The sequence below is a fragment of the Pogona vitticeps genome, chromosome 5, assembly GCF_051106095.1.
Source record: "Pogona vitticeps strain Pit_001003342236 chromosome 5, PviZW2.1, whole genome shotgun sequence".
Taxonomy (NCBI): Eukaryota; Metazoa; Chordata; class Lepidosauria; order Squamata; family Agamidae; genus Pogona; species Pogona vitticeps.
This window is the reverse complement of record NC_135787.1, coordinates 22,466,237-22,538,325: the sequence shown is the minus strand read 5'-3', so window position 1 is coordinate 22,538,325 and position 72,089 is coordinate 22,466,237.

Below are 72,089 nucleotides of genomic sequence, written 5' to 3'. Positions count from 1 at the left end.
GTGTGTGTTTCTTTACTATTTGCCTCTTTGTTTTTCTCCTGGATCTTTCTCTTCCTCCCTCCAACTGCTCATGAAAACATATTCTGTTGATCACTCCATCATCTCAATAGCAAGACTTCCAGTCTCCATGTGCAGCATTCTGTCTTTTCCCACTCTTTGAAAATGCAGAGGCCCTAGAGAGGGAAACATAACAAGGAGCTTCCTAAAGACCCTTTGTACAAAATGTACATCCGGGCTTGACTGTAAACTGACTGGCCCTTCTTCAGAGACCCAGCAGAGCTTGAGGATACATTCTTATGTAATGCCTAGACAGGAATCTAATACATATAAACTGAGTCAGGAAGATGTTTGGGGAACACTCAGCATGAATTCAGAAAGCCACATTGTGTCTAATAAGTAGTCATTTTAGCTGATTGGGCTTGCACAGATGAATGAACTAATGGTCATTTCTACCAGTAGACGTGATTAAGGTGACAGTGTGCTAAAACTTGACAACAGCCTAGATTCATGGATAGATGTAGTGGATGTTACATAGAAGCTAATGTTTCAAGGGAAATGGGGAGGTGATGGAATTTGCCCCTCATTCTAAAGGTTACTTGGTCTGCAAGGCAAAAAAAAAAAAAGATTATTCTCTATTGCAACTGGTGTTTCAAGATAAGCTGCCATTTCCATTTTTCTTCCAGACAGTCTGGCAAATGAAGAACATCTGCCTTGTTCTTAGTAATTAATATGTGGATTCCTCTAGTCATTCCAGCATCAGCCTTGAGAAACAGTAAACATTCTATAAAGCTGTTGTTCCTCTTCAATGGGTAAATGTTTTTTGTCCGCAAGGTCCACATAGTCAAAGCTATGGTTTTTCCAGTAGAGATGTATGGAAGTGAGAGCTGGACCATAAAGAAGGCTGACCACTGAAGAACTGATGGTTTTGAATTGTGGTACTGGAGGAGACTCTTGAGAGTCTCCTGGACTGCAAAGAGAACAAACCTATCCATTTGGTAGGAAATCAACCCTGAGTGCTCACTGGAAGGACAGATCCTGAAGCTGAGGCTCCAATACTTTGGCCATCTCATGAGAAGAGAAGACTCCCTGGAAAAGACCCTGATGTTGGGAAAGTGTGAAGGCAAGAGGAGAAGGGGACGACAGAGGACAAGATGGTTGGACAGGGTCACCAAAGCTACCAACATGACTTTGACCCAACTCCGGGAGGCAGTGGAAGACAGGAGGGCCTGGCGTGCTCTGGTCCATGGGGTCACGAAGAGTCGGACATGATTTAACAAGTAAACAACAACATTTCAGTGCTTATACCATCCAGAGGAGCTTGATCTCTTAGGTAATCAGTGGTTCTGGCTACAACCATGACATTTCCCAGAGCTTATGAAAGTTATTGTTTTGAACTATAACTAAGAATATCATAGCCAGAAGAGCCATGTGCCTGTTATATTTGAGAGGTGTTGTTCAAAGCAATATTTTCATGTGTGCAGTTTCCATAGAGATAGAATGTTTGCATTTTCATGGGGTACCTAAAAGAAGAGTACAAAACAGAGCTTGTTTTCACTACTATACATCTTCACATCAGTGAGTTGCAGGAAATGAGGAGACTGCTGCTCCACCTCAGGCAGCAAAATATGTTGGGTTGGCCATGGTTGGAGGCCACAGTGGCCAGAAAAAAAAGTAGAAGACAGTATGGTGGACATAAATTTTGTGGCTGCTTTTTTTTTCTTGAAGGCTTCAAGAATCTGTGAAGACAATGATTCTATTATTCTATAAGAAAAAAGAAATACACCCTTCTGAGAGAAATAATGTGTTTATTATCCCTCTCAACTTTCTGCAAAACAATTTTGTTTTCATCTTTAGTAAGAGTGCCCCTCTCTGCACTTTCAGTTCCATAGTAATTGTCTTCTAGTGTATTGACGATGAAAGAATGTTATCAATATCTAAAAGCAAATGTGAGTGTCACATTAAATTATGACACCTTTTACCTCAGAAGAATTTTGTACCTGATGAGAAACTTCATTTGCTATACTAATCCAGGAATAGGTGATGCATTTATTGGACCATTAAGAAAATAAAAAACAAAAATAGAGCAAGTTTTCGATGATAATTCACCTTCCTCAGGCTCTGCACCAAGTTCTCATGGGTAACTCCAAAATAACATTTAAAATAATTAAAGTCCCAAAAGTTTTGTGGCCACTGTTAGGCGCCAGGCACAGCTTCATAGATGGAGATAGCTGTTGTTTGAAGTCTGCAAGAGCCAGTGGTTTGGAATTTATGCTCTGTTATACTTATCAGAGTTTGGTCATTTTTATATGAAGGGGAAAGCCATATAAAATAGATGTAAAAATATGAAATACCTCTTTCATGCAAAGTTGACAAATTATTCATTTTTGACAGCACTCTCTAAAAGACTTAGTAATGCATGGGCACTTCTGAAATGCGATGATAAATGAACTTTCACAGTTCTAGCTTTCCTGCCAATTTGAATGTCTGTGGGGAATATGAGAATAGATAGAGATGCAGGCCATATAGGTGAACATAAGAAGAGCCCTGCTGGATCAGGCCAAGGACCCATCTAGTCCAGCTTCGTGTATCTCACCATGGCCCCACCAGATGCCTCTGGGAGGACACAAGACAACTAAATACTTGTCTCCTGATACCACTCCACTGCATCTAGCATTTTGAGGTACTGTATATCACAGAAATGAATACACCCCCTCACATTTCATAAATATTTTAGTATATCTTTTCATGTAACAACACTGAAGAAATGACACTTGGCTGCAATGTAAAGCTGTGAGTATACAGCTTGTATAACAGTGTAAATGTGCTGTGCCCTCAAAATAACGCAATACACAGCCATTAATGTCTAAATTGCTGGCAACAAAAGTGAGTACACCCCTAAGTGACAATGTCCAAATTGGGCACAAAGTGTCAATATTTTGTGTGGCCACCATTATTTGCCAGCACTGCCTTAATCCTCTGGGGCATAATGTTCACTAGAGCTTCACAGGATGCCACTGGAGTCCTCTTCCACTCCTCCATGATGACATCACAGATCTAGTGGATGTTAGAGACCTTGTACACCTCCACCTTCCGTTTCAGGATGCCCCACAGATGCTCAATAGGGTTTAGGTCTGGAGACATGCTTGGCCAATCTATCACCTTTACCCTCAGCTTCTTTAGGAAGGCAGTGATCATTTTGGAGGTGTGTGGGGTAGTTATCATGTTGGAATCCTGCCCTGTGGCCCAGTCTCCGAAGGAAGGGAATCATGCTCTGCTTCAGTATGTCATAATACATGTAGGCATTCATGGTTCCCTCAATGAACTGTAGCTCCCCAGTGCCAGCAGCACTCATGCAGCCCCAGACCATGACATTCCAACCACCATGCTTGACTGTAGGCATGACACACTTGTCTTTGTACTCCTCACCGGGTTGCTGCCATGCACGTTTGATACCATCTGAACCAAATAAGTTTATCTTGGTCTCATCGGACCACTGGACATGGTTCCAGAAGTCCATGTCTTTAGTTTGCTTGTCTGAAGCAAACCGTATGCGGGCTTTCTTGTGCATCATCTTTAGAAGAGACTTCCTTCTGGGATGACAGCCCTGGAGACCAATTTGATGCAGTGTGCAGCATATGGTCTGAGCACTGACAGACTGACCCTGACCCCACCCCTTCAACCTCTACAGCAATGCTGGCAGCACTCGTACATCTATTTCCCAAAGCCAACCTCTGGATATGACGCTGAGCACGGGCACTCAACTTCTTTGGTCGATCACTGCGAGGCCTGTTCTGGTGGAACCTGTCCTGTTAAACCACTGTATGGTCTTGGCCACCGTGCTGCAGCTCAGTTTCAAGGTTTTGGCAATCTTCTTATAGCCTAGCCCATCTTTATGTAGAGCAGTTACATTTTTCTCTCTCGCCAATGGATTGTTCGAGTTGTGAATAGAAAAATGCTACTTCCAAAACTGAAGGTCAAATGTGCAATATTGGCTCATATTTGGAAGTGCCTGAATGTGTATATTAAAAAAAGAGAGTGAGATAATATGAAGCAAAGAATGATTCACAAAATAACCTCACTTGGCTTGGAACTATCTTAAGGTTGCCAGATTTGACCCAAGTTCCAAATTGTTCAGATAGTCTTGGCTTCCCATTGACTACAATACAAAAGTCACAAATGATTTTTGGTTGTTTGATCGGATGGGATTATATCTCTTTATTTGGTAAATCCTGTTGAGGGGATAAAGACTGCCAAATATCATTTAGAAATAGGAGAGCAGGAAAAAAACACAAAAGCATTTCTTAGCTATACTAACAGGAACATGGTCAGGACATTTTCCTAACTAGAGTAAACAAAAATCCATCATCCTTCCTTTAGTAAAAATGTTCAGGAGATATCTCCGAACTCGGTCCCCAGAGTGGCAGCAGTTTGCAGAACAAAATAAATGTAATAATAATTTTTTAAAAACCAACAAGAAACAAGCAGGAGAAAGGCAACAGGTCAGTATCTAAGGATATGTTTTGCTTGCTGAAGGACTGAGGTTTGATCCACAGCATATCTGGTTGAACTGGGAAAGATTTATTTCTCAAATTCTGAACAGTCAATGCCAATTAAGCCAGATTGCAGGGAAGCTAAAGGGAACCTTGGCTGGATTGAGTGCAAAGCAGTTGTCCATGTTCCACTACCAAAGAAAGAAATAGAAATATTTGCCCATACATCATACTGGCTGCCAGTCTGTATCCTCTCACTTGCGAATATACCCTGTTGAACTCAATGGAAAGTACTCTTCCAATTGATTTGTAGTATTAGAGATATTTACTGCATTCAACTAAATACCAACATTCATAGCAGACGTCTTCTGCTAGTTTTTTTCCTTGTATTCTCTAGAGTGGAGGTGGACACACAATTCTGATCAACCATAATCATGCTTTTGAATTATTTGCCTAGCAATAGACATGGGAGGGGGCAATTAGAAGGATTAATATGTTTATTACTTTGACAATAAGAATTATGATGTAGGCAGGCTGTGAGCTTCATCTGATTGGAATTTAATAATTGGGAAAGAAAAGAAAGCTTTTATTCTATTATGGTTTACATGTGCACCTGTGTATGGTATTCTTTTATGCCTATTATTTAATGATAATGTAGCAGCACAAGTGCTGTAGTTTCAACAGGAGACGTGTATTAAATTTTTCCAAGGTGGGTATGTAACCATTCCTCTCATTATAACCCAGTGAGATCCAATTAATATGTACAAAAGCAGCTTTTTGATTTTGATTTCTCTGCTCCCAATGTGATTGTAACTGATTTAGAATGAGCAGGTAATGCTGAAGGTCTAAACATTTGCCAGATAGATGGTTTTACTTGGTTTCTCACAGAGTCCAGGACACAGTATAATGTTGTGTCATGCTCTCTTCCTTATTCAAGTAGTAGAAAGATTCAGGAGCTCTTTTGGAGACCTAGAAATGCTTGATCTGTGTCAAAAATATAACAGCTCTATTATTAGGTTGGCTGAGAATTTCATTTCAGTCTGATTTGAGTAAGAACATTGCAAATGTCTTCATATTGAGGATGGAAGTAATGTGTGCTTTCTTTCATCTCTAGCATTGACTGCATCAAAAACTATCCTATCGATGTAGATCTATGGTTCACCCGGGTGAATTCAACATTCTGGACAGATTCCTCCACAAATCAGTGGCTCCTAGTACCTCTCCTGCCATTTTAGGACAAGTCCCACTGTGTATCCCACAGGTCTATTGATCCTTCTCTTTAGGAAGCCTAACTCTATCATAGGTAAAGGTAAAGGTAAAGGTAAAGGTTCCCCTTGACAATTTTTGTCCAGTCGTGTTCGACTCTAGGGGGCGGTGCTCATCCCCGTTTCCAAGCCATAGAGCCAGCGTTTTGTCCAAAGACAATCTTCCGTGGTCACATGGCCAGTGCTACTTAGACACGGAACGCTATTACCTTCCCACCAAGGTGGTCCCTATTTATCTACTTGCATTTGCATGCTTTCGAACCGCTAGGTTGGTGGGAGCTGGGACAAGCAACGGGAGCTCAATCCATTGCGTGGTTTCGATCTTACGACTGCTTGGTCTTCTGACCCTGCAGCACAGGCTTCTGCAGTTTAGCCCGCAGCGCCACCACGTCCCTTTATCATAGGCACAGTTTAATCTATATGTCCTCCAGGTTTAAATACATACAGTGACACTGTCTCTTCCATTTGCAGTAGTTAGTATCAATTTGCAATTCAAATCTCTTTACATCTTATTATGGTCTTTTTTTTTTTTTTTTTTTTTTTTTTGCCTCTTCAACATTTTCCCCTTCCTAACAAGTATATTGCTTGATTAGCTGATGGAGAAGGTTACCAAAAGACAGGGAATCAAGAAGGAAGGAAGGAAGGAAGGAAGGAAGGAAGGAAGGAAGGAAGGAAGGAAGGAAGGAAGGAAGGAAGGAAGGAAGGAAGGAAGGAAGGAAGGAAGGAAGGAAGGAAGGAAGGAAGGAAGGAAGGAAGGAAACTAACTGGTAAGAGATTTACCAACATACTGAAGGCCAAAGGGGAGTTGATGGCATTCAGTCTTACCTCCATTGCAGGACAAAGTCTTTTATTTTTCCCATTATAATTTTTCTCTACTGTTTGGACAGATATAAATGCATACAAATACTTTTAATTACTCGAGTACAAATTGAATTGGATTGATTGTCTATTGTCTTGAAGCAGACAGGTTGCAATTTGAAAGGCAAATAATTCAGACTCAATTAGAGTGGATGGCATTTGCACAGCTATGACCCTTGCTTAAGCAGTAATATCTTTGTGGACTCTGGTGCATTCCCTCTGTGACAACCCCAGACCTACTGGGATATGCCACAGTTTCACTAAGCTGCCACCAACCATTCCCTGTAAGGAGTCACACAGACCAGGAATGGATTTTCAACAAACAAAGGAATAAGGTTTATTTAAATAACACACAGGGAAAATAAAATGATCAAGTGAATAAGATACAGTAACGTGGCTTAGTCTCAATCATACATACACCAGTTTGGTTCACACAGAACACCTTTAAATAAAGCACAGACCCTGAACCTATCAGTTCTGGCTAACCATACAGACACCTGAACCTATCAGGTTGGTACTGACTGACACACAGTAGTACCCTGTCTGACACACAGACTCCCACACCAGCTTCTTCTCTCAGCTTCTCCTTCAGCTCTCCTAAACTTCTCCACACAGGCTTCACATATATATACAGTACAGCCCCTCCTCCTGATGTCCCGCTTTCCACTCCCCATAGGATGGAACTTTCCCTCCAAACCCATGACAGACAGGTAACATCAGTGCTGTATGTAACACCTCCCCTCTTTATAAGTTGTTTTGTAGGGGGAAAGCTAAAGTGCTTTTCTCCAAAAAACAACCTGGATCCAAAACATACAAAAACATTTATACAATAACATATAATACCATACTTACTCTAGGATAAACATACCAATTAGGCATTTAAACATTTACCATTTACAATACATCAAGTTACCTTTATTCATACAAACCAAGCATGTTTAATAAACAAGCACATTTAACCTTTGGTCACCAAAATATATACATAGTCCATGTTTCTTTCGCCGTCTTCATTCTTCGGGTCTTCTTGACAAGGCGTCAGCAACACAGTTCACTGACCCTCTGACCACCTTCACTTCAAAGTCATAGTCTTGCAGGTTTAAAGCCCACCTCATAAGTTTACTATTGTGGGTTTTCATTGTCTTTAACCATTGCAGTGGTGAATGGTCAGTGCACAGAATAAAATGTCTTCCCCAGATGTAAGGCTTGGCCTTCTGGATCGCGTAGACTATGGTCAGGCACTCCTTTTCCACGGTTGCCAAATGTCTCTCACCTTTCTGGAGTTTCCTACTCAGGTAGGACACTGGATGCTGGTCACCATTCTCATCCTCCTGGCAAAGAACTGCTCCTACCCCGCTGTTAGACGCATCGGTGTAGATGATGAACTCCCGGTCGAAGTCTGGAGCACGCAGCACTGGATAGTTGATGAGGGCCTCCTTCAACCTCTGGAACGCCTCCTCACAGTCGCTGGTCCACGGGATGCGGTCATCAGTCTTCTTCCTCGTCAGATCGGTCAGCGGAGCCGCAATCTCGCTAAACCTCGGGATGAACTTTCTGTAGTAGCCCACCAACCCAAGAAATGATTTGACTTTTTTCTTGGTGTTGGGTCTAGGCCAATCACGAACTGCTTCTATCTTGGCCTCTAGGGGTTTTATCATTCCTCCCCCTACTATGTGACCCAAGTATTTTATTTCTGGGCTACCCAGCTGCAGTTTGTTCTCTTTGCAGGGCCTAGGCCAAAGCACTCCCTCCCCTGGGTTAAAGTGCCTCTCCCTGCCTTCCTGGTCATCCCAAGCTTTCTTTCTGACCTTTTGAGCTTGCAGGGTCTCTGCTGCTAGCTCTAGATTTCTCTTTAGGTCATTCCTTAAAGAGTCTATATATGTCACAACATCTTGTGGGTCATCCTGGGTGATCTGCTCCCAATTTTGTTTGATTAAATCAAGGGGCCCTTTCACCCTTCTCCCAAACAAGAGTTCAAACGGACTGAACCCGGTACTGGCTTGTGGCACTGATCGATAAGCAAACAAAAGGGATTGCAGCTTCTGGTCCCAATTGTTTGGATTCTCTGCCAAGTAAGCCCTAATCATGCGCATCAGAGTCCCATTGAACTTCTCCGTTAACCCGTTACTTTCAGGGTGATAGGCAGTGGTTTCCTTGTGTTTAATTCCACAGATTTGCCATAACCGTTTCATGAGCTTCGATGTAAACGACGCGCCCAAATCTGTGATTATTTCTGAGGCAAATCCCATCCTGGACATATACCCCACCAAGGCATCTGCCACTGTGTTAGTTTCAATGTTAGTTAGGGGAATGGCTTCAGGGTACCTCGTGGCATGGTCCACAATGGTGAGAATGAACCTGTTCCCCCTCTTTGTGGCCTTGGGCAAAGGTCCCACAATATCCACCCCTATGCATTTGAACGGAGTGTCAATCACAGGCAAAGGGCACAACTTTGCTTTGGTCCTGTCCCGGTTATTCCCCTGCCTCTGACACACATCACATTGTTTACAGAACTCCTTGATCTGCTTCCCTATTTCAGTCCAGTAAAAATTCTGTGTAATTATCTGTTGTGTTTTGTTCACCCCTAAGTGCGCAGCAAACATGTCAGAGTGCCCCCTTTTTAAGATCATGGGGCGATACTTTTCAGGTACCACTAGCTGACTTCTGATCCCATCTCCCCCTTTTGAGATATTCCTCAGGGTCTCTCTATATAAAATCCCCTTTTCCTCTCGAAATCTCACTGGGGTTTCAGGTGTTAGCTGGGCGTCTGTCACCTGTTCAAAACACTTTTGGAGAGTGGCGTCTGCCTTTTGCTCTTGGCCAAATCTGCTGTCTGTGGTTAAGGTTTCCACCACAGCTTCGGAGCTCCCCTCTGCTTCCGTCTCGGGCTCATCAGTACCCCCCTGAACTGTCCCCGTGGTGGCTTGTGAGCGTGTAATCACTAGCACCCGTTTCACATGTTCAGCCAGGTCATTTCCCACGAGCACGGCTGCTGGCAGAGTCGATGAAATCGCTAGCCGCCAAACTCCCCTCCAGCCTTGAAAGTTCACAGGTACCTCAGCTACTGGCAGCAAGATCATCTGTCCCTCAATCCCTGCCACCTTCATGCTCTCATTCGGGATTATATACTCCCTAGGAATAATATCTGGATGGCACAGGGTCACCTGGGAACAAGTATCCCTCAGCCCCCTATACTGATGGTCAAGTATTCCTACGTCCACCCCTGCGGTTTCAAACAACTGCGAATCTGTTCTCACTAGCAAGCAGCGCTTGACCTCCACAAGAGGACCATTTTCCTCAGCCTGATCAGCAGATGTCACTGTTCCAGATTGAGTAGCCATGGCAACAGGCTCCCTCAGTGGCAAGGAGCTTTGCTCTTTCTGGACACAGAACACAGCTTTTGGCTTGGTTCCACTCAAATCATGAGGCACATTTCCTTTTAGCTGCTTTAATTTCTCACACTCTGAGATTAGAATGCCCTTTCCTTGACAGAAATAACATTTTCTGCTGTATTTTGAGTCTTTCTCATCTTGTTTTGGTTTTCCCTCCAAAATCTGAGGTCTTGGTTTCGTGTCTGAGGGCTTCCCTTCACCATGGGCCCCTCCCACTTGCTGGTTTTTCCCTGGTCCCTGAGAGTACTTGCTGTAGGTTTCTTTAGGTTTACCTATAGATTTCCCCTCACCTAAGGGCTTTCTTATTTGGGAAATAAAATCTGCGATCTCGGCCGCCTCTGCCACAGATTTCGGTTTCCTTTCCCTCACCTGGAACTTCAGTTCCCCATGCAGGACTGAATAAAACTGTTCCAGCGCTATCAGGTCTTTGAGCTGCTGGTAGGTCTCTGTTCCCTCCTGAGATAGCCATTTCTCTAGCAGCCTCACCAGTTGGGCCCCCACTTGGGTAAAAGTCTGCTCTGGTTTCTTAGTGAGTGACCTGAATCTCTGCCTCAGCTGTTCCGCATTTATCCCATGTCTGGCAAACACCAGTTTTTTAAACTCCGCAAAATCTTTTAACAGCTCCTCTGGCATCTCTGCATAGACTTCTGCCAGGCTGCCACTGATTAAAGATCGCATGATGGTCATCTTCTCAGTTTCCCTTACTGAGAAGTCCACAAACGCTCTTTCCACGAGGGAAAAGAACACCTCAGGGCAATCTCCCTTGTGGTATACAGGGAATTTCTTCAGGTCAGTTTTAGACAATTGGCCCACCTCAGAATCCCTATTGTTATTATTGTTCTGATTCATCAGTTCCAATTTTCTTAACTCAAACGCCATTTTCTCTCTCTCCCTCTCCATTTCCATTCTCTCTCTCTCTAATCTTTCTTCTCTTTCCAATTGCCTCATCCTCAGTTCATGCTGTTGGGCTATGAGCATTTTCCTGAGTTCTGGGTTCTGTTCTCCCGTGCTCTCATCCTGCACTGAGCCAAATTCATCCTCAGAACCTTGGTCCACCTGGGGTTCCCTCGCTTCACCCATTTCTGCCATTCGGCTTCGAGTCAAGGGCATAATCCCCCCCCCAGAACAGGCTGCTTTCAAAAGTCAAGCCTCAAAATAAAGCGACCACTTTTTTTTTCTCTTTTGCCTCAGAACCAGCCTTCTATAGATTGCTGCTGTTCTTTCAGCACTAACTTGCAACTGTTGCCAGCCAGAGTCTACCCCCCTCTGCTAGGCCTCTCAGCAGACAGGCTAGATCACTGTTACTTCCCACAGCTTTGCCTCAGCCTTTTCCCGCCAAAACAGGTTGCCTCAGAGCTCCCTAATCTAGTCCCCAATCTGAGGTGGCACGTTCTTCCACTAGCATACCTCCCCGTGAGGTAAGCCTAGAAGATTACCTACGCGCTCTCAGATTTTCCCTGACTAGACCCCCCTTGCTCTGGGCACACTTGCCAAGGCTTTGCTGGACCACTGGACAACTGGACCAGTCGTATCCCACACGCTGGACACCAATCAATGTGACAACCCCAGACCTACTGGGATATGCCACAGTTTCACTAAGCTGCCACCAACCATTCCCTGTAAGGAGTCACACAGACCAGGAATGGATTTTCAACAAACAAAGGAATAAGGTTTATTTAAATAACACACAGGGAAAATAAAATGATCAAGTGAATAAGATACAGTAACGTGGCTTAGTCTCAATCATACATACACCAGTTTGGTTCACACAGAACACCTTTAAATAAAGCACAGACCCTGAACCTATCAGTTCTGGCTAACCATACAGACACCTGAACCTATCAGGTTGGTACTGACTGACACACAGTAGTACCCTGTCTGACACACAGACTCCCACACCAGCTTCTTCTCTCAGCTTCTCCTTCAGCTCTCCTAAACTTCTCCACACAGGCTTCACATATATATACAGTACAGCCCCTCCTCCTGATGTCCCGCCTTCCACTCCCCATAGGATGGAACTTTCCCTCCAAACCCATGACAGACAGGTAACATCAGTGCTGTATGTAACACCCTCATCCTTACATTCTGTTTGCATCTGACTACTATTTTGGTTCTCACTCATATCTCCTGTATTCTCCTTCATCCTGATTTTGTCTTCAGCTTTATCTTCTGGTTTACTCCCTGATTCTGTCCTGATTTCACCTTTTGATTCAATGTCTCTGACAATTGCTCTCACCTGTAATTCCTGGTCCTCAGCTCCTGGTTGGCTTCACAAGACTGTCTATGATCCTTTCAGATGCCTGCTGCCACAGAACCGAGAAGTTTCATGCAGTTATTATGGCTGTATGATTTAGGAATTTGTCTAATTCTCTTTTCAAGCTATATACGCTAGCTGGCTTCATCAGAAAGTGTCTCTGAATCACATGTTTAGCAGCATTGTTGTCTCCGAAAGCTCTGACATGGAGTTGTCCTTGGTGCTGAATACTTTGTCCTTCGCTGTGGCATCTATTATTCAGATACTTCTTCTTCTTCTTCTTCTTCTTCTTCTTCTTCTTCTTCTTCTTCTTCTTCTTCTTCTTCTTCTTCTTCTTCTTCTTCTTCTTCTTCTTCTTCTTATTCTTATTCTTATTATTATTATTCTTATTATTATTCTTATTATTATTATTCTTATTCTTATTATTCTTATTATTATTATTATTATTATTATTATTATTATTATTATTATTATTATTATTATTATTATTATTATTATTATTATTATTATTATATAACCTTTCCAGCACCTTGCTGCTGCTACCCACTATTTGCTGTATGTTCTTTCCATTTAATTAATTGCTATTCTGTATTTGCTTTCACTGCAGCTCACAATAGCAATGAATGAAGCAATCTACAATTTAAAAACATTAGAAAGCAAAGTTAAAACAAATAGGCCAAAGGTCTATCTAACTAATGAGGCAATCAAAGTAGAGCAACAGATAAGCTGAATGGATAATTTGGATGGAGCACCTTCTGGTCCAAAGGTTTTCCAAGGTGTTTCAAAAAAATTAAATAAATAAATAAATATCTTGAGGAAAGAGAAATGTACTCTTTCTTTGAAAAGCCCAGCACCTACAGTCATGGCACATGAAGTAGAACTTCAGTGCAGACTATGTGGATTGATTGGGGCATACATGAACCATACATGTGATGGGAGAAATACATGGTCCATATCATTTGTGTCTTTAAACCTCTGCCTTTAAATTATTTTTATTAGCAAGCTATGTTCATTGTCTTCTGTCTCAGTCCAGTTGGAATATGATCTGTGTGAACTGATTTGCTAAATCTATCTGTAGATATGCATGTAGGCCAGTCCAATCTACATGTCCACATGCCTTTTTGTCCAATGTATTTCTAGACCCTAAAAGTAGAACCTGATTAAGAATATCCAAACTCCAAGACTGGTATGTAATCATGGCATTCTCTTGATGGAATCACAGGCTATGGTGGAATTAGCACGCCCAAGTGCATCTCTGAAACTTGCTCTGAAGGTCTGGGAAGCCTTCTGGAGCCAATTTTCAGATGGCACAGAGGGCTGAGGAGGGGAGGAGGAGAAAGTTCTGCTGAAATTCAGTGGACTATTGTATTTAGCTCCAAGGCGTGAAGAGTGGGCATGCCAAATTCCTCCCAAGTTCAAGGAGGGTTTTATATATCTGCCTTGCCATGAATTAGATTCTGAGTCCTTACAACAGACCTTGTATTTTATGTTTTGGGATTTTGGAAGATAGTAGGCTATAAAAATAAAAGGATGCACTAATAAGTGAATAAAGTGAAAAATAATATTGTTGCTTTCTCCTTAATTAACATAAAATTATATTTGAGAAAAAAAGAAATTATTTTAGAGTATGCAATACAAACTTGTAAGTTAAAAGTTCGGTTCCTTTGTCTAAAAGGAACACGTGAGAGTGTTCAGTTGTTACAGAGATTGATTATTTTAATGTGTCATTTTTATAATGTTTTGTTTCCCCAGAAGTGTTTGTTTGCAAGCATTAGTGAGGATTCAAAGTGAGATTTTTTTCTTTCTTTCTCTTTACCATTTATAACCTTTTTTTTTTTTTTTTTGGCTGGGGCTTAACATCTCCCTTGTTTTTCTTCCTTTGTGCATTCTCCCCCTGTAATAATTTATCTGTAGTGAATACAAGAAATTATTTTTCCCATGTGTAATTGCCAATAATTTAAAATCAATCCAAGCATATGGACAGTGGAAGCTTTGCTTTTGTATTACAAGGCTTGAAAAAAAAAGAAAAGAAAATTGCCAAACAAGACATAAATTGCTTCCATATCAGCTTTCTATAATGCCTTTCTCAGTACGTGTGGAATTTTCAGGAGTTATTTAACAGTTAAATAGACAGCTGGGTAACTAACCAGCTAGAGAAATGTGCATAGGACTGACAAGTATTTTTCCACAAATTCACACTTCTCCAGCCTCCATTGAGTCACTTGAACTCTTATAACAGCACGTACCAACTGGACTTCATTTGTCAAGGTGTAATGACTCCCAATTATGTATCTCTTGGCACTCTTCTGCTTTCTACAGTATGTTGTAACATCCGCAATTTAACACAGCTCTGTATTTGTTAAGCCTTATTTAGATGTGTGGACATCTTCTTACTGTTCCCTTTTAAGTGAGTTTACTGGTGCTGCAACCACAGTCTGAGGCAAAAATCAGTGAAACTGGCCCTCCTGAGGCAGAATGAAACAATTGCCTCAGGTAGCAGATGTTGACTTCCTGACCTTTTTTCTCTTATAGGACAGAGTAGGGTGTTATAGCCAATCTGCCTTTCACCCCTTGAGGTACATTGTCATCTCATGTTAAATAGAGAATGACATAAATCACCAAAGGTATTTCCATCCCAGTCCAGTCAGTTGATATAAATGGAATTTGTTTTGGGGTGGGGAGTGCCATCTTTTCCTTCACCCATTGAAGCATATTGAGCTAGGCCTATCTTTCAGTATTTCAAAATTGAAGGCAATCTAGCCTTCTTCTTCCATTTTATGTAGCCTCCAAAAAAATTCAACCTGGAAAACATTCCCCTGGAAAGTTCCGGAACTCTTTGTAATCACCCAAAGGAGGATTCTCAGTTCAAATGTTTTTCTCCTCTGAGGAAGGTTATGATCTCTAAAGTTGTACAAAGCTTCTGTGAACTAAAGAAAACATGAAGCTTTTCATGATTTGCAAAAATCATGCAGACTTGTTGCATGCAATAATGTTTCCTTGATTCTGTTCTACCAAATATCCAGATGAAAACAGGATCAAACTAGTAAAATTACCATTCAGCTACAAAGTCTGGTTCTAGGGGGGCCCCTCTCCCCCTCTTTTAGATAGACTTCCACAACCTGGCTATCTCCAAATTCATTTTCTATAAATAATAAAAGGCGCTGGCATGTCTCAAGTATTTGAAATATCTGACCTTTAGTAGATGTCTCTTTGGAGTTTTTCTATAGTTTAATATGACCTTTAAGAAACCATTATTGGTACCAGCCAACCTCTTTTTATAGGTCCCTCGATAGTCATTTGAAAGTAAAGCTTCCAAGTCATCATTATGGTCTGTTTCTTACAAACTGTTATTTATTTTATGCTGAAGCCTGGAAGCTGCTTTTATTTTTATATTGTGGTGGAATCAGCTGGCCAAGGTGCTGAGAGCAAGAGATAATAGCATAGGACAATTTCTAGCCATCAGCCATCCTGCCCAGATGGCTTGAGCAATTGTTACCATCATCCTCAGACTCTGCATCTAGAGTTCAACATTCCAGGTTCTTACAGTCTTATTTTCCTCAAAGATTGCACAGGAAGTTTCCAGTGATTTGGATAATGGGACACATTGTTCCTTTAGAGGTGGTAAAACTGACCACAGACTTCCTAGGAGATATTCAATAAATATGAATAATCACAGCTGTCAGCCTTAATGTATTAATTTAAAAATGGAGGCTTCTGGAGTCTATGAAAATGTCTAACATCATCTCTCATACACCTGTATATCAGTCCTATGTCTTTTTCTTAAGATGGACTTGGCTGTAGATACTCAAACAGCTAGTCCTCTAATGATACATTTCATTGAACTAATTGATCTGAATTCAGTTGAAAGCACTGAGACTATAGCACCACTTTTTTAATATAAACATTACAGGCTTCTTAGAGGAAAACCAAGTGAACTTTGTTTCCCCTCATCTTTTCAGCGATAGGACAACCGCCACAAACAATACAAACAAATGGCATTTTCTTTTCTGAAATAAAGACTGCATCCATCAAATAGATTTTCACACAAAGAAAGCTTTATTTTCCAAACTTCAGTCTTCACAGAAGGAAAGGAAAACTGCTGGTGCCCAAAGACTCCTCCAGATGTGAAAATAATAATAATAACAACAAAAATCCTCACAGCCATGGATGATGTCCCTTTTATGGCTATTTTGATGACTTGCCAATATTTGAAGACAAAACAGAGGCAGAGAAGTGTATTTGTGTTACTTAGTACATCAGTCTATTCCCTAGTATCTTGGGTTGGTGGGAGAAGGCTGTTTTAAATTTTAAAAAATACTGTTTTAAAGCAAAAACAGTAAGGTTGCTTCTGCTGTTGATGTTGTTATAGAATACAAAGCACAGTCTTTGACTGGTATTATATAATCGATACAAGTTTTAACCAAAGATATCATCACCATCATTTTATGTGAACAAATGTGAAGAATTCAGTCAGATTGTGTAGAGATGTGTAGTGGGGTCCGTCCACAAGGTTGTATCTGTCTGTGTTGGGAACATGAAGAGAGATCAAACTGGAAAATAAACTAGATCTTGTAAAGGATGTTAAGAACAACAACAAATTCTGGAAGCATAAAGGTGTGCCTTGCCAGGAAAGGTCACCCAATCATTTGCCAACCAGGAACAGGCTCTCTATAGGACAGCATGAGCCTAGGGCTTGAGATTCACCCATTGCAGGCTAGGAGCAGAAGTAAAGTGGGACCTCTGGATTCAACACTATGGTAGGCCACTCTGCAGGAGGTAGGAAGTTATAGTTAAACATTCAATAAAGGTGTGTCCTAGTCAGAATCATTACCTATGTCTCGTCTTTTGGGTTGGCTGGGCAAAAGCCAGGCTAAAAGAGAGAGATAGACCACAGTTACCCAGTGAGTTTTATGGGTCAGTGGGGAGTAAAATTTACATTTCATAAATCCAAATTCAGTGTTCTAATTGTTACTCCACAATTCTTCTAGTTTGGTATTTTAAAATCAAAACTCCTTCAAGTGATTATATTATGGGCTGAGTCTTGGCTGTTCTTTACAACTGACTGAGCCTCCTGGCACAGCGGTTAAACTGCAGTACTGCAGTCAAGATTCTGCTCATGACCTGAGTTTGATCCCAACAGGCTTAGTTAGCTGGCTCAAGGTTGACTCAGCCTTCCGTCCTTCTGAGGTTGGTAAACTGAGTATCTGGTTTATGGGGAGGGAACAACGTGTAACTTGCATAATTAAAGTGTGAACCACCCAGAGAGTTCTTTAGGCACTATCGGGTGATATATAAGCACCACACTTTTTTCCCCTTTTTATCTGGCTTTCAGTCTTAGTTCATGGCTACTGGCCTCCTGGTAGAACCTGATTACGATTATCAAGAGATATGAGGGGACAACGTAAAGGTCAACATTTTATGAAATACCAGAAGAGGAAAGTGCCTATGTACAAATGCACTGCATTTCTTGAATATGGAGTCCCTTCACTGCAAAATTGTCTGGTTTCACTCTTGAAACAACATATTGGAAATGTCTCCTTTTCTGGACTTCAGTGTCTAGAATCCCTCAGACAGCATGGCCAGGGACTTATAACCCCCAAAAATCTGTGAGTGATACACAGTCCATTCTGTCTAAAAGCTAGCTTTCCCAAATGTGTTTAAAAGCTAGCTTTCCCAAATGTGAAGCAGCATGTTGAATGGAAAGATATTTGGTTTCTCTTCAGAGAAAATGAGAAAATGAAATGACCAGATGAGTTAGTCATATGCACATAATGAAATATCTAATTGTAAAATAATCACATCATTATTTCAATTTGTTTTATCTTTTCCCTAATTAATAGATGTAGAATATTTTTCTTTGAATTCAACTTAGTCTGTGTTACTTTGTATGAAAATAGGCTCAATTTCTTATTTCTAAAGTTTAGCAGTAAGAGAATAGCCTTTTGCTCTAGTAGTTAAGACACTAAATTGTTATGCCAAATATTGTGATTATGGATATGTATCTTGATGACTTTGCTTTAAAGTAGCAGTGGGCAAAGCAGAAGTTGTCAAGGATAATTTCCACACTGAGGCGGAACAAGGCCCATGATAATCAGCAGCCATACTTGACAGGTGTGCAAAATGCTAAATCATGCAGTCTGGGATGATGCAATGTTCACACTGATTGGCTGTGCATTTGCATAACTGTGTGGACATGTGGAGAAGATGTACGGATCTTTTCTAATGAATGTCATGCTGTCATGCTGCCAGTTTGTTCCTTTCCTCTCCCTTTCTGCTGGGTAGGTGGGGCTCATCAGCCTTGGAAGGCAGCCCATCTAGGAGAAGGAAAACTCTGATCCCAAACCTCCACTGCCTTGTGGCCATATCCACTGATGGAAAAAGGCTTCAGGAGTAAACCTCGAAGCAAAATCCAGAGCCAGAGTCCTGGAGGCAGTTTGTGTCATTCTGGCAACTCCTGCGACGTCGCTGGATCCAGTTGTATTGGCTCTTGCCTTTCCATTGGACTATTTCAGTGACGTGGTGAGGGGTGATTTTCTGCTTGGGTAACAGCCTATCCTCCATATTATTTTACCCAGGCTTCGTGTTCTGGAGAGGACTACCATAGTCTCTCGAGATGGAACGATGCCATTCCCTGATGCCGGTTTGTACTGCTGAACTTCTGTATATTCTATAAATACACCTGGTGTTGGATGAAGCTGTCTTTGTCATTCAACTGGACTGTCTGGAATTTAAATGAAACTCTGCTAACTTACACCAACAGAAGTGGGCAAACCTTCAGACGTTTGTGAATAGCAACTTCCATTAACCCCAGACAGTATAGCAAAGATTAGGGATGCTGGGAATTGCAATCCAGCAACATGTGGTCAGTCCTACTATTGCCTTAAACTAACTACCAAAACTCTCTTGCAACTGGTGCAACATTTAGAGCAAATTGAATCAAATGAAGAAATCTCCATATGTGTTATCAGTTGCACAGTGAGTCACACAGCTAAATATACAAGTAATCTGAATAGTGATTTCTTAACTTGAGGCAATTTGCTTCCAGAATTATACTGCTTGTGATATACTGGTATGACGGTGAGGGTTGATTTTGTCCAATGGTTGATAAGAGGTCATCTGGAACTTGGAATTGTGGAGTTGTGTTTCTTTTATGCTACAGCAGTGGTTCCCAACCTTGAGTAACCTAGGTGTTTTGGGACTGCATGTTCCAGAAACCCAGGCCAGCATTGCTGGTGATGAAGACTTCTGGGAATTGCAATCTACGAACATCTGGATTACCCAAGATTGGAAATCATAGAATTATAAAATAATTGAGTGGAAGGGGCCTATGATCCACCCCCTGCTCAATCCAGTTAAAGCAGATCTGATAGATGGTTGTCCAATTTTCTCTTGAATGCCTCCAGCTTTCCACTGCACTATACAGTTGTAGCAATTTCATAGCACGGCTACAACCTCATCCTATGGATTCCTGGAATCTGTAGTTTGTTGAGTTACTTCAAATTGTTTCCTAGAAGACTGCCATGTTATCGTTCAAGAGATAGCACTAGAGACGTCTGGCAAAGAATTCCAAGTAGCTCACCAGACTACCAATGCCACAATTCAGAGACTGCAGCAATTATAGTTAAACTGGAGAACATCAAGAAGCTAGAGCACCCTGATGTTAAAGGTAGTAACTGTCAGCAACTTACAAGGTCAAATGCATTGTAAGTAGGGATGGGGTTATTCGCATATGAATATCCCTACGCAGCTGGACTTAACAAGGGTCCAGCCCCTGGGGCCAGACCATCTACTCATGTATCACTCTTCCTTCCAATCACTCTCGGAGCCCCGCTCAGCTAGCCACTCCTGGCAATGGAAGGGAGGATGAGTCTCCCTATAAGGCTGCTTAGTCATTAGCTGAGCAGGAAAAAAGTGGGGCTCTGAGAGTGAATGGAAGGAAGAGTGAGGCCACTGCCAGATGCGTGTGTAAACAGTCCGGCCCCAGGGGCCAGACCCACATAAAGTCCAGCTGCATGGGGACATTCATCTTTGTATATGAATACCCCCATCTCTAATTGTAAGCTGATCTGGGAGTGATCAAGTGGATATGACTGGTTTCAAGGGAGACAGCAAAGACTTTTCGTTACAATGGGGAGAAAGCAGAGTTAAGGTGGGCAACAAGACAGAGGGAAGGATGGGGCTGAGGATATAAAGCTGCTTCAAGCACTTATGCTATTTACATAATTTAACTAATTAGCACATATCTACGGTTCAGCAAAAATTCTCTCATTTTGTTAAATTGCAAAATTACACCCACTCCCGGAGAGCAGTGTTAGATTGTTGTTATGCACATGGGTAAGGTTCAGACACCTTCCACAAAATGTATTTTAAATTTTTGACATTTATGAGCCCCAGGCAGGCAGCCAAGAAGACAGGCCTGGTTCTGTCTCCCTTCCCACTGCTTAATGTGAAATCTTATGATGGCCTAGGTCGATACAAACTCAACGCTTGAAAGAAGATGGGAAAAGATAGTGCTCTGAGAGTTTTACTTTCAAAATACAGTATCCCCCAAATCCCCCCCCCATGAGGCTTTGCTTGCACTCTTCAGTATGCACAAGTTTTAAATGGAAAATGTCCATTTTTTTTTCTTAAAGTAGCATTCCTCCAGCTACTCTAGCCCATCAGGAAAGAAGTACTTGGAGCAGAGCACGGGGAACATGCGGCTCTCCAGAATTTGTTCAGCTGCAGGTCTGGAAGGAGGAAGGCAGAGTTTCAAAATGTAGCTTTTGATATAACAGTTTCTAGGATTTCCCTGACGGTATGATCACTGCTATTTCTGCCTGGAGGATTCTAGGCATTGTAGTCCAAGAAAGGCAATAATAATAATAATAATAATAATAATAATAATAATAATAATAATAATAATAATAATAATAATAATAATAATAATAATAATAATAATAATAATAATAATAATAATAATAATAATAATAATAATAATAATAATAAAAGACAAAAACATTGTGGCACCTTAAAAACTAACTATTATATTTTAATGTGAGTTTATGTGGACAAGTCCACTTCCTCAGACGAGGTCTGAGGGGACACAAACTTTTTGTCTATTTTATTTGTTTTTGCCTGATAGTACGTTAGGACAGACTAACATGGCTGCCTCTTCTAAACCTAGTCCTCAAAAGAAACTTTCTCAACATCTGAGTGGTGAATAATTCTGACACCTAACATGGGAAGGCCCTTGTTCCTCACTGAGAACAGTTTCTGAGACTTAGATGTCAAATGAACAGGAAAATCAAATGCAACCTCAACTGCTTTTCTTTGGTCATTGGTCTTGTCAGTCTTGGACATCACCCCTCTGAAATTTTGCAGGTTTCTCCTCTATAGATATCTGTATGATATACACCATTTCCATGCTAATCACCAACATAAATATGTTGCTATTTTTGAACCACCAAACAAATTTTTCCCCCAGCTGGCCAAACTCAATACAGGTGGAGAGGATTATGTTGTACCTAGTTGCCAACAAGATGTTAAGATGAGGAATCTCTCAAGTGGGAAACAAGATCAGATATTCACAGCACAGCTTTTATGAAATAAGCACCCAGAAGACTGTCTGGATAGACACACCTTCCAATTTTCCTTGTTCCTACCTTTGCAGTTGCTTTTGAATTGTGGTGCTGGAGGAGGATCTTGAGAGTCCCCTGGACTGCAAGGAGAACAAACCTATCAATTCTAAAGGAAATCAACCCTGAGTGCTCACTGGAAGGACACATCCTGAAGCTGAGGCTCCAATACTTTGGCCATCTCATGAGAAGAGAAGAATCCTTGGAAAAGACCTTAATGTTAGGAAAGTGTGAAGGCAAGAGGAGAAGGGGACGACAGAGGATGAGATGGTTGGACAGTGTCATCAAAGCAACCAATATGAATTTGACACAACTCCAGGAGGCAGTGGAAAATAGGAGGGCCTGGCGTGCTCTGGTCCATGGGGTCACAAAGAGTCGGACATGACTGAATGACTAAATGAATGAACCTTTGCAGTACATAGCCACTGCCTTAAAAAATTAAGCATGGATATTAGATCCTTTTGCCATCTCCTCCCATGTTAGCCCTACCCCTTTGAGATTGTAGCCCTCAACCTAGCAGTAAATCTGAAAAAGAGTCCTTGGCCTTCTGATATTATGCTAGTAACTAGTAACTGTAACCTGTTCATCATCCATTATCCTTTTAACTAGGCGGGGATAGGGGGATACACTGTGTTTTCTTATATTTGATAGTTTCAAGTAAACCTTTCAGCATCTCTAAAGCAAGTAACAATTAAAGACAAGAAGGAGTGAATCAGGACTCATATGATGCAGTCTCTGAAAAATGAAAAAGTCCTTGACAGATGAGAATTGGATTCTTTTCTTTCTCCCACAAGGTTTTTTGAATTGCAAAGAGAACAATCTCACCTCCAAGAGTGAAAGCCAAAGGTACAATTTACATTTATGCTTCTGAAGTGTTTATTGAGTATGTATAAAAGAGATAAAGCTGGCAGAGTATGAATTGAGGAGTGATTTAGAAAATTGCTTGATTTGGCTTTGTCTGATCTGAAGGTTGCCTAAATTTACCCAAGGCCTAAATCTGAAGCTTCAGAATTTTTCAGAATTTTGAATGTTTCTGCCTTTTTATTATTATTATTATTATTATTATTATTATTATTATTATTATTATTATTATTATTATTATTATTATTATTATTATTATTATTATTATTATTATTATTAGTAGTAGTAGTAGTAGTAGTAGTAGTAGTAGTAGTAGTAGTAGTAGTAGTAGTAGTAGTAGTAGTAGTAGTAGTAGTAGTAGTAGCAGCAGTAGTAGTAGTAGTAGTAGTAGTAGTAGTAGTAGTAGTATTAGTATTAGTATTAGTATTAGTATTAGTATTAGTATTAGTATTATTATTAGTAGTAGTATTAGTATTATTATTAGTAGTAGTAGTTGTTGTTGTTGTTATTGTTATTATTATTATTATTATTATTATTATTATTATTATTATTATAGTGGGGCACATATAGATGATAGCAGATTTTTTTGGCAAAATGGAACAGTGTTTATTGGTTTAGCATACTAGATAAATGTGGCATATAAAATGCAAGGGAATCCCCATTCAGGCCACATGAGTTCTCTCTCCCAAATGAAACTGTTCCAGAGATTTATTCTGAATTGGATTTTGTGGATGGTGAAAAAGCCTCTGGGGTCCTAGACATTTTAAGCTAAAACTGAAAAAAAATTTTATGAAAAGAGACTTTGCAATTATTCCCTATTAAATGATGTTTCATGGTATGACGCGCGCTCTCTGACGATAGGAGGTAAATAATAAGCCTGCAACCAAGAGTGACCATCTTTACGTACTCTTTTACGTACTCCCCGTGTTTACTGTGATGAATCATTCATACTGGAAGCATAAGTCTTAAATGATGGCATTTAATTATTATATGGTTCCTTTAAACCACTGGTTCTTAACCTTGGGTTACTCAGGAGTTTTGGACTGCAACTCCCAGAAGCCTTCACCACCAGCTGTCCTGACTGGGGTTTCTGGGAGTTGCAGTTCAAAAGCATCCGAGCAACAAAGGTTAAGAACCACTGCTTTAAACCATTTATCCCTTGAGCTCAGTATAACTGTAAACTGGGACAGGTTCTAGAGCACAAACAGATTATTTTCAGAACAGTTAATGAGAAATGAAGCTTGGTGGTTTCTGGTGGTTTCGGGTTTGCCAATTCAGTGTTGACATGAATGTCACTCAGAATTTTAACCAAAGAACTGCTTACCTAATAGCCAGTTCTTCTGAGAAAGGCTATTTGCTTTTATTAATTATTCAAAAAGCACTCCAAGACTCTTAGTATCTTTTTTTGAACATTAGTAAAGCACAGATGTTTGCCCTAATTGATCAAACCTTTCTGAGGCAAAACTATTTGACTTCTTCCCTAGTGAAGCCCTATTTGACTCCTCTGATAAGCAAGCCCTGTAAGGCTTCTTCAAGACCTAATTGAGTTGGTAGCTCAGTGAGTTATCTATCTAGTCATGGAGTCAGAGGTTGGGAGTTTGATTCCCCTCCTAGCCACTCTGGAGAAGAATCTGCCTGGGCAAGCTGTACAGTTCCAGAAAGAAGGGAATGGAAAGCCACTTCTAAGAACTCTATAAATAAATACTGTACCTTTTACAGTATTGGAAACGGTCACCATAAGTAGAAATTAACTTGACAGCACACTCTTAATAATTAGCAGTATTGTTATTAATGGATTCTTTATTAATCAAGTTCCATCCTGCTTCTTTCCTAAGCCAACCTAATCTACCTATTTATTTAACCAAGCTCTCTCTCTCTTGCTTGCTTTCTATGATGATACTGGATTTCCACTTTAACCATGCTTCTTAATTTTGATTGGATGGGAAGGCTAACTAAAAATTTATCAGATTAGTTCTTTCATGCTATCATTCCAAAACTCTGGTGATCAAAAGGTGGAATTCACTCAACAGTCACTCAAGCCCATTCTCTGACTCCCTGCTGAGGAATGAAATCTAAACAGATGCTATGTTTGCAAAATGTTCTTCTGAAGCTTATGCAAAGCATTGTTTGAGATCAAACACTGATTCTGGCCATTTCAGGGAGGAGCGTACGTTATCAAGGACAGCACCAGAGGTGGTCTGAAGGGACTAGCTCACCTCTGGATTTAAACAAATCTAGTGCACATTCCTTAGATAGATACTACGTATGTACATTCATGTGCAGATGCACACACAGACATTTTCTCCTCCATGTAAACATACCGACATGCATCCTTTTCATGAATAACTCCTTCTATGTGGCTGGCATGCATAATAGTGCTGCTATTCCTACGTAAGGCAATAAATGCCCACTTCAACTTCTTGCTTTGTTGTAATTTTTTCCTGTCTCTACTTGATTGCTAGCACTGGGACTCCACTGTTTCTGCAGGGTTAGAACATTCAGAATCTGAACAGAAATTATTAAACTGCCAAGGATGCTAATATTCATGCTGGGCCAGTGATTGAGCTCACCATTTGCATTGCCCTAAGATCCGCCGGCTTTATTCAGGTAATCATACCACTTGGAGACATACCCCACCAGTCCTGCATTGAATTTTTATGGTTGAACACCCACATTGTGAAAATAGGGTTCGCCTCTCTTTATTCTCCTTTTCCTTTCACCTTGTTCTGCTGCTTTTTTCCACCTTTTTTAAACCACAGCGTTTGGTACTGTGTTTGGCTAGTCACTCTTGGCAATGGGAGGGAGGACGAGTCTCCCTGTAAGGCTGCTGAGCAGCTAGCTGGGAAGCGCTATAGAGTGATTGGAAGGAAGAGAAGGGCCACTGCTGCCGGCGGACACATGAGTGGACAGTCCAGCCCCAGGGGCTGGACCCTCATTAACTCCAGCTGCGTGGGGTTATTCATATTTGTATATGAATACGAACACCCCATCTCTAATTCTGATTATTTTGCTTTCCCCTTTCTACATGAACATGGATGCCCATGTGCATCCTCCAGAATCTTTTTGGGGGTGGGGGGGCATGGAATCTGTTTGGAATAGCATGTGAGGAGGCACAAGGAGTTGCAGGAGAAGGAGGACATCATCCAAAATCATCTCCTCTGTCATTGGCAATGGAACATTCCCAAATTATAATGTGGTATCAAAAAGATAAGAATGGCCTTGATCCACCAGAGATTGCTAATACATGTCTGGATTTCATATCTTCAAACTCTCTGGCTCTCCCATGGAAAGAAAAGACAAAAGAGAGTAGATGATTTTTAAGAAATCTCATATTTCAAGCTTTACTTATATAGGGACAGACCAGTCTATTTCTAGCGTGTTTCAGGTTTTGATTTGTTCATTCCTACATCAGAGGAGACTCATTTCTGCATCAATCTGCAATTAAAAATAAAGAAAACAAACATAAGCATTGAAATGCAAACATAAATATTAACAAAATATGTCATTTCATAAGCCATTTTTGTATACTTTTTTCATAAAATGCATGTTCTGTGTGCATTTTATCCTATGACTTGAATTTTTATGCGCCTTTGGTTACTTTTAAAAACCATCAAACTGCAAAAATGAAAACAGATGTAGGGAACTGCACATTAAAAACCCAGCTGGAATAGAAGTCTTAAGCCCTCATACCCATTAGAGAGGGCTTGATCTGGACTGCAGTCTTCACCCTTGTATCAGAAGAAGAAAAAAGAAAATATGTAGGTCCATGTTACACATTTAATACCAGAAGGATGAGTAGACAGGGTGCTGTCATTGCCTGGGGTGGGGGTTGCCCAAGTGTATTCACAATCCTCTCATTCTTTCCTGATACTTTTTCTATGTCCCCCATTTAATACATTGGTGTTGTGTGAAAAGAACCACCATGGTAAAACTACTGCTTAAGTCTCCAGCATAGCCCGCTGGAACATGACTGTAATGACTTGTTTGACTGCTTATGAAAAACGTGACTAAAACTAATTTAAGGCCTAGAATGCACCCAGAGGAAATGAATGATCGCCTACTTCTGAATACTTTCTACCCAGAAATCCTGGAAAACAAGACTTGACTTGATAGCATGCTATTTTTAAAAAATAATGGTGAGGAGACTTTATTTTGGATAAAACAAAAGAAATTTATTTTGAAACAACCAAAGGAGGCAACAAAAAGTGGGGAAGTGGAGAGAAAGTAAGGTAAGAAGAAGGAAAAGGTAAGTCTCTGGGAATTAATTAATTAATGGATGGATGGATGGATGGATGGATGGATGGATGGATGGATGGATGGATGGATGGATGGATGGATGGATGGATGGATGGATGGATGGATGGATGTCTCACCCATCTGGTATATTCTACCACATAAACTGGCACAAAAATAAACTTCTGCTGTATATTTCTTCACCACATACATTATACACACACCATGTTAGGCAGACTACTCTCTATTACACAGAAAACCCCTCAACTGCCTCACAACCAAACTGTTAAACCACTTCTCACATATCTCCTTCCCCATTCCTTCAACGACCAATCAGCATTTAGCACCCTACAGTAGCATTCTAACACCCATCCGTTGATCATTCCAGTGGTCTTCCCATGCAGGCCACCCTAACATGCATACAAACAACAACATGCAAATATTTTAAAATTGTGTATACTATATATACACAATACCACCACATATATACACAATACCACCACACTCTACATCCCCATTTGCTTTTGGAAATGTTTACAGAGAAGATGATTTGCAGAAAAGGCCTTGATGGCCAGTATTCTTGAAAAGCCTGCAGATGGTGTAATTAAAAAAGAAAGCTGGCAGTGAAAGAAATGCCCAAAGCAGTCTGCCATCTAATCATTCTCACATAATAAAAAGCTTAAAACTGAAACAAAAAAAGGGCTCCAATGCAATGATAATAAGTAGCCCCCTTGGTCTTTATAGGAATTGTTCTAAATGGCAAAGTATACATTCTTAGCAGCTTGATAACTGGTTTGCTCAAGTGTATGGTACATATCATTATATGTACCTTTTATTTGCAGAGTTTCTTCTTCAATCACTTCTTAAGAGCTTTTAAAAGTATATGTTTCAGCTACTGAGGAAGCTGGCTAGCTTTCAGTGATGATGTTTGGGTGGGGAAATAATGATGGCTAAAAATATCACACTCTGCTAGGGGATGCTTCGAAGCCATACAAAAATGTCATTGGAGAAACCAACATATCGGTTTAAATCCAACATGTTAGCTGGTCTCAGTTAGGATCTACCCATTGAACCACTGGGATGTACATTAGTATTGATGCACCAGTGTCCCAGTTCAAGGAGTTTACTCTACCTGGGAGTAACCACTGAATTCAGCCAGTTATATATACCATCCTCTCTACTTGTTCATTTTGTTTGTAACTGGCATCATTCAGCATCTGCACTCACTGAATATATTACTTCACAGGTATAGGGTTTTCAGATTTTCAGTGGTTAAACCGCTGTACTGCAGCCGAAACTGTACTCACGACCTGGGGTTCAATCCCAGGTAGCCGGCTCAAGGTTGACTCAGCCTTCTATCCTTCCAAGGTCGGTAAAATGAGTACCCAGCTCGCTGTGGGGTCAATGGGTAGCCTGCATAATTAACTTGTAAACCACCCAGAGAGTGCTTGAAGCACTATGGGGCGGTATATAAGCAGCACGCTTTGCTTTGCTTTTTACATCCTTTTTTTAAAAAGTATTTTTTTTAAAGACAAGGTAGGGAATACAAAAAGTAAAGGGGAAGAGGGAAGAGAGAGAAAAAGGATAGGGGGATAGGAGAACACAAAGTATACCATCATCCAATCAATTCATATTACAATAACAAATCAACTTTTTGCTTTTTCACAGTTTGATTACCCTCCTGCTTTCATCTTATCATTTAATTTTAGTTTAATTCTATGTTACTCCAACACTATCTGGTAACTGCAGCCATTTATACAATACATCCCATCGCTCAGTTGTTGTTGTTGTTGTTGTTGTTTAACATCCTTGATGTTCCACACTTACAAACACCTAAATGTGGGTCATCTGAAAAAAAGTCCTATCTGGAAAGGTTATGAGGGTGATGCTGCCTTAACATCCTGGGCAAAAAGGAAGCTGCACAACTGCTTGCTGGGAGGTGATCCACATTTAGGTCTCTATAGTTGTGCGTTTGTCAGTTTGTCATGTGAAACATGCAGAATGGAGAACAATGGAATTTGTAGTCCAAAAATCCAAAAACACCATGCCAACTATCCCATTTGGCACTTTGGCCAATGTTCACACCCTAGTTGCCTCTAAGAGGTGCAAGCCTTAATACTGAAATTCACTGGTGGTGTTGACAATCAGAAGTGGGCTTTCCGTTGCCTCTATTTGCACTCCTCATATTCCACACTAAGAAGGCACAAGGAACCCATGAGCCTTGTATTGAAGAAGAATCACATTTCCCAGAAGCACCATTCTCTAAAACAAAACACATGCCTTCAGCATGTGTGGTTTTAGTACCTCTGCAAAAAAGCAGTTTTATACTCCATAACTATGACAAAGCCTCTGGAGTATATAAAACTGGCCAAAGGGGAGCATATTTTCCTTGAGTTTTCTTTCCCTTAGAAAGCCTTTGATGTCCTCAAGCTGCAAATATCTCCTTCTTGAATATCAAAACTCCTAATCTGATTACATAAAGATTTGTAGCCTGAGACTTCAGTTCATGGTAACAGTGTACTAGCATTGGGCAGAGTGGAGCAGCAACTTCAGGTGGTGGAGCACCAGAATGATAACTCACATCACTTCCCCTGGAGGGCTGCATTGCCACTGCTGCCTTGCATTTATCCTCTCCCCCACCCACTTTCCACTGTTATGGCTGCATGTGCTTGACTCCCCACTTGTTTGCCTGCCTGGTGTGTTCTTCTGATAGTGAGTCAACTGGCACACAAACCCTGTGGCTTGTTTGTGTGCAGGGGATGCTCACAGGATAGCTGGGAAGGGCAAAATGCAGTTGCAGCATCAGTGGAGTGAAGATACAGATTAGCACCATAGGGGAGAACCTTCAGGCCTCCAGATGTTTTGGACTTCAAGTCCCCACGGCCAAAGCCATCATGGCCTGTGGTAGAGGATTCTGGCAAGTATAGTCCAAAATATGTAGAAGGCCAAAGGTTTTCTATGCCTACATCTTTCTCTTGTACATTTTTCCCCAGCTAATTTCAAATATTAGGATATCCTAATAAAAAAGGAACTAACAGATGTCCTCTCATTTAGTGTGCAAATTATCTAGATAATACATAGTAGTTAATTACAGTACAGATAATTGTAAGTGTTGTGTTCCTTAGGAGAGACATATCACCATGCTATAAATAATACCCACTCCAAAGCAGCACATATGATCTTTTTCCCCCTCTGTGCAGCTGTCTTTTTAGTGGTAGTTAGCATATTTATTAAGTAAATATCTTTTTATAATAACCCAAATCACTTTGGTGGCCAGAAATGTCAAGGAGCACAAACTCTATCAATGCTAATTACTTACACTATGATTTTAGCACACCATTGAAGGATGGTGAAGCCTACATAATAAGCTTGCATATCACGTCCTTGTATCAAAACAAGCTACTTGGAAATACCTGTCCTTGGAAGAAGCTGCTCATGGTAATAATGAGAATATTATTCACCATTTCTTCTTTTTGTAAGTACAGGATTGATGACCTTTTCCGAAGTGGGTGCCTTCTAAATGTGTTGAATTATAATTCACATCATCCCCATCCATCATGGCCTTGCTAGGTGAGGATGGTGGGAACTGTAGTTCAGCCTGGGTCTTCATGTTTTCCCCTTCACTTCACTTCCTGTTCTGTTTCTTTCATTCTTTTTCTCTTTTAAAGGATTGTGTTCTAATGGTAAGCCAAAACTGGCAGGGAGAAAGGAGGAAGTTTTCACTTCAGCTTTGTTTGCTTCTTAAAGTAGCTCTGTTCTGGTGCGACTTGTCCAATTTGACAGTGAGTCCCAAAACTCAAGTCCCTATCCCTGGGAAAAACCCACATTTATAAAACCATGAATCTTCAGGGTTTATTTGTATCATAAAATAAAACAAAACATTTTAAAGCTTATTATAATATTTGGGCAAAATCTGGCTCATATCCAAAACAGGGCAAACATCAATGTAGCAGAAGCTGTGGAAATTCTGCATTTACACCTTTCAACTAGGAGGGAAAATACAAGGGAAATCATAACTAATGGATCTGTATTTACAGAGTGTAGTTTGCTGGATAGCTCAGTAAGAGGCTGGGAGTTTGATTCCCCAATGTGCAAGCCTATGTTCCATGGAGCAAGTTGCACAGACCCATGGTGCTTCCAACAGAAGAGAACAATAAACCACTTCTGAGTATTTTTTATAGAGAGGACCATGGAAAGGGTCGCCATAGATCAAAATTGACTTTTCATATTTTTATTGCTGTTACATTTACAGAATGCTGGGCTTCAGTTATTAGTATGTGTGCATAGTGTACACATTCTTGACCATTTATCTACCAGTCTCTGGAGGACAATAGAATAAATGGGGAGAGGTGGTTTCTTCCCTTTTTTTTTCTCCTAATGCAAATGGATGATTGCAAGGGTCCAATTAGGGACCATAGGAAAAAGTGTTCACTTCCTGTCCATTCCAGACTCCCAATCTGGATTGTAATCTTAGCACCTATAGCATATTGTTTAGTCATTTAGTCGTGTCCGACTCTTCGTGACCCCATGGACCAGAGCATGCCAGGCCCTCCTGTCTTCCACTGCTTTCCGGAGTTGAGTCAAATTCATGCTGGTAGCTTTGATGACACTGTCCAACCATCTCATCCTCTGTCGTCCCCTTCTTCTCTTTCCTTCACACTTTCCTAAGATCAAGGTCTTTTCCAAGGAGTCTTCTCTTCTCATGAGATGGCCAAAGTTTTGGAGCCTCAGCTTCAGGATCTGTCCTTCCAATGACAGATAGGTGTCAAATAACCAGACCAGGTGGGCATTTCCCCTTGAAATTTGGGGATGAAACACCACCACAACAACCTCTGGTTTGGTCTGCAAACTGCTTCTAATCTGCAATTTTCTCTTTCTTCCTTCCTGGTTGGAGATAAGGTGAAGTCTCCTCCCCGCAACTCCACCAACTGCGGAGTTGAGAAGGAAGAATGTAACTGAGAAAGGGGGGTGGCCTAAGGACCAGGGGTCTCACTGGAGAGAGGGAAACCCTCCACCCTATGGGTCACTGACCTAGAAAGAACACTACTGGTAAGATACACTTATTTTTACTTGTAGCTGCTCAAACTCTGTTTCCTTCCTTTGTAGATGATGAATTGTATAAGGCATGAAAATGTTCCACTTAGATGTTTATCCTTTCAGTGCGGGCCCCAAACATACATGGACTCCTGTCAACCTTTCTGACTGCAAAGATAGTGATGTAAGGACAAAATGAGTTTGAAAGAAAAGGGATTGTGAAGATCAAGGTTTTCAAAACAAAACAAAACAATAGTACCTACCAGAAATCACAGCAATTCACTGCCAATAAAAAGAAAACATAAGGAAACATTCATATTTTCTTTTCCGCATGGGATGGGGTGTGATTCCAGATCATCTGAAGTTTCTGGAAATTGCTATGCTTCTATAGGTTTCTAAATCGGAAGACAAATATCAGGGCAAGGCGCCTTGGAGAAGAATAAAATTTGATTGTTGTATATGAGGTGGTTTTAAAGCCTGGGTACAATATTCGCATATTTCTCAGTGGTACCAGGGCTCATTAGCTCAGCATGAGATCCCTCTTCAAAGGATTTAAATATTTCTCATGCCACAGGTAAACGTAAAGGTTCCCCTTGACATTTAGTCCAGACGTGTCTGACTCTAGGGCGCGGTGCTCATCCCTGTCTCCAAGCCATAGACCCAGTGTTTTGTCCATAGACAGTTTCCGTGGTCACATGGTCAGCACGACTAGACACGGAACGCCGTTACCTTCCCACCGAGGTGGTCCCTATTTATCTACTCGCATCTACATGCTTTCGAACTGCTAGGCTGGCAGGAGCTGGGACAAGCAATGGGAGCTCACTCCATTGCGTGGATTCGATCTTACGACTGCTGGTCTTTTGACTTTGCAGCCCAGAGGCTTCTGTGGTTTAACCCAAAGCACCACCACGTCCCTTTTTCTCATGCCATAGACAGTTCCTTTTAAATGACATCCAACATATGTAAGGCAGACAATATCCTGCGTGTCTGGGAGGCAAGACCTCTACCTTCTGGTATGCAACAGAAATGACTCAGGTTAAAATCATCCGTGTATGAATGTGCATTAACAACAGGCTATTTTTAAAACCAGGTTTTAATTTCCATTTTTTTATATAGTTGTCATAGTTACAAAAGCAGCTGCTGGAGTTGATCTAACCAACAGAACTGTTTTGTGCTGGTTAGAGGAACTCTAAAGTAAAATTAATTCCTATTCCAAAAGTTTCCTGAGCTTTTGTTTTAAACATTTTCAGAAGAATTACTTAGCAGCTGGTCAATCAATCACTTCTGAGCCCACCAATGAAGTACAAACAATACAGGCTTGGAAGTACTTTGAGGAAACACCTCAGTGGGTGATGTGATACTGTCACAGCATTAGTTATGTCAAGGTAGGGTATTTGTGGTTGTCCAGGTATTATTGGACTCTAACTCCCACCAACACTGGTCAGCATGGACAACAGTGGCTGCAAAAGTACTGGGATGAAGAGATTTGTAGTTCAATATTACCAGGAATTATGATCATCAGGAGAGGCCTTTCTCTCTGTCCCACCATCCTCACAAGTGCACTTGGTGGGGACACAGGAAAGGGCCTTCTCTGCCTCTATTCCCAGACTCTTGAACTCCCTCCCACAGTAGACCAAGTTGGCCCAAACTTTGCTGGCCTTCTGCAAGTAAGCAAAGACGTTTCTCTTCGGAAAGGTTTTTCCTTAGTGACAGTCTGTCTAGGGGAAGTTTCAAAATGAGATGGTTTGCATTTGGCTACTTATAAACCCAAAACTAAAATCTGTACAGGCAATATAGCCGTACTAAACTGGCTATATTTCTAACCTTCAGTTAACAGCTAAATAGAAATCATTTTCATTATAAAGAAAAAGAAGGAATTTTCCTCACAGGCTGGATATTGATAGACAGGGTGCTAGAGATTGATTGACTCTGAAAAAGCCTTTGACAGCCTTGGCTGGAATAAAATGTTTCCTTTGTTTCAGGAACAGAATAAGGAAACAGAAGAATCACTTGTAAGATTTAACAAAAAATATGAAGCAGTAGAGTAAATTATACTGAAGAAAAAGCCCTAATTAGCAAGACCTGATCCAAGGTGCTGAATCTCCCCTATATTATTTAAGGAATTTAAAGAGGACATCCATAAATTAAATGAACAGGCAGCATTTGGGGGGCGTTAAAGTTGACGGGAATGGAATAAATTATATATGGTTTGCTGATAATAAAGTGGTAATGACCGTTTGTATGTTTGTTTGTTTATTCCATTTTTACCCCACCCATCTAGATTCGGGAATCTAGCGTTTCAGTAGTCTAATCTCAAGACTATGAGTGCATGGACCAGAGTGGTAAGCAACCCAACATCAAGATAGGAGCGCAGCTGGGCAATCCACTGAAGATATAAGTGGGCGGAACAGACCACAGACGCCACCTATTCCATGGTAAGTGCTGGGTCAAGATGAACCCCCAAGCTATGGACCACACTCTTTGTGGTGAGAGTTGCCCCCCCAAGACAGCGAGTTTCCCAAATCACTGATAGAAGGGGCACCCGCCCTCAGGACCTCTGTCTTGTCTGGGTTCAACCGCAGTCCATTCTCTTGCATCCAGTGCTGTACAACTTCCAGGAAGCGCTCAAGGGATGCAATGGAATCCACTGCTGTTGGAAACAAGGAGATGTAGAGCTGTGTGTCATCAGCATACTGATGACATGAAGTGCCACACCCCCTGATGACCACCCAGCGGCCTAATATAGATATTAAATAGCATTGGAGAGATGATAGATTCCTGCTGCACCCCACAATTGAGGAGCCACATGGTTGATACATTCTCTCCAAGCTGGACTTTCTGGGAATGGTCCGCCAAGAAGGACTGGAAACAAGCAAGAGCTAAGCCACCAATCCTCAACTCAGAAAGCCTCCCCAGAGGATACTGTGATTGACGGTATCAAAGCCAGCTGAGATATCAAGGAGAACCAACAAGGACATTGCCCCTCGTCAGCCTCCCTCAGCAGGTCATCCAGTAGGGCAACCAATTGCATGTCCATGCCATGACGCAGCCTGGAGCCTGACTGGAATGTATCCAGGGCATTGGTCTCATCCAAGAGAGCCTATAGCTGACTGGCAACCACTCTGTCTACTACCTTGCAAAGGAAAGAAACATTGGTGACAGGCAATGTCGTCTGCCGCCAAGCTCAGTTTCTTCCTAATGAACTTAATGAATGTCTCCTTGAGGGAAAGGGGAATCCTGCTATTTATTATAGCAGCCGCCCATTCAGTTGTCATGGGCCTGGCCACTTTGATTTGCCAGGCCAGGCATGGGTCGATGGAGGAGGAGGTGGCACGACAGCAGTCAAGCACCTTGCCAACCTCAAGTGATGTCACCGGCTGAAAGTGGATGGTGTTTGGCGGACAAGACAAACCGCTGAATGTCTCTGCTCGAGCTACTGTTTTCATATGGGGGGATAGGTCCCAGCATATGACCTCCACTTTAGATTTTAAAAAGCTGCAAATTGTTCAGGTGATATACTAGGGGGAGGGCAATCACTGTGACCAATTCCGGATAAGTCGCGTGCTATACAGAATTTCTCTGCCTGCTGGTTGGAAGCTTCGCTTATCCGGACAGCAAAGTAAGCTCTCTTTGCAGTCTTTATCTTAGAAAGATAAAGGCTGGACCTGATCTTGACAGCTTTTAAGTTAAGTTTTGGGAGGAAATAAATCTTCTACACTTTGCTGATAATTGAGTGGTGATGACAGATGTGAAAGACAGCAGAAGCCCACATTAACTCCAATGGATGCAATGCTTCAGAATAAAAAAGAAATGGGAATCAAAAACACAACCAAGAAATTAGTGGAAGGAATAAATAAATATACAAGGGAAGCAAATTGCTAAATGCAAAAATTCAAAGATCTGCAGGGTAAGAAGACTGTGAACATATTGCCTGGAATGGGTAAACAGGGCTGGGCCTGATTAGTACTTCTTCGGAGACCCCCAAGAATACCAGGAGTCTCTGTGTAGGGCTAAGAAAGAGTCCTGTCCGAAAGCCTGGAGAGCTGCTATCAGTTAGAATTGAAGTACAGAGCTGGATAGAAGAAGAGTATGCATTAGATTGTTGTCTTCGTAGGACCATAGGGAACTGAGGATGCAAGATCTGGAACAGAAATTAAAAGTAGAATAGATATTACAAAACTACTGACAACATAGACTGACCCTACTAGACTTCTAGCCAGCACCATGGCTTTTGAGGGGATGGGGTGGGAGGGAAGCATTTGCAAAGGGGGGCAGCAGCTGGACTTGGTACTTCTCAATAAGTTTTGAACCCACTCTCAAAAATAAAGAGAAACCACGGAGATCTATGCTGTCCATATCGCAACCCCCATTTTTGCCTTTTAAAGGTGCATCAAGCAAGGATGTAGCACACTCTTTGGTCAACAGGAGACCTTTGTCTCACCTGTAAACAGTTATCTAAGGTAGTCAGGGAGTGAGGGCCTCAGGTGACCTCCAAGAGGGCACTACAGAAGACAGAGCTACGTACTTACACATGAGTGGGGAAGAAAGGAAAGGAAAGAGGATTATATAAAGTATGTGCCATAGACGCAGGTTTTGAAGTAACTGCTATAATTTAAATAGAGGTACAATAGCTCTCACCATAATACAGAAGAAAGCATCTGGAAAAGGAAATTGAATGTGTTTATTAACCACCATGCAGCAGTTACACGGTTTCATTTTGTTATAGAATCCATACAGAACTAGGCATACAATTAGAAATGTTGGGTCAACAGTTTCTTTACTTTTCAGTCAGTTGCCGTGAAACTTTCAAAGGGGAAATAAAATACAGCCAAGACATAAAATGTCCAACAAAGCTGTTGATTTCTGCTATTTGAGCAATTAAATATAAAAAAAGCTCATCCACGGTAATGTATTAGGAAAAACAATGCCCGATTATATTTTGGGGGAGCCATAATGGAGCATAATAAAAGATGCTCTAATCATGGCCATGTTGGGATATGCCAGACCTCTAGATAGGGTAGTTCACTCCCCCAGGAGTCCTACAGGGTTATATCATGGAAAAAGATGAAAAGCCTGGATTCACCACAGCTGTCGTTTATCCTAATTAAGGGTTAATTCCAAAACAAAATTGAACAATCACAGACAATCATATCAGCATTTATCAGACTACCAAAGTATATTGTTGCAATAATTCTAGGCAACAAAAGCTTGCCTATTGCTACAAGTATTATTCCTCTACATTGCTTCTATAGTCCATATTTATAAAATCATTCCAAAAGTGTTGTAAAAGGCGAAAGTCTTGCAGTTACTCTCTCTCTCTCTCTCTCTCTCTCTCTCTCTCTCTCTCTCAACATTCCCATCTGAAGTGCTCAGATCCCATTGGCCATGTGGCCAGTACATTTACATTCACCTTCTTGGATGAGAAACCTTCTTTCAGACAATTCAAACAGATGGTTGTTGTGGGTTTTTCGGGCTCTTTGGCCGTGTTCTGAAGGTTGTTCTTCCTGACATTTCGCCAGTCTCTGTGGCTGGCATCTTCAGAGGACAGCACTCTTCAGAGGAAGAACAACCTTCAGAACACGGCCAAAGAGCCCGAAAAACCCACCACAACCATTAGATCCCGGCCATGAAAGCCTTCACGAATACAATGCAAACAGAATTTGGAAAACACCCTCCCCATGTTAGTTGGGCGATTCTGGAAGTTGTAGTTTGAAGAAGTGACTTTATCCAACTTTCATTACTAGATAATCAGAGATTTTTTTTAACCAACAAGCAAGAGATAGTAGCTTCATGCCATCACTTAACCAAAGACTTTCAAGAGGCATAGAAAGTTTAATGGAGATGCCCAGCTATACCAGATCACCTCATTGCTTTATCAGCCATTACATAGGTTCCAGAGCTGGCTTCATCATCCATCAGGAAAGATTTCCTATCCAATACTTTTTTTATAGTAATGTTGCAAACAGCATTCCCTCCCAGTATTTGTACTTCGTTGGTATTATGATTCATGAAATGCTGCATTCAGTGTTTTGGTACAATGGATTCTAAAGAAACAGATTCCTCGGAGTCTTATCAGTCACGGCAGGTGAGCTCCTAAGAAAAATAACCGGCCTTACTCTATCCATCTTCCCTTGACATGAGAAACCAAAAGCTTGAAGCATCCACCATAAGTAAGCCAATGAAGTTTGGATAGTATAATGGTAAGTCAAGCAAGTCTGGACATTAAAAGACGTATATTATTACTGCTGGAGGTGAAATAAATGGCCTAAGCTTCCTACTGTTACTCTCCTGCTTTACAATAGTCATGATGTGCAATGCCTTCAAACAAGTGTGTAAAAATGGGTTGAGATCAGGGGTACTACTGTGATTCAGGGGCAAATATGGGGCAGAACAGATAGTTGCTCTTCAGCCCCACAGTGAAGCAGCACCCCAAGAAATATTGTATTCATGTCCTATATGCCATTTGCAGGGTTTAAAAAGATGGTCAGCAGTTTAAACTGAGGAAATGAGAATTTGAAGATCTCCGAGCATTCTCCAATGTTCACTCCGAAAGAGAAGGTGAACTCCCAAATAAAGCCAACGATCTTCTCTGGATACCCCAGCCACTGAAGCACTAGGGGGAACTCATACTGGGGTCACAACGCTGTATATATCCCCATGCAGCTACCCTGCCAGCTATTTTGCAGGGTTGTAAGACAAAGAAAAAGACTTGTGCCATTATTCAGATATGCTTTTTGAGTTCTGGAATACTTCTATTTTGCTTGTTCTCCCACTTAACATGGCCTGTACCTCTTTCTTTGAAGAACTAGAGTGTGATACCAAATCCACAGCTGCCTCAGCTGAAGCTTTAAAATAACAACTCTAATGCTGCTAGCATCTTTCCTGACTTACATCTAAGAAAGATGTGCCTGGTGAAATCCATCTTGCCAAAAACCTTGAACTTTACATCTAAGAGTAACTTTTCGGGCAAAATCCATCTTGCCATGAGATTTTGGACTTTTAAGTTCTTCACACTGGTACATGCCTGAGAAAGTGCTCTTGATCCATAAATGCTCACATATTGTATGAATTTTTTAGTGCTTTATAAAGCTATCACCTACTCTTGCATTTGTATTTTGCATTGACTACATGACTCTCTTTTGTTTCACAACTTAATTCAATTAAACTTTATTAAGTTTATTAAACTACACTATAAGGATGAATGTGTATAATTGTGGGCTGATGCTATTGTATAGAGTTTGAGTGGACAGATAACACTCAGAAGGTGTTGTGAAGCCCCTGCCCCAGAAATGCATAGGTAGTAAGACTGTCATAAGGTTATACTGGGTCAGAAATTAGACACCTCTTATGTGGTGATGAGGTAAGCGAGGTTTTGAAAGCTCAAATAGGGTTGCAGAGCTGCTGTAATGAGATAGCTTTCCTTGGTCTCCTCCTTCACTCCCTCCCTCTGGGAGTATGAACTTCAAGGGGTCCATCAATTCATTGCCTGCCTCCAAAATATAATGCCTAAATCAGAAAATAAACTGAACTCCTTAGCTATCTAATGCAGGGCAAGGGCGAGTATATCATCCAGAGATAAAGTAAGCCTTTTCAACTAAAAATCAAAGCACCTTTCTTTTTGGGTTTGAACATCATGTGCTTTGTATTTCACAATGTTTCTTAACCTATAAAACCCTAAATGGCCTGGGTCCAAGCTATTTCAAAGACCGTATCTCCCATTATGAGCCAGTTTGGGTGTTAAGATAATCAAGAGAGGCCTTTCTCTCAATCCCGCCACCTTCACAGTTGTGTCTAATGGGGTCACAGGAGAGGGCCTTCTCTGTTGCTGCTCCCAGACTTTGGAACTCCCTCCCACAGGAGGCCAAACTGGCCCCATCTTTGTTATCCTTCCGCAAGTAGGCAAAGACCTTTCTCTTCAGGCAAATCTTTCCTCGGTCATCTAACCACTTGTATGTGGTTTTTAGATGTGGGCTAAACCACAGAAGCCTGTGCTGTAGGGTCAGAAGACCAGCAGTTGTAAGATCGAATCTACCTGACAGAGTGAGCTCCCGTCGCTTTGACCCAGCTCCTTGCCAACCTAGCAGTTCGAAAGCATGTAAATGCAAGTAGATAAATAGGTACCATCTTGGTGGGAAGGTAAAACAGTGTTCCTTAGTCACGCTGGCCACATGATAATGGAAACTGTCTTTGGACAAACACTGGCTCTACGGCTTGAAAAACGGGATGAGCACCTCCCCCTAGAGTCGGACATGACTAGACTAAAAATGTCAAGGGGAACCTTTATACATTATTGCTTTGACTGGATTTTTAGTACTACTTCTGTTTTCCATTTATCAAAGTAACATATTTTTGTATTGATCTTTGCCTTAATATTGCCTGTTAATGTTGTAAGATGCCTCCTTATTCATTGTTCATAGTTTTAAATATTGTCTTTTAATGATCTTAACCACAGTTGTATACTCATTGTTTTCAACTTTAAATGTTGTCTTTCGTTGTTTGTAAGCCACCTTGCGTCCTTTTCAAGAAAGGCAAGGTAAAAATATTTTAAATAAATAAAATAAATAAAATATCACAAAGGCAATCCAGAGTGATGATAGATAAAACATGATCCTTATTCTGAAAGGGTGACAGCTGATGCAAGTGGTGAACATTTCCATCCTTTTGAAATTTTCCCAAAAAATGAAGCAGAATTCTGAAAGGTGAAAATATTTCTGAAACATTCCTTCAGTTGTAGCTAAACCCACCAGCAACATTCTTTTACCAGCAAGTCTTGCACACCCATTATTATAATATCACAACCACAAAGTCCCAAGCTATTTTGCATCAGAAGGAAGGAAGGAAGGAAGGAAGGAAGGAAGGAAGGAAGGAAGGAAGGAAGGAAGGAAGGAAGGAAGGAAGGAAGGAAGGAAGGAAGGAAGGAAGGAAGGAAGGAAGGAAGGAAGGAAGGAAGGAAGGACGGACGGACGGACGGACGGACGGACGGACGGACGGACGGACGGACGGACGGACGGACGGATGGATGGCAGGAAGGAAACCTGAAGTCTGTTGGGTGGCCACCTTTTTAAAAATGCTCACTTTAGCGTATACTAAAGATTAAGAAAGTAATCCAATTTAAATACATTGCATTGAAATATAACAATCACTGCCTTGAGATATGCCTAATTACCAGTCACTGAACTAATTGCTCCCACAAAATATTTTCATAAAGCAAATTTCTGATAAGCACTATAATTTGCCTATATTTGTAGCAGTCCTCCTACACAGAGACATAATGTACAAATCTCCTATTAGCCTGCATTCCACCACCCCAGGGTTATTTTCTCCTACTCAAAGAATGTACCTCACTGAAAAAAGGAAATAGCTGCCCATGAAATCTACAGTGAATGTAATTGGTGTTTAGCTTGTGGAGTTTCTTTGTTATTACATCTCCCAAATTGCTTGCACTCAGGGAATAGAAAAAAAAACACTTACATTTTTTAACTCGCCATCAAGATTTTGGCAGTCATCCAGTCATCTTTCTTAGGTGAGCTTTGATGGTGGGGCTAGGCAATGTTTTGTGGATAAATAAACCATCCTCACATGTACGTTGCCATCAAAGAGAAACAAACAAAAAGCCAAAAAAGGTTGCTTGCATAAACCTTCACTCAGTTTACTGTAGTTCCCACATGCACATGATATTGAAATTTGGATACATGCTGGCAAGTGTTTTACGTTTAGAGTTAGACGCTTCTGCAGAACGTGTAGACTTTAATAAGATTTTTAGTTAACACTAAATGGATTAGTTAATAGTCAATTTCTTCCAGATGCTTAATGGAATAGATTATCTATAATGTTACTAAGCCTTATCCCCACCAGGTCATGCCAATTAGGAAAGAAATTACTGTAGGTGAAACAATTTTACCTTTCTGCCTTCCACCCACTTCTCCATGCAGAGATTTGTATCTTCATTTCCCTCCTACTGACATGTGAGGAAGGAAATTTCACTGTTCAGATCTACTGTAAGGTAGCGCTGTCTGTCTTACCTTTGATTGCCCTACAGCCTTCCCTGCAGAAAGCTGCAATGATGTATCTACTTTGTAATGCTCTTGCTAATAATCCTCAGAAGCCTCTGTGCTGCAAGGTCAGAAGACCAGCAGTCGTAAGATCGAATCCTCATGACAGAGTCAGCTATCCTCGCTTGTCCCAGCTCCTGCCAACCTAGAAGTTCGAAGCATGTAAATGCGAGTAGATAAATTGATTAATAGGTACCACCATGGTGGGAAGGTAACGACATTCTGTCTCTAGTCACGCTGGCCACGTGACCATGGAAACTGTCTACAGACAAACACTGGCTCTACGGCTTGGAGACGGGGATGAGCACCGCACCCTAGAGTCAGACATGACTGGACTAAATGTCAAGGGGAACCTTTACCTATTTCAGTTGCTGCAGCCTGGATTCTTTCCTAGTTTTAAAAAAAAGCAGGTGGGGGGCAATCATTCTCTTTCAAGATATGTAAGATTGGTCTTTTCAATTCACACTTGTCGAAAATTAAAAACCCAGCCCTGACAGTTGCTTTGTAGATATGTTCTAGATGGGCGGTATATAAATCTAATAAATAAATAAATAAATAAATAAATAAATAAATAAATAAATAAATAAATAAATAAATAAATACATACATACATACATACATACATACATACATACATACATACATACATACATACATACATACATACATACATACATACATACCAGGGTATTATGTAGACCAGTGGTTTCCAACCTTGCGTCTCCAAATGTTCCTGAACTAAAACTCCCAGAAACTTTTCACTACTAGCAGTGCTGGCCAGAATTTCTTTGGATTGTAGTCCAAGTACCACTGTTGTAGAGCATCTTGTTGCCATTAGTGTTGTCAACATTCATGCTGCTCTTTCCTTTGTAAAGCTTCTCCTGCTGGCAATGTGGGCATGTATACAGCAATATCAGGCCATTTGAAATCATGACTACAGAAACAAAATGTCCAACTTTCATAAACCAGAGATTATTTGAAGAATTGAATCCAGAAAAGCAAAAGGAAAATGGTAGAGGATCTGGAAACTAAACTCTACAAGGAACAGTTCTGGTAGATATTTAGCCTGGAAAAGAAAAAGCTGAATGCTGATAGGATAATCATCTTGAAATATTCTTAGGGTTGTCACATTAGAGATGGAGCTCCAAAGGGCAGGATGCAAGCAATAGATTCAAATTATAAAAAAAGGAATTTTGCCTAAACAATAGAAGGGATTTCTTGAGAGGAAGAGAAACTTTAATTTTATCTGAGAATTAGAGAAGTGTTCTTTCTTTCTAATGGAAATGCAGCTTCCCTGACAACATCAGATTGAATTTGCAGACTTCATAAAGTAACCAATTAAACCTTGATTTTGCTGTCTAGCCAGAAAGAAGTCAAATCTTAAACACATTTACTTAGAACAAACTTCCATGGATGAGTTTGATTGAATTGGTTGTTGTGGTTTTTTCGGGCTCTTTGGCCGTGTTCTGAAGGTTGTTCTTCCTAACGTTTCGCCAGTCTCTGTGGCCGGCATCTTCAGAGGACAGCACTCTTGTGCTCTGGTGTAGTAGACCAACATGCAAGGGCATTGTGTCATTTTACACCTGTTTTGGCAGGAAGGGCATTCGAAGGAAACTCTTATCACCAGCCAAGGAACTTTAGAATTGCCAGCATCAGGTATGCTAGGCGTGAGGTTATGCTAATTAATTAATTAATTAAATTAGATCTAGTTCAGGGTATTATAAACTGAATTAATACCACAGGGTTGTTGTTCCAGTGCATGCATCCTCATGGTCATTCAGCGCGATGGTGGTGGCAGCATCAAGGGCTGTATTTGAGATAAAGCAGTAAGAAGGGCTAGCTAGCTGGGGAAGAGCTAATTTGCCACCTCTGTTGCTTGGCTGGCTGAAGAAAGACCTTGCTTTGCTGCCTTCTGCAGCCAGAGCAGTATATTGTTTGGATGAGGAAGTCAGAGCAGGCAACTTGAAAGAAAGAAACAAGCCTTTATTACGGTCTTTGACTAGGGTAAGGAAGATGGATACAGTCAGTTGATATGTCCATTACACACTCGAATTAAACCATAACCCCAAATTAGACATCAATGTAAAATTTTAAAAATAACCTCACATTCATTCTAATATATCCTGAATATTAAAAAACAGGAGGCAGTGAATAGAAGGAAAAGGATTCTGAGGATTAAATAAATATTGTGGCGTTTAAAGCTTAGTGTATCCATGAATAAGAAGTACAGTCATAAAATAATTCCAAGTAATTATAAGTATACACATAAATATATAATGACATTAATCAAGCATTAAAAGGCATAAGATTAAATATAAATACTAGTTTCTGATGTCAGTCATCACCCGGCAAATTTTGATCGCAGCCTCACAAAACCTAGCAACATTATATGTTGTAATGAAATTAATATCTGACAGCAGCAAGGAGGTATAAAATTGATCTGAGTGTCCCAGGTATTTATGGACGGCAAGATGGGATGAGTTCAAATATCTCTATAAAATGAACATCGAAGGAGCACGTGCTCTATTGATTCTATGTCCACTTGGGCACAGGGGCATTGTCTCTCCAAATAGGGGATCCTCTAATATTGGTCCTCAAGAACAGCTGAGAGGAGGGCATGACCTCGTGCCAGAGTAAAGGCCCTCTGATGGTTTGCTATCTCCAGTTTGGATAAATATATCATAGGGGAAGCAAAATACCTCCTGGATTCATTGACAATAGAAGTTGGAGATCTGGCTGAATCCAACTGTCACTCTGTGTCTATTACCCGCTGTTTAATGAGCGCTTCGGCCTGGTCATGTCCCATACTAAGTAGGAGACCTTGGGAAAAACCCAAGAATGAAATTTTTAATACCACAGCCCTTTTCCAAGTGGACTTAAAATCATCTCTTAAAGTTAATGGGGCATGGCCCAAGGGGTGAAGAGACAGTCTAAGCCAATAATAAAGGATAACCATCCATACCCTAGCCTCCATTTTCATAAGGCCCAGTTCTACTCTCAGAGTGGAATTGGAGACACATTTTGGGACTTATAGGGCTGATCTTATGAATTTGGATTGCACAAGCTCTAGTGGTACAAAATTGGAAAGGCAGCCTAACTGAGCTCCAGTTAGGGCTATTGACAAACAACATGGATTTGAGTAAACTCCAGGAGGCAGTGGAAGACAGGAGGGCCTGGCGTGCTCTGGTCCATGGGGTCATGAAGAGTCAGGCACAACAAATATTCCAGGAGTAACTTTTAGGTTTTTTGGCAAATGTCATGATTTTAGTTTTCTGGTAGTTAAGATTTAGTTGTTCTTCCTTGCAATGTTGTGTTAGTGCCTTCGATGCTCTTTTAAGGCCAGTAGTTTTTCTTGAAAGTAGTGCTGTGTCATCTGCATAAAGTAAAACAGAAATGTGTCTTCCAGCCAATTTGGGGGGGGGGGTGAAAGTTCACATTATGAAGGCAACCCGCCATAGAATTAATATAAAAATTGAAAAAAGTGGGGCCTGCTTCACACCTTTCTCCGTAGCAACAGAATCAGTGAGGTGGCCCTGGGGGTTACATCTTATTTTAAGTGAGGTTCCTTCATGAAACATGAGTATTAAGTAGAGTAATTGTTGTTCTATTGAGGATGCCTTCAATTTCTCCCCCAGCTTGATTTGATATATGGAATCAAAGGCGGCTTTGAAATCTATGAAAGCAGCATAAAGGGAAGAGATGTTATGAGAAAAGTATTTCTCAATAAGATGCTGAAGAAATAGGCATTGATCTATAGTAGATCTGCCTTCCCTAAAGCTGGCTTGCTCCTGCGGAAGTATGTTTTGTTGTTCCAGCCAATCCTGCAGTTTCTATTGTAGATGTCTTGCGTATAGTTTGCTGATTGTATTAAAGAGACTGATAGGTCTGTAATTAGCAGGGTCATCCTTTTTGCCTTTTTAATGTATCGGTATAATAATTGCCAGTCCCCAGTCCTTAGGAGTTTGACCAGTCCTTGTCAAACCATGGCTTGGAATGAAGCTGATGTTGTTTCCGGGATACAGTTTTATTTTGGATTAATTGCTTATGGAGTTCTTGAATGAGGGCGTTATAGTTTTCCAGGGATGCCTCAGGGGTCTTAGCTGTTAGCAAGGCAGATCAAAGTCTCATTCGTTGATCTGAGTTCAGCATCTCAGTTATTCTTTGATTCAAGCAATGGAGTACACTTGATTCGATGGTAGGTTCTTCCTTCTGGGAGTATAAAAGGTTGGTACGCATTTCCTGAGCAAAAACATTTAGCTGGAGCAAAATTGGGAAATGATCACTGTTAAATTTAGGCTTAACTTCTAGAGCAGGCAACTTGGATTGGAGGTGCTCGCAAGCCAACCAGTGCCTGCAAGTCACTGGGTCTTCCTCTTCCTCAATAGTGTGCGCATAAATGCACATGCGCAAAAACATGTGCACACGTCCCTGCACTATGCCTGCTGATTTCCCATCTACCCCTCTCCATCTGGCTCAGGGATTTTATTTTATTTTATGTGGTGAAGTGACTTTAGACCACATAAAATAAAATAAAATGTGGTGATCTGTCGTGGAACAACCTTAGTGAAGAAGATAACAGTAGTTACCCAGACCTCATTGCTGTTTGCAAAGGGTCCCCCCATCACAATTCAAGCTCCATGGCCACAAAAGTGTAGGTCCACCACTGCTTATGCTTCATTGTTTTGCCTCCTGAAGCAGCTTTTTGTGTGGTCTTTGTTGTAGCAGATCTCCCTTTGATGCCAGCAAAGTCTCTTGTTAAGTCTAATTGCAGAGCAGGGAAGGGCTGCCCACCAGTCAGAGATTCCCCATCCATGCTGTATCTAGTAGGTGGTGGAAAGAATCAAAGGAGCAGTTCTAAGCAAAGATAATCAAAAGTAAGCCTCACTTTAATCAATGGAGCTTATGGTATTCCCGGGAAAACACATACGAATGACACTATTATGTTTACAGAAATTAGCAGATTTGCTTGTTCAACTCCCTTCTTATGAAGAACATCAGGAAAAAAATATTACACGAGATGAAAGGAGTGTAAATCAATAAGCAGTAGCATTGTGACCTTCTTTCCTGCTGTTTGAAAATTTCCTTTTCACTCTTTACATTAGATTTCTGCCTTTGTTCTTAATACCTTTCAAATCAGGTATCTTCCAACTCTAGGCTGCTCTTCTAGGAAATGTCAACAGCATGTTCTTCCAAAGTGGTCCATTAAAACAGCTGTCATATTTTCTGTTTGCCTGCTGGCGTTTAGAGCTGAGCTTTGCTTTATACTTCCTTCTGTAATTGTCAAGTGTTGCCACTGAAATTATTGCAGGAGGAATATAGGAGCCTTGGACCATCCGCAGCACAATGTTTTTTTGTAACCTTCTACAAATGCAAAGCTAGAGTACAAGCCATTTTATTCGGCTGAGTAATCTCAGTTTATGGCTGTTTTACCAACTGAGAAAGTCAGAATGAGCAAAGACTAGATGGCTGGATTTTTTTTTCAATGGGTTGAAGAAATATGCAAATAGTTTGCTAATAGTTAAACTGTCAATAGATTGTATGCTACAATGTACAGCCCTATGCCTAATGTCTGTCAGATCAATAAAATCCTTCCCCCTTAAATGCCTTCTAATGTATTTGTGGCTTGAGGGGGCAGGAATCCAGCACCATTAAGGTTGTGATTTCAAAAGCTGTTGAATGGAATACGAGAGGTGCAATTGAATGTAATGGTTTTGTGATGGTTAATTCTGTGAAGCTTTTAACCCCAGATTTATTTTTCTGAATGTCATAGGTCCAATATTTCTACCCTTTGCTATTATTAAGTATAGATCTTTTCTAACTCTTTTAATAAGGCATGTTTCATTCCTGTAGAACGGAATATTATTCAAGGTACCATGGAAAGTACTCAAACAATTAAACTTGGCTCTTCTGTCATTTAGAGGCCACAGTACTGTGTTTATTTTTATATATACAAAAATATGAAACAAATGTATTTCCAGTCATGGCAAATGATTTGGTAGCATTGATGGAAAGAGCCCCATAAGATCCACTACCTGAAAGAGAGAAAAAGAAGAAGGGCAGAAATTTCAACAGCTTCCTGATAGACAGTTGTACACATTTTATTTTATAGTCCTGCATAAATTATAAGAGATTCCAAAATGGTAAGGCTAGATAGAATTGGTTGATGTACAAATGTGTAGTTTGTTTGTTTTTAAGATCCAAAAGAAAGAAAGCACATCGGATATCCTTTCATATTTGGTGGTTAAAATATACTAGTAACAAGTCTGAACACCATTTGTGAAATGAGGAGATGTACTTTCTTGAACTCTCTGCTGATGGATTCATAATTTATATTGGCTGAAATCCGGTTGGCATAAATCCATGCCACACAAACCCAGGTGATCTCAGGAAGCAATCCAGCAGCAATTTTCTGATATTAAAGCCCCCTCATCCCAAGGCTTCCAAATGGCAAAAGGCATCCCTAGGGAGCACTGGAAGATGAAGGAGGTGGGAGATAGGTTTTTAATCTAATAAAATTAAATGAATTAAATCATCTGTTGCCAGAGGATGACATGATCTGACTTGTGTGGTACAAATCCAACAGGACTTCAGCCAAAGTTTTTTTCTGAATAAGGCCACACAAATATTTTCTGTCCAAAACACATTGGGTTATTTAAATAATACCCCCCCCTTTTTTTAATATCCAGAGAATGTGCCTCTTTTTTGCATTAGGTTAATACTGAAGGCACTTTTTGGATTTACAAAAACCTAGATTTGCTGACTAACCATCACAGTGTAAATCTTATGCTACCTGAGGCAAAAGTTCATAAACTGCAGCTTTTGGTCATTTGCCTAATCCCAATTCATTAAACATGGGGTGGTAATTTTACCTAGGTGACATATCACCTAGACTATGCATTTATTTTAAGACATAACACCTAGACTATGCATTTATTTTAAGATATTAACAAAGGAAGAATACTAGGATATGATGTTTAATTATTTGTTGGTTTCATAGTCCCAGTGAAATTTGTATTGTTGATTATGGCTTATTTGTTGTGTTAAATGAAATGGAAATTACTCTTTTCATCATTGTCGCTGTTATTGCTGTTATCGTATCTATTTCTTTCCTGTGTGTTTTTGCAAATGAGCAGCTGTAGAGATCAAAGGGGAAACCCAACAATTTGGGTCCAAGAATTAAAGGCAGCCAATCTGGAATATGCTTCAGAAAACAATCTGGTTGCAATCTGGAGTGTTACAACTTTTCAGAGACAGGCTTTCAATTTACTTTTTAGTAGTTTAGCAAGCAGACAGCTCCATTTCAATTATCCTGGCCTTGATGTCCTCTCTTACAGGATGCGTTCCCAGCTGTTGCTTTAGCTGGCTTTTGAGAATTGATTGTTGATACAGGAAGTTTTCCCTGAAGAGTGATCCACTTGTCTACCTTGTGCTTCTTCAATCCTTCATCCAACTGTAGCTGTGTGGTTTATTTCATCAACTCGCCACAAAGAAGCCCTCTTGAGGAGATACTGCATACTATAACACTTAAGCTTCTAACGACTATGATTCTGCATTGATCTCAAACAAGGCATACACCCTTGAGTTGGAGGTGTCTGGACCTGTGATGTGGCATAGCTCCAAGGCAGACCAACTTGCTGGTTTTAAGACCATATATTTATTTGCAAATGTGTTTACTTTGAATACATACTGATAACATCTTTCCAGCCAGCCATAAATGGAAAACACTGGATAGCAAGAAGGGGAAAACAAATTAGGATGCAGCTCTGTAAGGTTGCCAACTCTGTCTTTCAGAGCTGGAAAACGCATTTAAATGGACTTCAGCTATCAGAAGGTTCCTTTTGCACTTCTGCTTTCATTTAGTTTCCATTCATTATCTTTCAGTATGAAGTTTATCAGCAGGTTGGGTGGCAGTGGTTGAAAGAGCCCAGTATTTTATTTTAAATGGTGGGGGAGGGTGTAAAAGGTTTGCCATGTGACCCCTGTGAACTGTGGAAGATTAACTTACAGTATATCAGCTATGCTTTCTGTTACATTTGGATATTCAATAACCTAGGATTGTAACTCATTTCTGAGCCAATACTACACATTCCTTAAGGCATTTTACAGCTGTTTATGGAGTGGTGCGTCAGACAAAGAATGCCATGGAGACCATCTGGATTTCTAATGTGCTCTGATTTACTTTTAGCACTCAGTAAATCATACGAAGACATCCTTCCCTTCACAAACATACTTACATTCTTGCTGCTGATTTCTCCTGGGGTTCGGGAGAGACCAGCATGCCCTGATGTTTCTGCAGGTGTCTCTCTAGATAAGGGCTTCTGGTCCTCCTTCCTTTGTAGTTCTTTGCGGCTTTAGGGTTCTCTGCCCAAAGCTGCTTTCTCGTCATTTCCAGATCTCATCTTCAACAGCTGTTTCCTTCTGGCTTTGTTGGCTCTTTGTTGCTTATCAGTTTTTCTTTGGGTGACTTATTAATTCAAACACCAGTTTACAGTTTCTTCTCTACATGGTACGCTCTGTCCTTTGAACACTTTTCTTGCACAGTTCAGATACCTTTGTCAGCAAAACAATCCCTTTCCCCCCTAGCAGCACTTCCACTGACCCAGCCTTATTTTGAGTAACTCCATTACTGTCTATTATTACTAATTCTATGGCCTACTCATATGCAGCAAGATTAGCTGCATAGGAAATATTTTGCTGTAGCAGTTATTTACCTCTGTTAACAAGTTCTTCTCAGCAAATCCATTTTTTTTTTCAGAGTGCTCTTCCCAGCAGATCAGAATCCATGTACAGCAGAGTTTATAATTCCACCCCCAGGACATGGGCCTTACTACAATGTGTGTTGTGCTTTCTCTTCCTTCAATTCACACAAGAATCCTAGAGGACTGTTTCATGAATCTTCTATGTATGTCCAGACTTTCCCACCTGAAACTTTTGCATAGTCAACAATTTAAGCCTGGAACAGATTGCTTGGGAAGGCTTGGCCATCTGGAGGCAGAGGTCTCCTTTACACAGTTATTCAAGCAGATGCTGACAGCCTTCTGTTAGGCATGCTGTAGTCACATCCTTCACTGAGTGGGCTTAAACTATCTGATCTCCAAAGTTCCTTCCAATTCCTATGATTATGTGATTGCCTCACGTAGACATTTCATGAAGAATCAACATAGAGTCATGATAATCAGAGCCTGGGGAAGCTATCTTCAGATTTTTTTAAAAAGAGAGCAGGGAAATTAAAGGATTTTAAGAGCTGAAAAAAGGAATGATCCATGAGCTGTTTTGTTCCTGTAAAGAAGATAGAAAAAATGGATGGGAGGATCTAAGCTCCTTGGGAGCTGAAAGAGGTTTGAAGACTGGTAGGTTAGTGGGTGTTTTGTTGTTGTTGTTGTTTTGAGGCACCCTTATTGAGCTACTGGGCAGAGAAACTACCAGTACCCTAATCCCTTGCATCTCCCAGTTTAGCCCCTCCCACCTATTTCCTCTGTTTTCTTCACTAGAACAAAATAGCTGATCGATCATTCATTTTTCAGCTCTGTGAAACTGAAAATTCCTATGGGGAATCTAATTTGTTGACTAAAGCCCCCAGAATTCTGGCTGGGGACGTTCCTGGAGAATGGGGGTGGGAGTGAAGTCAAGGAAATCTGAAAGTCCCATGCCTATATGCAGGTACCTAATGTTGAGGCACCAGTACAAGAAACAGTGGACCTACTGAAATCTGTGAAGAGATTCCATTAGCAGAAGGAGCTCAACCAAAATTCTCAAATGTTTCATACTCATGTACTTCTAGGTCTTCAATCTACTGTTGATTCAGTACTAATGGCAGCAGAATTGTATAACAGAATGCACAGGTGGAAAGTTGAACAATCATTAGCAAACAAAGAAAAGAATTATGTTTTGCCCTTAGAAATATGTAAAGGCAGGAATATGACATGCAGCACGAAAGGTAAAACTGGCCTCCTAGAGACTGGCATGCATTTCAAAAGAGACATATGGTTACTATAAGTTTGCTACCCAAATGTTGCTGGTTGTCAAATATGCCAAGCACGTCTGCTGTCGCTTGAGGAACTTGTCACAAGTTTTTGCTCTTTCTCAGATACGTATTTATTTTCATTTTTTCCCAAATCCCTCAGCACATTAGTCATATTCTGAGCAAAAAGCTTTTCATCTGTCCAAGTATTAAAGCTTTTTTTAAAAAAAAATTAAGAAACCATCCAATGTTCTGTTCTTTCACTCAAGAACTTCATCACATAGGAAAACTACCTGGGCTTTTAAAAGATTCTGAACAGTCCCTCAACAAAGCCACAGGACCTATTAAGCAATCACCATAGCAGAGTGATCTAAAATGTCAGGCAGTGCATCTGGAATGCCCAGAAAAGGTATTAATTTGTTAATTATATATTTTGTTATTGTATTTTTACTGTCATTAGACTAGATTAGCACTTTCAGGCTTATGAAGGAAGGAACGAAGTAATCAGGGATGACACTGACCAGAGACATGACTAAGCTTGCAAAGAAGACACAAAAACCACACACTCAAATGGGATGGAGAAGGAGAGAGAACACTGAAAGCACACCAGTGATTGGCAAACCCCACAGACACAATTTACAGTGGCAGAGGCATTCATATATGTTGAATCAATTCCACTTAAATTGATCTGACATTCAAGTTAAAATAAACAGTTCTCTGGCAGAAGAGTAAAGTACCTCTCTTCCAATCAAAAGGGCACAATTCTCTGCCAAGACAAAATGCACTTCCATGTCACCTTTTAAAAAAAAATATTTAAAACATGTGTGTGGCATCCACCCTCGTGCCCCTTTGCTTGACCTTCAAGCCTCAGAGCACACAAAGGCAAACACTCTCTTCTTTCACACTTGCTGCCACCAGGTCCTTGTAGTTAGCATGAACAGTTCTGTGGATCAGCTAACCCAATACAGGTTCAATGTGGAAGAACAAAAATCCATGCTGAGGATCATTAGGACAGGTATTGATAATTACACTGTCAGTATCAAATTGCTCTTTTACGAGTCTGTGTTAAAAACCTAGAAACCCTGTGTGCATTTCTATCAATTGCAACTTGAAAAGGATATTGCATGCCTGAAAGGGGTGTAGAAACACAAGGGGCAACTGACCAAAAGATCAAGGGGCTGGAGCAACTTCACCATTCAATTACAAGAAAAACTTTTCCGTTTAAGGGCTTTCCATGTCCACTCAAACTCCATAATGCCAGGCAATTGTAGCTGAAGGGCTACTTCACAGGGATATAGAACTTCAAAGTGAGTGCATCCGTTTATGAAATGTTTGCAGTGCTGTTAACCCATTAAAAGTTCCATAAAATAATTTGTTGTTGTTTAGTCGTAAAGTTGTGTCTGACTCTTCGTGACCCCATGGACCAGAGCACGCCGGACCTCCTGTCTTCCACTGCCTCCCGGAGTTGGGTCAGATTCATGTTGGTAGCTTTGATAACACTGTCCAACCATCTCACCCTCTGTCGTCCCCTTCTCCTCTTGCCTTCACACTTCCCCAACATCAGGGTCTTTTCCAGGGAGTCTTCTCTGCTCATCAGATGGCCAAAGTATTGGAGCCTCAGCTTCAGGATCTGTCCTTCCAGTGGGCACTCAGGGCTGATTTCTTTCAAAATGGATAGATTGTTCTCCTTGCAGTCCAGGGGACTCTCAAGAGTCTCCTCCAACACCACAACTCAAAAGCACCAGTTCTTCGGAGGTCAGCCTTCTTTATGATCCAGTTCTCACTTCCATACATTGCTACTGGAAAAACCATAGCTTTGACTATGTGGACCTTTGTTGGCAAGGTGATGTCTCTGCTTTTTAAGATGCTGTCCAAGTTTGTCATAGCTGTCCTCCCAAGAAGCAGATATCTTTTAATTTCGTAGCTGCTGTCACCGTCTGCAGTCATCATGGAGCCCAAGAAAGTAAAATCTGTCACTGCCTCCATATCTTCCCCTTCTATTTGCCAGGAAGTGATTTTAAACTGTATTTATATTTGATATGTTATTACCCACCCAGAAGCCTTCACCACTAGTTGTGCTGGCCAGGATTTCTGGGAGCTGTAGTCCAAGAACATCTGGGGACCCAAGTTTGGGAGCAATTGATCTATAAGAATATTTGTTTGCCTGCTGTTGTGTGTGCATACTTCTATGAATACCATTCCCCCCCCCCCGGCTCTTGTTGTCATCTTGGCCCTACTCGCTTGTGCTGTGGCTTCAGCCTTGCTAGCCACAGATCAACTCAATAGTTAACAATCAATTATGTCAGGTGCAAAACAAGAGAGACGGAAGGAACTGTGCCTGAAAAATCTTTTCCCTTGAAACACTGAGGCCTGTAATGCTTACACTTGAAACAGTTAGACTGTGTCTTCTCTAAAGATGTCACATTTTCCATGGGCACTTGTAAGTAAGCCCTGCAAATGACAGAAGGCATTGTTTCTAAGTAAACATATGCAGGATTAAATGCCTGTTCTGCTCCTGTGTGAAAGTAGAGACAGGGAGAAGGGATCTATCTCACACATCTTTCCAGAACAAATGAACTTCCTGCTTTGCTCTATTCTTAGTTCAAAAATAGGCATTACTTTTTTGAGTAACATGGGGATTGGAAACATTGCTCTTTTGGACTCCTGTGGCTTGTGACCTATAGCCGTGTTCCTTGGGAATTCTTTTTGGAGCCGCAGTCCGAAAAAATGTAACATAACGACTGGAATCCTGTTGTTGCTTCCATCAGTTTTGAGTAATTTGCCATGGCTAACTGGGCGTATACCAGTTACAGAATCTGACACGTGACCAGGCATGCAACCCAAATTCACCCCAAACCTTATGACTTAGCATATGGCACTTACACAAACCTTGCACAAATACCAATACAATGTGTGACATCGCTGCAAACTTGTGTACAATGCAGAGAACACAAAACATGTGAAAATAAGCACGGATCTATCTCTCTCCAGCTCACAGTTTGAAAGCTTGTAGTTGTGACAATAAAAAGTTGACTTTTTAAATTAAATGCATTTTAAAATCCTCTACTGAATCAATATGAAGAGTTGCTGGGGGACTTTTACACAATGGCTCACATTGCGATAACAAAGCTACTTGGCATTCCCCTTAAGGATCACAAGGCAGAACATATAATAATAATAGTCTTAGAACTGCAGAGCTGGAAGAGACCTTATGGATCATCGAGTCCAGCCCTTATTAAGGAGACACAGTGGGGAACTCACCTCCCAGTCCCTGGCTCCACAGCCAGAGACCTAAACCACCAAGCTATCCAGAAATTCTTGAGCATCCACATGTACCAGAAGCAGTGGCCCTGTGATCTTGACCCAGAGATTCTGTTTTTGTCAGTGGATGAAGCTGAAGAGTTCAAAATATTGTTTGTTTAAAATATTTTTACCCCACCTTTCTGCTTAAAAGGACCACTTGTTCTCCACATATGAATGTCTCAAACTCTTTTCTCCACAGACGGTTTGAAAATTCATCAAAGTAATAATCTTCTTTTTTAAACCACATACATAATTGGTATTTCAATGACATATATCTAACGTTAACTGGGATTTTGGGTGGAAATTAGACTGAACCGCTGCAGTAATACAGTAACTGAAAAAAAAAAGCCCTAGGCCAGGGTCATGTCACCCTTTTCAATAAACCAGCTCTTGTTAAATGAAGTACAAGACTGAGAACAGACTTTTCCCGTGTGTTCTGTCTTTCTGCAGACAATTTAAAAGGAGCTGGCAGACCACAAGAGGTCAATGAACCTTCCAACCCTGCCCACCCCACCCCCCCTTAGAGGACATGGCAAATGTTCTCTGAAGCTGGCTGCTGGCAGCATTCATATTTAGAGGAAGTAATAAACAAGCTAAAAATGGCAGAATCAGATTCGTGCTGACTTATTTGTGTAGACTATTCACTGATTTCTGAATGCAGAATTAATTAAACTTTACAAAGGCTTTAGGGCATGAAAGGGGCTACCTAATAAACAGAATTTGAAGACCCACTGGGAATTTTACAAATTTGTTCTAAAAAAATAATAGGACTCCATTTAACATAGCAAAGTCATATTAATCATAAAATGGGATATTAATTAATAATTTTAATTGGATGGCTATGGAGTAATTAAATACAGAAATAGTACAAGCTTTGTGAATCCGTGTATTCTTTTTTGAGTAAATCAGAGAAAAAGATCTGCGTCTCAAATAGTGCAAAAACTTTTGCAAACATTTATTATGGCTTGTTATTTTGCAATTCTTCGTGGTTACATGGAGAACAAATCAAATAGTCATTGGCATTCACGATAAGAAGCCAGTTTTAAAGCAAAAATATGCCTTTTTCAAAATTAGGTTTAAGATATTGGCTGAAATCCAGTAATGCAAAGTTATACCACATATATCTGGTGATGTCATCAGTCATGGCAGTATTTTGGTGATTAAAGATTTCCTTCCCACTCTGAAGTTCCATCCCTTCAGTTTCCTTTGGCCCTGGGGAAATTTTCAGGGACAATCAGATGTGGGTGGGAAGTATTAAATATCTAAAAAATATCACTGCAGGTCCCAACATGGTGGAGCCATTTTCTAGACATTTAAGACTTCCTGCCCCCATCCTGCTGTCCCCCAAAAAATTTCCCCAGGACCAAAAGAATCTTAGATATTTGGGGGGGGAGGAGACTTTACATTACCAAAATTCAACTAGGGCTAATTATATCACCAAACTTACACAGAACATTATGTTAATGGATTTCAGCCATTTTTTTAAAAAAAGTATTTTCTTTATATCTAGTTATATCTATTTCCTCCCTTCATATTTCTCATAATATTACATTTACAAAATTTCCACTAACACGTCTCAAGATATTTTGGGGGTGTAGAAATGTGGACTAAAAATGATTTTATAAATAAATCCATTACATTAAAACTGTGTGACTGGAAGATAAGTTTTGGGATGGTTTTGCAAACTCTGGTTGAAAACTAAGTAGAGGAACTGAGAAGTTGTAAAAGAATCTTTTTATCCACTTCACTTGATAACATATTAATATTTTTCACCATATTTTGACTCTCAAAGGGAATTTTTCCACATATATCTTATGTTTTCATGAAGAATACTTAAACTGCATAATTTGCAACCATGCTTTGCTTTCAGACACGCTTTCTTTCAGAAGGAAATAAATGCTAGGCTCCAATTTCAACATTTGGATTAATTTTTTCAGTTCTGATTATGGTTTCATGAGATTGCTAGCACTCTTCGTTCCAGGGAAAACCACACTGCAGAGTTGCTTCAGTGAATTCTACTGACTGAAAAATATTAGCTTGGTAGCAGGAAGCCAATATGGTGAAGATGTCAACAGACCTTTGTTTCTCTGGTTCTGATGTTTCTGTTCACTTCTGCAATGCAAGCAGCAACATAACCTTGCAGAGCTGTTGTTGCTCATTCTTTTGAACTCAAAATGCATTCCTCTTAGAAAATAGTTCCAAATGAAGGCATTACACAAACAAAAGAAAGCAATCACAACCCATAATAATAATAATAATAATAATAATAATAATAATAATAATAATAATAATAATAATAATAATAATAATAATAATAATAATAATAATAATAATAATAATAATAATAATAATAATAATAATAATATGTGGATCATTGTCCAGCCGTTGTTTAAGGGGAAGTGAACTCTGAAACAAACCAATTGAGCTATCCAGCACTTTGTAGCAGAGAGCAAAGGAGAGAAGGAAAGTAGAAACATAGATTTTCTTCATCTTTGGATAACTTCGCTTTAAAAAGCAAAAGATTGTTTTGGCCCCAAACATTAGAAATTCTCTTGTCATCTCCACTTCTCACTCAAGAAATATACTTCAAGAGTGCCGCCAAATAACACAAGGCTGTGTTGTGTTGTTTCATTCCTTAAGAGTCTGGGTCAATTTTCTCGTCCTTTATATTTGGCATTGACTTCAGTGCTCAGAAGGTATTTATGTGTGAGGTGGAAAAACACCATTGAAATATTGCAAGCTGGTGGTGTTGTCCAGAAGAGGTGGAAATGTACAGACAGGAGAAGAGACAAGGTCACAAGTAAAAGGGAACCATACTGTAGCTAAAGTTTGGAACAACTACTTGTCAGGCAACAACAGAAACTCCAACCAGTAAGCCCTTAAAAATAAATTTTCTAAGTTCTGGCTGCAGCTTACTAGGAATGGAACACAGCACTAATCCAGTCTTGCCAACTTGCCCTCTAGGTCTTATTCTGATTCATATAGGAGACAGAGTCACACTCTTCGCCGATGATGCAGCCATTGTTGCCCACTCTGCTGAAGACCTCCAACAACACATGAATCGTTTTAGCAAGGCCTGCCAAGACTTTGGGCTAACAATCAGCCTGAAGAAAACACAAGTCATGGGCCAGGGCGTGGACTCATCTCCCTCTATTACCATCTCCACACAAGAATTGGAGGTTGTTCATGACTTTGTGTACCTTGGCTCAACGATCTCTGACACTCTCTCTAGATGTTGAGCTGGACAAACGCATTGGCAAAGCAGCTACCATGCTCTCTAGACTCACAAAGAGAGTATGGCTTAATAAGAAGCTGATGGCATACACCAAGATCCAGGTCTATAGAGCCTGTATCCTGAGCACACTCCTGTACTGCAGTGAGTCCTGGACCTTTGTGCATGGCAGGAGAGGAAGCTGAATACATTCCATATGTGTTGTTTCTGACACATTTTTGGTATCACCTGGCAGGACAAAGTTCCAAATAGAGTAGTCCTAGAACAAGCTGGAATTTTTAGCATGTATACATTACTGAAGCAGTCATGTCTACGTTGGCTTGGGCATGTCGTGAGAATGGCTGATGGCTGGATTCCAAAAGATCTCCTGTATGAAGAATTAGTGCAGGGAAATTGCCCCAGAGGGAGACCACAGCTGCGATACAAGGATATCTGGAAGCAGGATCTGAAGGCCTTAGGAATGGACCTCAACAGATGGGAAACCTTGACATCTGAGTGTTCAGCCTAGAGGCAGGCAGTGCAGCATGGCCTCAACCAATTTGAAGAGACCCTTGTCCAGCGGGCCAAGGCAAAGAGGCAGTCCTGAAAGCAGCAAAATCAGGGAGCTGGACAGGGGGCAGATTGCATTTGTCTTCAGTGTGGAAGGGATTGTCACCCTCAAATTGGCCTTCTCAGCCACAATAAACACTCTTCCAAGTCCTCCATTCAGAGCACGTGACCATAGTCTCTCGAGACTGAAGGATGCCTACACACATTGGACACCCAGGCTTTAAAGCTGTGCTCACCAACCTTGGGTAACCCAGGTGTTCTTGGACTGCAGTGTGTAGGAGCCCGAGCCAGCACAGCTAGTGGTGAAGGTTTCTGAGAAATGCAGTCCAAAACCAGATGAGTTACCCAAGGCTGGGAACCATTGCTTTAATGTGGGACATGATGTGTCCTACTTCTTTCCCCACTGCCGTCCCCAATACTTACTGATAGGAGGGACAGCCTGGAATTAGTACCTCAGCATCAAGCCTGCTCCACTCCCATATGCTCTGAGTGTTGCTGTGCAGTTCAGTGGGGTTGCCTTTTCAGCAATTTCCCCCCCTAAATCTTTGGCCAATTCACCTCTGTGCATTAATGGCATATTGAGAACTGCTTTTTAGCATGCCATGCTGCAGCAGTTATGAGAGCAGCTTCCTCTTGGCCTGAGGGCTTCCAGCTGTCACATTATCAAATAGGCCATGGGAAATGCAAAAACACCAAACAACAATATGTAGCATTACTTCCCATAGAGCCAAGGTTTGCCTCATAAATAACGCAATTGTAAAGCTGATTGCTTAGGGGAAAGCAAAGAAAGAACCTTATTGAAGAGCTTAATAAAAGGGTTTTGGTGGGGTTTTTTTTTCTCTTTTGTTTTGTTTCATTTTGTGTGTTTTTTTTAACTGAACCTTCAAAACAGTGGGGCCATCCATGATCATAGCCATGTAAATTTGGGGATTTGTAGTATAAACATTACCTTTTCCAAGCTCAACTTACTAATTTCCCCTTTCAAGTGACCTTATCTTGCATTTCCAGAACCCTAGTAGCAATTTTGGGACATGGGAGGAGTACTTTATTTCTGTAGCAACACCTGTGACATGAACATTTTTCATGAAACTCTTCCTCATGTGCAACAAGCAGAATGTGGAAGTGTTACTATTTTTGAGAGATTGCAACTCTCAAAATTCCCCAAGCAGCATAGCCATTTGGGAGTTGTAGTCTGAAAAAGCAACTTTCCCACAATGTGAATGACAGCCACCACACATCTTCATAGGGCAGAGGCCCATCTCCACAGCTCCTATTGACCAAAATATTTATAGGAAGTCATATAAGAAGATAAGGTTTCTGCTAAGGGTCATCTTCTGGCAGAGTCACGTGGGTTCAGAATGTCCTTCCCACTGGATCAAATGAAAGGCTTGTCTAGTCCACCATTGTATTTCTATGGCAGCCAACTTGATTCCAGTGGAAAGTTCACAAGTGGAACATAGTACAATGACATTCTCCCACTCTTGTCCCTCAGCAACCGGTTTTGAGTGTCATATTTCTTCTGATGCAAGATAGCCCTCATAATGACTAACCAATAGTGTCTTCCTCCATCTATTTTTCTAATCCCTCTTATACCCAGTGGAGCTGTTTATTGTTCTATCAAATTCCATAGTTTGACTACAAAACCATACTGCATGAAAATTTGCATTTTTTTCATGCAGCTTTCACAATAAATGAATGCATTTTTCATGCAGCTTTCCCCAAATTACGCTCAGCCTAAACAGTGGTTGATAGCCAGTAGTAAGTTGCAATCAGAACAGATTAATTGAATAAATGAGAATATGAGGAGTCGTTTTCTCTGTAAGTTCTACTGATTCAATGGGTCTACTCTACTTGTCAGTTACTATTGGATTCCAGGCAATAATTGATTCAAATTTCCCATTAGACCAAGGTGTGATGAGTTGCTTACAATGGAGAGCAAATTAAACTCTCTGCCCTTCTAGCATAGGTCTTCACATGTAACTTAGTGTCATAGTTGTTCTTAAGCAGTGCTTACTTTTTCAGACTACAGGTCCAAAATGTGAAATTGGCTTGATGCTTCTAAAGTTTAGAATCTAAACCATGATAACAAATGTATGCTAAGGAATAGAAATCCCATGCTTCCACCAGCATGACGTGAAGCAGCAAAAGATCTGTCCCCATTGTAGCTGATCAGCTCTCGTGTCTAATTATATTATTTTTATGCACTTTCTCTCCATTACCAGCATAGGTCAAAAAACTAAGCGATAGCTAGTAAGAGGGAAGAATCTATTTTAAAGTGCTATTGCTAGAGCAAAATTATCTTTACGAGTCATTATGTTTCTGTGTGGGTTACTAATTTCTGCCTCCTCACACCAAACAGACATTTCCTGACATTTAATTTGTTAGCTATAGAAGAAGTAAGGCCAGCCCTGTCCATAGACAGAGTGAAGCATCGTGCCTTAGACTTCGGATGTCATGAAAGGACAACCAACTGCAAGTTGCATAATCTGTTATTGTTGTGTTTTAACTGCCAAAGGTAAATAGCATTGGCTTGGGGGAATTTTCTATTCATATCTGTGAAGCAACTAAAGATAAGGAAACTTATCACAGAAAAGGCAAAGGCAATCGAATTCAGCACTACACATATGGCTGAAATTAGAAGTCTAAATCCAATTGCTAATCCCAAGCAGCATCAGGCCACTGAATCAATTTGTCTTTAAAGACAATTTAAAGACAAATTTAAACTGCTAAATGATGAGTACATTCCAAAGATTCAATGAGTCTGACTTGACTCCAGCTGGGACTAAAAGTTGGATTTAGGCTCTGATTTGTACATCAGATTTTGCTCTGAAAGTCCTTGCCAAGAAGGATGAATCTGTTGTTTTGCTTGCCCACTCCAGCATTTCAATCTTAAATTCAAGCTATCCTGCTTATTAAACTTATAAAGAGATATGAGATAAAATAAAGCAAGCAAAATTCAGAGCACAAAATTCGCAGAGTGTCTTTCAGCATTTAGCAGCTGCCTCTGATTTTGAAGAGAGGTACTCCATATTCTGTGAAGAGATTAAGGACTTGAGGAGAATCTGAAAAATGAAAATAATCTTCTGGAGTTTTCTGTGTGCTTGTGAGGCCATTGAGATAGGAATTTTCACCCCTGGGGACAGCTTGTTCCCCACTCTTCGTGGTATTTCAGTCTAAAGAGAAAGATTGGAGCCTAACACCTCAGACATTATCTTTGTATATCAAAGTAGTCATCAACTGTTTGTATCTGTGAATTAGAAAATTGGCATACTTCCTTTACCAGACAAAGGTGGGAAGGAGGGATGCAAAAATGATAAAAGTGGATTAAGCGTAATTATGTAATGATCAGCCCCTGTGTTAATAGCCATTCACTTGTAGAAAGGAAACTTGGAAAGGTAGTTTCTTTGTCACTCTTGGTCTTTGGGGAAAGGTGATTCCAGCAAGGCTATCCCGGCTCAGGGGCATTCCCTTACTTATGAGGAAACCTTTGAAATAATAAGAAGCCATGTCAAGGAACACAGAGAAAGTCTCCAAAGATTTAGAGTAATGGTTGTTGTGGGTTTTTCGGGCTCTTTGGCCGTGTTCTGAAGGTTGTTCTTCCTAACATTTCGCCAGTCTCTGTGGCTGGCATCTTCAGAGGACAGCACTCTGTGCTCTGGTGCAGTTTTGTTTGGGAGTTGAGTATTTATGGCTGTGAGATCAGCTTTTGTCCTTTTCAGTAGATGGGTGATTATGGTGATCAGTGTGTTTTTGTTGTGTGTGTATTGTTGTGAAAAGGAAGAGAGATTATCTGTCACTGTGATTGATGGGTGTCGTTAGCTGGTCTTTTGTGTGTAGTGATATTTTCTGGTGCATTTCTATTTTTGTATGCTGTAATCTTTACCCACATTTGCTTTGATATCTGGAACTTTAAAAAAAAAAAAAAGAAATCCTTTTTGTTCTTTCCTTAATTTTTTTTCATTTTTCTAATAAATTGTACAAATACTTTCAAGCCAGCATCTGAAAGGTGACTGAGAGCAGAGGACTGGTAGAAAAATCCAGAGCCTTAGCCTCAATCAGGCTATTGAGACTGATAATAGTGATTTTTATGGATCATGTTGGCAGCCTATTATAATTTTCTATATTGAATTCCTAGAGCACACATTGCCTCACTGATTGAAGGTGTGTTGAGGGGCAAAAAGATCCAAGCTAGGACTCATAGCCTTCCCTGCTTGCTTTCTCTGGGTGCTCCCACTCAGAGGAAGTGGGAGACAGCATGGCAAAGTAGCTGCTGTGAGGAGTCTGGCCCACAGATTCCATTATATACAATACACGTAGAATAGCCTAGAAGGAGACCATACACTCATTTCTGAAACGCACTCAAGAGAAATGGAAACAGCATCGTGAGCCCTTTCTGAGTTTTCATGTGGGAATTCTGGTTGTTATACATCATTAACTGACAGCATGAAAGCATCTACCTCATATCTTTATCTTCTCAACAACTAAAAGAGTGACTGACATAATGTCACACTTTAGAGATGAGTAAGCATTTGAACCTGGGTTATCCTAATCTTAAACCAATATTCTGACCACTAGGCAATGTTAGCACTAGGGTGTACCAGATATATGACACTCTTTATTCCAAAGACTGTAATTGGTTCTTCAAATTGATGGTACAGATACCAAGTAAAAAGAGATGAGTACAGCTAATTGAGGGATTGGATGCCTCACCATGAGCTTAAATGTCTCAAAGCTACCAAGGACATTAAAGAAAATTCTTAGCTAAATTGCACTGTGACTGGATATCTGCCCATCCTCAACACTAGATTGTCTTGTCAAGAGTTTGGGGTGATGAAGAAATTATCTGCATCATGGACAAAATGAGTTAAAGAAACCACAACTGACTATTGCAAACTCTGAATCTCATAATAGAAATGTTACAACCTTGTTTCCTACACAAATAGATTTGCAGTGATTCAGTGGTCCTGCCACTGAATTCAGCTGAGAGAAAATACACCTTAAAAACAAAGATGGCCATTAAAAAAAGGCCCTACAACAGCAGTAGGTAAAACAAATGTCTATTTCTGAAGCAGTAATAAGAACAATTTAAAACATTACCAAAAACATACAGTCTAACCAACAACCACCACAGGATTCATACACTTCATCAGTAGTTAGATCTGAAACACATCTTCATTTGAAAAAACTCAAGTAAACATAGTAGCTTTTCTCAAATACCTCATGTGGAATCTGGTTAATCCTATTCTGAGTAACCAAAATTTGTGTTCTAGCAGTCTGCCGGGAAATGGACATATATGATTTTCCTACCAACCAAGCCAAAGCATTGTTCCTGTCTAGATATGTTTCCTCAAAAGTATGCCCCTATGCAGAGGGTTGTTCAGTCGACAACATCCCATTCACTGAGACTTCAAAGCCAAAATCTGAGACCAGCAAACCGATGCTTGTGATGTCGCACGTCAGATACTTGTGACATAACAAGGGTGGGACAGACAAGGGGTAGGAGTGGGAAAGAAATGCTTCTATCTATGGTGGAAATAGGTGCAAGGCAACTTGACCATAAAAGGAAGTGGAAAATACCTGGGAAGCAAAGACCTTTATATGACCTGTGTCGGGAGTATGTTTCCACACATCATGGTAACATTTTGAGATGGATCTACATAAAAAACAACTGAAAGCTAGGAAAGAAGGTATTATTCGGTATGCAGTTTCATGATGATGAAGTACTCTCCATTTTAGCTGTAAGTGAAAGCATCTAGAAAGGTGGGATTTATGCTGTTATTATTATCTCTTGAAATACAGGATAGGAGTATATACCAGAAGGATTTCTATTACAGATATTGCAGAAATCATATTCAGTCCAAGGGCACAATAGGAAAGGAAGAGAATAGGAAAGGATCTGAATGAAAGAGATTCAGATAAGAGACGTTTCGCAGCAGATGTTTCATTCTGAGAAGGATAAGCAAATGCACCAAAATGGGAACCATGTGGCGTTCTTTTTACGACCTTAGCTTCTAATTTGCTCTCTCATAAACTATAGCTATTGCTACGTCTACTGCAAATGACAAGCATATAGACCATAGTTGTATGTTTTGCCTTTTATGTGTACCCCCAGCCTCTGCTTATTCCCAACTATTTTGAGAGGAAAAAAACTTAGACATGCTCGCACACATTCAGCAGAGCAATACATAGACATACACAATTTTATTTATTTATTACATCCTGCCTTTTCTTCCAACAAGTCTTCTCCCCATTTTCTGTTGGAGTTTTGTAACCTGGCATGATGTTGTTAGTAAGTTTCATTGGGAAGGACCTTTCTGGGCTGGGGTGACTGTCAATCTATTCAGCATTAACCAATTCTTCCTTCCCTGCCTCTAATTTCAAAGAGAGCTCCGCCTCACTGCTCTTGGGCTCTTTTCCTCTCCTTTTCTGTTGGAAACTGTAAGTCTGTTGAGGCCTGTTGTTGAAAACAGCCATGTTGTTAATTTGGTGTTATCTCTTCATCGTATGTACATGAAGCATTTTTCTTTCTTTCTACTATTAATATCACAGAGTGAGTTATTGAGACTGTTAAGTACTAGTTGATGAGAAAAAGGGGTGGACTACGGGGAATTTGAAACTAACTCTGCTCTCTGAATCCCTGGACTTCTCCTGCTCAGATAGAGGAATTTAACCAAAAATTCAAAATTCTGCGACACTTTCTCCTCACAACCCCTTAAAACATATCAGATTGTGGGAATCTTATGGGCCTAAGGCCACCATGTAAGTTTTATGGCTGAGCATGGATGTGAAGCCAGGTTTACTAAGTACCAATCCACTATAATGACCAATTTCACTTTTATTTTATCTTTTCCAAAATAACTGAATATTTACAATTCCACATGCATTGACTCATTTAAAGTTCGGAAAGGCTCCTTTTTATTATGCAGAAGATCTCATTTGTGAAATGATCACTAATGTATCTACTGTTCACTGGTCTCGGTTCTAAGGATGGCAAATGCATAAATATTTAAGGTCACAGCATGTGCTTAGTATTTCTAAATTACGAAGGGACCAGAAAATATCTGCATGCTGCAAGCTACACTATAGTGTATTCCCATTCATTCATCTTGCCTCATCACCTCAACATCCACCACATGATGCCGCAGCTCTTTATATAGCATGAGCCAGCATATGAATCATGCAATGTTCCTCCACGACCATTTACCGTGGTTACATTCTTGTAAGTAAAAGCATCTGTAGAGTTCCAACCATGCCACAAAAGGAATGACATTATCTCTTGTCAACGTACCATCATAATATCATGTCATTAGACTTCCGTTATTGGGAAAAAGTGCTAATTACAAATAGGGCTGTGTGTACACACAAAAACTTTTAAGCTTATAGACCAGTTTTAGGGTTCTGAATGTATCCTGGATTAGCCCCGACTGAGTGATTTGTGCCCCAAACCTAAATCAATTTGTAAACTCGTGAAGGCAATGTAGTGGAAAAGCAAACTGGCTATATCTTCTTTGGGTTTGGGTTTGGGTTTGGGTTTGGGTTTGGGTTTGGGTTTGGATAGGATAAACCCTAGAACCCTAGAAAGATGAGCAAATCTGACAAATTTCAGACAGATATCTTAAGTAGTTTTTGTATCAGACATCTTTTGTTGTGTTTTGTTTGAAGAATTTAGCAGATGTCCAGCAGAAAGAAGCACAATGAACGAAGTCAGTCCTTCTTTAGAGGTATTTTACTTGAGATGATAAGCAGTAGTAGTAGAAAATAACAGTAGATATACAGCAGTTAACAGCAAACGAACACTCCTACACACGTAACCACCAACATTAACCCACACCAAGTACTGGCGTTTTTGCCTTATATACAATGTCTCTTATCAGCTACAGCTGTGATGTCTTGCAGCTGTTCTTTTAGTAAGTCTTTCCAGAATCTCAGGGAACAAATGCCGGCTTAACCATACCACGACACTCCTCCCATTTGTCTCTGAGTTTCTGGTTCTTATTTATATATATATTGTTTTACAGTTTAATTTTACATGTATACAGACCTTCATTTGGTTATTATATACTGTACATATACATTTCATTTATACAGTGTACATTTTACATATTTGTTAGGCATATATATATTACATATTCATTTCATTCCCATCATTTGTACACCTTTAATGAATTTTGGTTCTGACAGAGGCTTCGTCAGTATATCTGCCAGATTTTCTTCTGTTGGGCAATAATTTAGGGTAATTATCCCTTCTTGTACTGCTTGCCTCACATTGTGATATCTGATGTCCACATGTTTGCTTCTTGTTTTAACCTTTTCAGAGTTGGCTAATTTTATACATGCCATATTATCTTCATATACAGTAATTGGATCATTTTGGTCTATTCCCAAATCTTTCATCAATTGTTTAATCCATACCAGACTTGTACATAGTTGTGAAATTGATGCAAATTCTGATTCGCAGGTTGATAATGCTAGGTATGCTTGTTTCTTTACTGACCAATCTACCAAAGTGTTTCCAAATATTATGGCATTACCTGATGTGGACTTTCTATCTTCTGCATCATTTGCCCAGTCACTATCCACATAACATTTAATTGTTAGTTCACCCACTGGTGTAATGTTAAGTTTCAGATCTGTTGTGCCTTTTAGATATCTTAACACTCTCTTTAGATCTGTCCAGTTTTTGTGGCTTGGATTATTTGAATATCTACTTAGAATGTTAATTGCATTACATATGTCAGGCCTTGTCCATAAGGCTATGTGTTGCAAACTTCCTAACAATGATTTGTATTGTTCTACATGAGGATATTGTTCAGTATTTTCTTCTGCAATTTGGCTTCCTACAGTCATAGGAGTTCTAGCCGGTTTACAATCTGACATCCTCCATGTTTCTAGGAGTTGTTTAATTTTCTGATTTTGATGCAGTGCAAAACCCTTTGGTATTATTTCTATTTCTACTCCTAGGTATTGCTTTACTGGTCCTAGTGCTTTTAGAGTAAATTCTTTCTTTAGGTTTATTGCTGTGTGTTCTATTTGCTTCATATCAGCACTCATTATCAGTAGGTCATCAACATAACATATCACTATTATTTGTTTAGTACCTGTACCTTTTATGAATAAACATGCATCAGCTTTTGTGGCTTTAAAGCCCAAGCTTTCCAATTTTTCCTTTAGATGTAGAGCCCATCTTCTAGCAGATTGTTTTAGGCCGTATATAGAGCGATTTAATTGGTATACCTTTTGCTCTATACCTATTTCTGGTAGCTCGAAACCTGGTGCTTGTTCCATATACAATGTTTCCTCAAGTGTGGCATTCAGGTAAGCTGTCTGTACATCATAGTGATGCACATGCCACTGTCTTTGAGCTGCTAGTGCTAAGACATATCTAATGGTCTGAGCTGCTACCGTAGGTGAAAATATTTCCCCATAATCTATATCTTTCTTTTGTGAGAATCCTTTTGCTACTAAACGTGCCCTATATATGGGATCTGCTCCCTCCTGGGGTTTGATTCTATATACCCACCTGCAACCTATAGCTTGCTTTCCTGGTGGTAAATTACAAGTGGTGAAGACACCGAGTGTTTTCATGGCTTGCATCTCTTGATGCATTGCTTCAAACCACTTTTTCCTTTCACTTGTTGGTAATTCGAGAATGTCCTCATATTTTTGGGGTTCAAGTTGTACATTATATGCTACAGCTTCTCCTACAACGAACCTTTGGGGTGGTACTCCCCTTGTTGTTCTTGGTGGAAGTTCTCTTCTCTGTACTATAGGGCTGCGCTCTATAGGCGGTGTTGTTTCTTGTTTTATAGCTTTTGGAGTTATGGAAGGAGTTAAAGGTTTATGCTCCTCATCCTCACTATCTGTTTTTGCTGGTGTATGTTGCTTTGTCAACTCATTTTCTCTTTCCTGCAATATGAGGGGTATGTCTGATGTAGGAAAATAATTCTCCTCTCTTTGGGGTAATAGTTCCTGTTCACAGAAATTAGCTGATCTGGAAATCACTATATTTCGCTTATCTTTAGTTAGAAATCTATACCCTTTTGTGAAAGGTGAATATCCAACACATATGAGTTTTTGAGTTTTAGAGGCTCCCTTCTTTCTTTGGGATTTTGGCAGATGTACAAAAGCATAAGCACCAAAACTTCTGATATAGGATAGATCTGGTGCCTTCCCATACAGCAGGTTATATGGAATGTTATCTACAGATCTACTATATACCCTATTAACCAAATGTGTAGCACATTGTAGTGCTTCTCCCCAGAATACTTGACTTAGCTTTGATTGATTTAGTAAAGCATCTTTCATGATCTGTAGTACTCCTGCCTTTCTTTCTGCAACTGAATTTTCAGCTGGTGAGTACGGGTTAGTAGTCCTATGTTGGATTCCTGTCTTTTCAAGCCAGGATTTCATGGCATTGCTCATGAATTCTCCCCCTCTATCTGTTTGTAATTGCGCCACCTTGTGGTTGAATCTGCGCTCTATCATATGAACCCAATCTCTAAATTTTTGAAATGCTTCCCTCTTTTCTTTCAGTAGGTAACAGAATGTAAATCGAGAGTAATCATCAACTATTAGTAGAAAATATTTTGCTCCTCCCACCGTGGCTTTGAATGGTCCTACTATATCTGCATGAACCAATTCAAAAGGTTTTTGTGATTGTCTGTCACTCTTCTTGTTTACAGGGGCTTTTTGTGATTTTACTTGCTTACAGGTGTGACAATCCACATATTTATTACATTCTTGCACGTTTATACCACGAGCCAATTCAGCTGTTTTTTGTATATATTTGTAATTTATGTGAGCTAGGCGATTATGCCATAGATGTGCACATGCTTTATGGGTTTCTTTGTTTGTGCACAATGCTCTTGCCACCTCAGCCTTAGGAGTGGCTTCTAGGATAAAGAGATTATCTCTCATTGGCACCTTTATACACTTGTCCCCTTTTGTAATATTGCATGTTTTTCCTTTAAATTGTACTGTGAATCCCTCTAGCAATAAGCATGATACGCTTAACAAGCTTTGTTTGAGTGAGGGTACACATAAAACGTTAGATATTACATCATGCAACCCAGGTACATATACTTTACCAGTCCCTTCAACTTTTGCAGATGCTCCATTGGCTAAGCTTACTTGAGTCCTTTCGGAGGGTTTCAAGTTCTTGTACCTTGTTGGGTCACAGCAAATGTGACAGCTGGCGCCACTATCGATCAGCCATTGTCCTTCCTCTGGATCTTGTGTTCTCACCACAGCTACTTTGCCTCGTCCTGCAGTCTTCCCACGTCGTCTTGACTCTTTTGACTTGCAGTAGCGCTGAATGTGAGATGTTGAACCACAACAGTAGCATCTTCGTGCTGCATACACGTGTGGTGCCTCTTCCTTCTCTGTTGTCTTTGCTGTAGATGGATGGGTTCTTTCCCTCCTCCTTTCCTGTGTGTGCTCTCGCCGTTTCTCCTCCTCTTCCAGCAGTCGGCTGGTGATATATGGAAGAGTTAATGTGCTCTCCGGAATCGCCTCCAAGGTCAGAGCAAATACGTCCCAGCTGCTATCTAATGAGCCTAGCACAATTAGTACTTTCTGTAGCTCTGGAATGTTCACTCCTACGTCCTCTAAATCTTTGAACGTTTTCTTCATGAAACGAAGATGAGCTCGTAAATCACCTCCAGGCTCCAATTTTGTATTGTATAAGCGTCTGGACAGGCTTATTTTCGAGGCCACAGACTGGCGTGTGTAGATTTCTTTAAGTGCATCCCAACATTGTTTAGCTGTGTTCAAGCCTCGTATGTGCACAAGCAATTCATCGTCCACGCTCAAGCCAATATGAGCTTGTGCCCTCTCATCCTTTTGTAGATTTTCTCCAGTCAAGGGGGTGGGTGTTGCTTCTACTACGGACCATAATGACTCCCTTTTCAGTAGCAGTTGCATCTTATGAGACCATGCTGCATAATTTGTCTCAGTTAAACGACATATAGGATAGGGAGTTATCTGTTGAGTTATAGCTGCCGCTCCTCCAGACATTCCTGGTCCTTCATCTGTGTCCGACATTCTCTGTCGCTGTTTTATCTTCAATGCTACTCACTGCTCTCAAGCTTTGCTGCTCTCAGAAGCGCAGGCTGGATCCCATAACCTGTTGTGTTTTGTTTGAAGAATTTAGCAGATGTCCAGCAGAAAGAAGCACAATGAACGAAGTCAGTCCTTCTTTAGAGGTATTTTACTTGAGATGATAAGCAGTAGTAGTAGAAAATAACAGTAGATATACAGCAGTTAACAGCAAACGAACACTCCTACACACGTAACTCTTCACCAACATTAACCCACACCAAGTACTGGCGTTTTTGCCTTATATACAATGTCTCTTATCAACTACAGCTGTGATGTCTTGCAGCTGTTCTTTTAGTAAGTCTTTCCAGAATCTCAGGGAACAAATGCCGGCTTAACCATACCACGACATCTTTAACGTTTGCTTTCAAGAAACCTAGCGCATTGAAGCAGTTTGTCCCCCTTAGAGGTGTGCCATTCTTTTCTTTCCATCCCATCTGGGGATTTCCACCTGCTGGACCCACACCAAAATTGTGCTCACCTGGAGAAAGGCTGGACTGGAAGGCTTCATGGCTTAGGATAGGGAGAGCCTCCACCCCAGCTGCCCCTTGGAAAGGGAAGTTTCCTTTTCTGACAGGTACCGACTAGAGTTTGTCAATCCTAGGCCATGAAGCCTTCCAGCCTGACCTTTTTCCAGATGAGGACAATTTAGGTGTGCATCTGGCAAGTGAAGCTCCCAGATTCCTGGGATCTGGGAGAGGCAGGCAGGCAGGCACATGCCTAGTGCACCCATTTGATTTGATTTGGTTCGGTTTGTGCTCTGGACTCAAAAAGTAATTTGTAAACTCAATTCACCTTGGAACTGTACGCGGCTGTTCTGCTTTAGTCTGGACCTCATACAAATCAGCCTTAATGAGACTAATTCAGTTTGAATTAATTATTTTTTCTGAATCTG